The 72,089-nt window shown below is 35.7% G+C and overlaps 1 protein-coding gene and 1 long non-coding RNA gene across 2 annotated transcripts; one reads left to right on the plus strand and one right to left on the minus strand.

Moving 5' to 3' along the window:
• Positions 1 to 19,394: 19,394 nt before the first annotated feature.
• Positions 19,395 to 20,718, minus strand: LOC145123455 (uncharacterized). Its single transcript, XR_013715145.1, has 4 exons — positions 20,253 to 20,718; positions 20,131 to 20,161; positions 19,656 to 19,725; positions 19,395 to 19,505 (listed from the first exon to the last, which is right to left on the minus strand). It is a non-coding gene; the product is annotated as an uncharacterized LOC145123455 (long non-coding RNA).
• Positions 20,719 to 56,238: 35,520 nt separating this feature from the next.
• LOC145127776 (uncharacterized) lies at positions 56,239 to 58,549 on the plus strand. Its single transcript, XM_079062909.1, has 5 exons — positions 56,239 to 56,373; positions 56,520 to 57,040; positions 57,293 to 57,312; positions 57,595 to 57,864; positions 58,083 to 58,549. The coding sequence occupies exons 1-5, from the start codon at positions 56,239 to 56,241 to the stop codon at positions 58,547 to 58,549; spliced, it is 1,413 nt and encodes a 470-aa protein (XP_078919035.1).
• Positions 58,550 to 72,089: the final 13,540 nt, after the last annotated feature.

Below are 72,089 nucleotides of genomic sequence, written 5' to 3' on the forward strand. Positions count from 1 at the left end.
TTTGTCTTTCAATAACTTCGAAGAATTTTTCAAAATTATTTTTATCAAGATTATTTTTAACCAAAATGGCTAAATCGTTTTTAAATTGGTTAAAAGGTATTTTATTTTTAGAAATATCTTTAGAAATATCTTTTGAAATACCAAGGTAATGGCATATTTTCGAAGTTTTTAAGAGACATCTTGCAATGATCTGGTTGAGATTATTGCAATGATTTACAATTGTTTGAATACCAGCTTTTCCAGAAGTAGAGAAAACGTATTCTTTCTTTTCAGTATTGTCGTCAAGGGTTTTGATTTTTACTGTTTTACCTTTTTTATAAAAATGAGGAAAATCTATTTTATTACTCATTTATTACCTCAGAGATTTGTTTGATATTCTGACGTAGACTATCAATTTTTAAAGACATGTTTCTTATTAAGTTACTATCTTTTCTTTCTGAGCTTTCTCCTATATGGAGTGAATCCATAGAAATTCTTGGTCTAAGAGTTTCTCCTAGAGCTTTTTTGTTTCTAGCTATATTTAAAACCCAAGAGTTTTCTTGAGGATTTATGTCGCAGAATTGTTTATCTTTGACATGGCCTATTTCTGAAAAGACATCATCAAGTTCGATGTACTCGTCTTTCTTGTAGTCTATGCTATGGTGACTATTGGTCAGGGCATATCCTATGAGATAGGTTATGGTGAATGGTTTATCACCTGGGTTCATAAGGTCACTTCTTTCAAAGTGATGTATAAAAGATAAAGTTTTATCTATATTTGCAGATTTCAAATCTAGAGCAAATTTTGGATAGACTGAAAACATAAATTTTTGGTATGCAAGGTTTCCCCTAGCAGCACCTAAGATGCAGTCCTGTCTGTCAGTAATTCTGTTGTCAATTAAGGCCATTTTTATGGGAGAATTTATTCCTGCTTGGAATTGGGATTTTATCAAAATTTTTACAGCTCCGATATGGACCATTCTTACTTTTGATCTAATCTCAACTGGAATACTTTTTAAGTTATTGTTTATTTGTTCTTTAGTCAAAAGGGGTAGAAAGACAGCTCCTATTGTGTCTTTTATGTCTACAGACATTTCTTTAGTACTAACAAAGTAGAAAATTTCATTTTTCCTTTTAAGCGGATTTAAAATACTAAGTTTAGAAGGAACATTTTTGAAAATGTTTTCTTTCTTTATTTTTAAATCTGTTTTCTTGACCCGAGAGAGAAGATCTTGTTTTATTAAGAGGTTTGCATGAAAGCCGTCTTCATCCTCAACATAAGTTAGGATTTGTTTTTCTTCTGAATCATTTTCTTCAGAATTGTTGAAAATTTCTTTATTCATGTTTAAGAAATGTTAACAAGTTAAAATCCTTTTTCTGAGTTCTGAAACTGAGTTTAAAGCTTTATCAAGGTGTTCTTGATGCATTTTTTGCCTATGTAGGAGGTACTTACGTATATTAACCATGGTTGGTATATATTCGTGAGTATGTTTATTTTGTGCTTGTAGAATTCTGAAATTTATATGCACTAAATCTTTTTTATTACTTAAAAGTATATCTTTATGTTGAGAAATCTCATTCTCTGTATTACGAATTTCTTCAAATAATTCACTGTAAAGTGTTTTATTATAATGTAGTACCATTTTTTAACAAGGCTCTGATACCAGTGAAGGTGTACGGAATTTGTTTATTATATTTTGTATGTTTAGAAGGAAATAGATGCAAAAAATTGTAAAGAGAAAACTCATTAATCAATAAGTGTTTTGTAGTAGGAGTATTACTTACATAGATAGAAACTATTCAAGCCAGCCTGTGTCAATCATTGGTCTATGTGGTTGCTTTCCCTGTTGGCCTCATGCCTGTGGTACTGTTGACCATCGTCGACCTGACACTCTGTCACTTACAGGTTTCATGACTCTATTTTGTAAGAACACTCAAGTATAACAAAACAAAGATTTATTGATAAAAGAGCTCCCGAAATGGGAGTACTCCTATAATATTTTACATCTCTCCCTTCTAAGGGAGATTTTTACTCACAAGACATTGAACTTGAAAATTTACAAGATAGAGAGTGTTTTTGTTGCACTCGTTCTTGCGATGATCTTTTCTACAAAACATAACTCTCAGTTTATAGATATATTGAGAGGGTCTGATCCTTGCCTATTATGTCAGGCATGACGTTTTTATCCACTAAAGATTACATTATTGTGGACAGCTGGAAAGCTTTTAATAATGGAGAAAAGGCATTATTATTTTGAGTGGAGGGGCCATTTGACACGTGAAGCATCTTTCTTTAAGATGATGAGGATTTGTCATCTTCAGAGGGGGGTCCCTCCTTTGTCTCCGAATCTTTGCAATCACAAAAGTGACAAAGATGTTCTTCGAAAAGTTGTTCTGCATGTCGGCAGAAGTGTTGGCGTGTAGCATTGGATACTTCCATGCTATTGTTCATGAATTTTTCTCCAAACTTGGAGGCTTGACGAAGATCTTCTTGGCTGGTGTTGTTGTAACTCCAGCTTGTAATTATACAATGTGAATTGGTATAATTAATCTTCTTTTTTGAACCAGAGATAATTTCAATGATTTTTTCTGATATTCTTCTTAAACCATTGACGCGGTTAGGATGAAGAATTTCTGTGAAAGGTAGATCTTTATCTTCCATTGGTTGAGATTGTTCAATCTCTCTATTGGCTTTAGAAAGACCAATTTCCAGAAAGTGGTATGGAGAAAGAGTTGATTCTTGAATCCATTCTGGGAGTGAAGAGATGCATCTGATGTAGATCGGATTATCTTTTGCTTTAAGTACTTTCTTTCGAAAGTTCTTAATGGATTCTATCATGCTGCTTGGGAAGAATTTGAGTTCTTGAAGGTTGCAGCTTGGGTAGATATTGTCGATTAGTCCAGCTTGAAAGGCTTGGTAGACTAATTTTGCATCTGCTCCTTCGAGAAAGTTGAACAGACTTTTTGTTTTCTTGTCCGTAGTGAAAAACTTTTCATGAACAAGGTCTTCTGGGCATGCAGCTCTTGCTTTCTTCCAGATTGTTCTGAAATCTTCAAAAGAGATTTCAGGATAGTTAACCATTTGTTGAACGTCAATTGGAACGTCAAACCTTTGGTCTCTGTGGGCTTCTTTGACTTTTTGAATTTTTGGTCGAAGAAGTGGTTGGTTAGTCTTGCTTGTATCGTCTTGATAAGTGGCAAGGCTTAATCTTGCAGATGTTTCATTTCTGAATTTTTTGCAAGTAACTTTATCAACTTTACAGAAGGTTTCTGTAATTCCCCAGTCAGTATGAACACCGGCATGGGGTCCTTTATAGATTACATAAAATCTTTCAGCTTCTTTGTTAAGAGCTTTTTTGTAATCTGGTGTGAACTCCTGCACAGATTTGTTAGTGGGTGACAAAGTTGTCATTTTACTGATTCCTTCAGTACAAGGATTGGGATCAACCAATAAGCTAGTTTTTCCATTAGGAAGAGGAGTAGCTGTCTCCTTTATTATGCTTTTTAGCAAAGCATCAGCTTTCAACGGATTTGTTGATTCTTTACCAGGTGCCGTTTGCACTGGAATAGCCTTTGTTTTTGAGCTTTCGCTTTCCGGTACATTGGTGACCGTTGTTACTTGTTCATACAAGTTGATTTTCTGCTCAATTGCAGATAGCTCTATGAGGAGCATTTGTTTCTTCATCCTCAAAATGTTGAGGTCTTCCATTTTTGTAAACTCAATTTTTGTTTACTTTTCTCTCTAATCTCCTCCTCACTTTTTTTGTAGGTGAAGTTTTTTGTGAGGAAATATGTCATGAGGATCATATCCTTTTATAGGGCTCGAGAGGAGCGAGTGAGATCATGGATGATGTAAGGCATACCTGAAGTCACGAGTGAGGCAGTCTGCCAGTACGTTTTTGTTTCCTGCGAGATGTTCAACAGCGAAAGTATATCGTGAGAACCACTCTTGCCATCGTATTAGCCGGCCTAATTTGTTATCTCCTGCAATCTTCGTTCGGAGGAAATAAGTAAAATTTTTATTATCTGTACGAACCAGGAAATTTACTGGTGTTAAATATACAGAGAATTTTGTAATAACTCTTTTTACAGCGAGTAATTCTTTTTCATTGCTATGGTAGTTTTTCTCAGCTGCTTTGAAACTGCCAGAGGTGTACCTGCAAATTTGTTCTTCGTTTTTGGGGTTTTTAGCTTTTAAAACACCTCCCCAAAATTCATCAGAAGCATCAGTTTCAATAATTAAACTGTCTTCAATGTTTGGAAGATGAAGTTTTGGAAAATTGATTAAAACTTTCTTTATCTTTTTGATGTAGTCTGTATCAGCATTTGACCAATTCCAGATGACATCTTTTTTTAATTTTACCTGTAAAGGTTTTCTCATGGCTGCAAGTTTTTCAATATATGTTTCAGCATAAGTTAAAACACCAAGAAATCTTTGCAGTTGTTTTTTGTCTTCTAAAACATTTGGAAAGTCATGTAAATGTTCAAGAATATGCTTTTGAGGACAATGAGTACCTTCATTTATTTCTAAACCCAAAAAATTGATTTTTGTTTTGAAAATATGAGCTTTCTTTTTTGAAAGTATTATTCCATATTTTAAAATAGTTCTGAGAACCTGTGTGACATGAACATAGTGTTCTTGTTCATTTTTGCTGAAGATCATGATGTCATCAACGTATACAGTGCAGAAACCTTCAAGGCCTCGAAGAGCGTTCTGCATGTGTCTTTGAAAAATACTAGGAGCTTGTTTAAGCCCAAAGGGTAGTACTTTCCATTGAAAGAGTCCATCAGGACATGTGAAGGCAGTGAGAAGCTGCGATTCTTCATCAAGTAGAACTTGCCAGAAACCTGACTTGCAGTCGAAGCTTGAATAAATGTTTTTTCCTCGTAGAAGAGTCAAGAGTTCGTGCATATTGGGAAGATTATGTGAGTCTCCAATAGTTGCATCATTGATTGCTTTGTAATTGACAACCATGCGCTTCTTTCCTCTTCTTTTCTCTGCTTCTTTATTGACAAGAAAGGCAGGAGACATATGAGGGGATTTTGATTCTATAATTAGTCTCATATCAAGTAATTCCTTGATTTGTTTGGAAAATTCTTCTCTATCTTGTAAAGAGTAAACCATAGGTTTTTCTCTAATAACCGTCTTGGGATTAATAAGCTTAATTGAAGCTTTCATCCATCCTTTGGTTTTATTTGGATCAATAGGATTTTCAGAACAAACTTTTTCAAGAAGATCTTCAATCTGTTTGAACCTGGTAGTTTGAATAGAAATAATCTTTTCTTTATTAATCCCTTCATGGGTTATATTAGTACCTGGAATTTGTTTTTCTTTAGAACCTTTTTCTTGAGTTTCAAGAAAACCTGGTTTTCCTTTGCTATAGGCTTCTGTAACCTTTTTTATAATTACCATATCATTATTAAGATGAAAGGCGATTCTATCTATCCATTGTATGAATGGTCCATAAACTTGACAGAAGTTGTTTCCAATTATGATATCAATTCCTGAATTTTGTTGGTAAATAGTGGGAACGTTGAAATGTTCTCCTGAAAGTTCGAGATTAATGTTTCTACAAACTTTATTAATTTTTATGGTTTCACCATTTGCAATAGTGGCACTAATTTCTTTGGGAGCGTTTTCCCAGAGTTCATCCGGAATGATGAATTTGCTTGCAAGACATAAAGATGCACCTGTGTCTACAAAACAATGTACTCTTAATTTTTTATATCCTTTAAAGTTAAGGAAAGTAGAAACATAGATAGAGTTTGGATTAGTAAGATTCATGATAAGGGAATCATCAATCTTCTGGAGGTTTACGCAAAAATGGTTAATCTCCTCCTCTCTGAAAAGTGGGGTTTGTATGGGACTAGTCTGAGTCATCCGTTGTTGATTCGTATTCATCAGTGTCTGATGAAGATTCTGTCTCAACATGATATATAAAAACATGTTGTGTACCATCATACTCTTCTTCAAGAGCTTCAAATCCCCCATTGTTAGCGGTTTGTAAAACCTTGACTTTGTCTGGGTATTTTTTTCTATTTGGACATTCATTGGCGTAGTGTCCTTCTTCATTGCAGATCCAACACCTACATTTTTTCTTTCCTTGCGGACAGGAAGTATTCTTCTTAGGTGTTTCTTTTGAAGGTTTTTTGAAGTATTTTCCTGGTGAAAATTTTCTTCTTTTCTTTTTCCAAAAAGATTTGAATTTCTTTTTGTTTTTATACTTTTTCTTATTATAATTTTTCTTTCCAATATCAAAGTTTTTGAAATCAGAGAGAATGCTACAACAATCTTTGCTTATTGTTTTGAGTTTTTGTTGTTTATATCTGTCTTGACAGATTCTCAGCGTTTCGCCCAATCAACAACCTACAGGAAGTTCATCTTAACCTAGTTGATGATTCTTTGGTCATCTTGACTAAAGATAAATTTCTGAATGCTATCAACCTTCGTGTTCATCCGTCTACAAGGTGTTACACTCCAAGCACGAACGACATTATCACTTCACTCTATCAGATGGGCTATCAAAAGAAACTCAAAGGCATTGGGGAATTCAAGAAAAACCAGTTGCCTGCGGTCTGGCAGTTTCTGTGTCACTTCATCATCCGGTGTCTCTCTGGCATAACCGGAGGAACTGACAACATGGGCCTGAAGTTGCTTGAAATAGTGTGAAGCTTCTTCACTGGGAACGACGTCAACTACGGTCAAATATTGTGGGATGACATCCTTCACTATATCCCAAAGGAGCATCCGAGGGAAGGCGCAACAGAACTCACATTTTCACGCTTCTGGTCCTTCTGCATTTCAGACCTTCATAATGACATAGGAATCAGCATGGGCAACGACATCAACTTCTTTATCACTCGCGATCTCAAAAGGTACACATTCTCAAAAGATCTATCTATCTTTGGACCTCTGAGACGTTTGCCCATATACTTGTTGATGTCTGTTGGACTGGAAACCAAAGAAGTCACAGACCATATAGAGGCTACGGAAGGTATTGACCCATATCTTTCTACCCCGCCTTTACCCAGTCAGTCCACCTTAGCCTCGACGGAACCACATCATCTAGTGAGTACCGCAGAACCATCTACCACTACACGGTTAAATCAACCCTTAGCTCAAAGGGAAAAGAAGCTTGTATCTTCAAAGAAAGCACCCCACCGCTAGTCAAAGAAAGTTGAATTTTCAAAGAAACGAAAAGCAGTTGCGTCCTCAAATGAATCCCCTCCTCATCCTCAAAACTCTCCTGTCCATATTGAAGAAGAATCTGACAGTGACTCCGGATCAATTCTTGTTCGCAAGAAACGGAAAACAAACCCAAGTCCTAGCCATATGCGTAACCGGACTGATACCGAAGTCTCTCAAAAGACTCCGGTAGTCCTTGGGGACCCCGCAGACCTATTAGCTTCAACCATCCCCAGCCACTCAGACATAGTAAGTGTGTCTGTTTCATCTGATCATGGAGACTCGACCCCAATTGAATCCCAAGAGGATCTTGTTGGTTCCAAACGCCCTAAGGTCTCCAAGGCTTCCGATCTCTATTTCTTTGAGGAACAGGAGTTGCGCTCCATACTTGATTCTGTCATCCAAACACTTGATACACATTCCCAACCGCAGGGCAATTCTTCATCCCTAGCCAGAACTGAGCCGAGGCCAAACTTGACTATAGGTCAAGGAGACCGAGGAAGCTCAGGAAATCCTACTCTGCTTACCTTACAATCAGGTGGTTTATGTTGGGTTTTGAGCATTCTAACACTCCTATGGTGTACATGCAACCCTATAAACCTTGGATCTATGTTTTCTCTATTATACATGCAAATATTAACTATTCCAAGGTTTCATCCTAACTAGCATATTATGAAGCACCTATACTACAAAGTTCTAGTTAGATGACATACCTTTTGATGTATCTTGATGTCTTCAAGCTTTAAGAGCTTAGCCCCAATAGTGTGGAAGCCTCAAATGGAATCACAAATCACCAAAACACCTTGGAAGAACTTGAGAGAATATGTATGCACACTAAAATCGGCCCACTCTTATTTTCACACACTTGTGCCAATTTTGTGAGCCAAGGACCCCTTTATATATTATGGAGGATTAGGGTTACATCCATGTAAACCCTAATACCCATGACCTTTCATTTACATAGGATCCATGGGTTAAAAGCTCCATGGACCATCCATGAAAGCTTAGCCCAACCTAAATGAACTTGGCCCATTCCATATATATAAGACTCCATATTTAATTAGTTCTTTTTGATCATTTAATTAATTCTAAATTAATTCTTGATCAATACTAATTAAATAATATGATTCCATATTAATATATTAGAACTTATAATATATTAATATAAATCATAAATATACTATTCTCAAAAGACTATCCATATAAATTGTGCCGGTGAAGTGCAACCCAAATGGACCATGCCGGGTCGGGTCAAGTACATACCAAATATAGTTATGGACTTAGACATTAATCCAACAGTCTCCCACTTGGATAAGTCTAAAACTATTATTGAGTATGACTTCAAAACCTAACTGGCAATCGTAGCTCTTAAAGCCGCTGTCGAACTCTGACCTTGTCAATGACTTGTCCAATAGATAAGGGATCATATATTCCTCCATTCTAGATATCATAGGGACTGAGACATGGATTATAATCATTCTCTCTGTCCATTTGTTGTTTCCTAATTTTCAATTTATGATGACTGACTGATTGAACAAATCAAATCAGTCCTGGCTTGGCCAAGCACTCACATGTGTCATCGCTAAATCATCGAGGGGCCCACAGGTATCGCTTTTATCCCGAAGGTAAAAGGAATGGATAAACTTCGACTCATATGGCTTGTTCTACTACTTGTTGAATCATACACAAAGGCACGTTTTATAACATCGAGTTACCAAATTTGTTTTCGTGCAATCAATGTATAACGAACTCATAGTAACAACTCATATCTCTAGGTTTGAAGAATATAAGATATTATCGTCTCATGATCACTCGTGATAAAATCCATGAAGTGATTCAAATGAGCGCGGGTTGAATCCAATACTCAGAACTTATGAGCACTCATGAGTGTTGTAGCACCACTTTGTCCACCAACTTGGACCTCTACAAACCAATCCATGACAGTCTTGATTCATATCTACTTCCAACATATGACCGACTGTGGATGGTTTGAATAACTTAATCATTCAGGAAGAGCGACTTAGTTATTCTGGAAGTCAAAACATGCAAAGTGAAACACAAGAATAAGTCAATCAAATATGGTATCAAACCCTATGAATATAAATAAACACTTTTATTTATCACCGTACTGATTACTCATTATTCATTGTTTCGGTTTTATCAACTTTATACTTGAATTAAAAACACTAGTTGTCCCATACTCCAAGCATGTACACTATGTTTTTCTTAAACAATAGCTTTGCTATACACCAAGTATGAACTCTATGTTTGTCTATGATCCTTACTTTGTGAAATAAACCAATTGAACATAATTTCAATGATTCTAATTTCACACTCCCAAATCCTTATCGAAAAATGTGAGAATTTCAAATTCCTATCATTTATCGAAATCTTTTTAGATTTTAAACTTATATGCACTGACCCTCCTGTAATGAATATGTACAAAGTCACAAAGACTTGTCAACAGTCATTATAAGGTATTCCAATGGAGATCAACTCCATGGAAACCAAGTCTCATATTCAAAGTACATTGCTTTGGACATGCTTTTTGCATTAAGTTTTCTAATCTTACACATATAACTTCCACCTATGGAGACAACTCCATATTCTCATTTTGACTATCACTTCCGAATAAGAGATGCCTCTTTTAAGAATATCTCAATATGGTCCTTCCAAAATTAGCACTATACTTCCAACTGTCCCTGAGCAACCAATCTTTGGTAAACCTCAGATTGTCCTCGACAATTGCTTAATCATTTTAGTCATATCCAATTCTAGACCTTTTCCCTTCTTAATGCCTCTGGGCATTTGGAAAAATTTAGAAATGACAAATATTATAGCACATGCAATCGATCCTGTACCCAAAGCAAATGGTACACGATTCATGATGTCTCACATAAAGACATGATTCTAGACCAGTCTTTTGCTACAATATTTTTATTTGCCATGTTTTCAAAATTTGACTATGAAGAGGGATGCCGTAATCATAATCGAATTTTGAGAACGCAATATATAGAATTTCCTTAAGTTGAACCAATCCAACATGAAATTCATATATATATTCTTGACTAAAGATGATTAAGGTCTCAATCTAAGCCTTTAGAACTGAAATGAAGTATATCCTCTCCCTTAATTATAGCAAAACAACTTTTTCAATCCCTGCAGCCTCACGAATTGAAACTTTTGTTTTCTATAATTAACATTGTTAACTTTCAACACTAACAATAATTATCATGCTCCCACTAACATGATGATTATTAGCATAACACTTATGCTCTCACTAGCTTTGACAGGTACTCAGAAATCAGTTGGACTTCTAGAAATCAATACTTTATTGACTTTCTTACCAAAGTTCAGATTTCTGATACGAGATGCTTTGATAAAACTTTATCAAAATCATACACCTTTCCTTAGATAGCATGCATGTGTGTCTAAACAATTTCAGAACTATGAAAAGGGATGCCGTAATCATAGTCTCAATTGTTTAGACCTTTTGCCATCTACTTCAAATCTACTTGGTGGAAGTGTTTCCTCACCATCATTTTCATGAATCGGAGAGAAACCTTATGACCCTTAGATTTTATGGTGTATGTGTTCTTATCCATGTGAATCGTCAAAACCATAGTCACAACACAAGGATAATGACAAATCCAAACTCATATGGACTGAACTTATGCAATCTTAACTTCTTGCCACCTGGCAGTACAGGGCCTGGCATTGCTTCCAAGTTGTTATGCAACCAATTGAGAACTTTCAGAACTCCTATGCAAAGCCAACTTTAACTGGAATGGGCACAGAATATGTCAACACGATAGGTTATAAACCTCAAGTCGTGTGCTAGTGAAGAACCTCAGGTTTTATTCTTGATTAGTTCTTGAAATTCTTTTTAGGGTCTTTAAGACTCCCACTATCCTCTTGACATATAAGACTATCTTGCTAAATATTCAAGAGATAGTGCGGATTCTTTATCAGGACAAACACTTCACACAATTGGCCTTAGTTGGTCTTTGTTTTATCCAAAACATCACAACTTACCAATTTCAAATGTACAAGAGTAGGACACTTTTACTCTTACATTTGACAAGTGTTTTATACCTTTCTTTAAGATATGTCACTCAAGTTACAATCTTGGAGTATGACTCTAAGAATTGTTTTGGAACGAAGTATGACTCATCTTCCTGATCTAACCATTTTAACAATTCATGACTCCTCTTCTTAGTCATAAGAATGCACTAAGATGACCTTTAGAGGACTAATTGTGATATGATTTCTAAATCATTAAGATGATCACAAACATGATACTAAAGTACTCTCCCATCTTTTCAGATTTGAGAAACTTTTATCTTTCTGCCTAATTTGATTCTTCCCATTCGTTCTGCCATACATTGAGACTTTTCCAATGTTTCAGAATTATACTTAAACTTGTAAGTATAACCATATTTACTAAACTTTAGTAAATCAAATAGTCTTAACGAGCTTTGTGGTGGACATGACCAGTGCACAAGAATGTGTACTCAATCCCTTTAGTCCTTCACTTGACTCACACATCCATGTGAACAAGTAATTAGTCTTGATTTTCCAATGCTTGAAAGTTCTCATTCATCATACTATTCAACTTGCATGATTCCAAGTTTCGGTCCAATTGAAACTTGGGTGATGAGGAACTTTCCTGATTTGGTAAATTTAGACACTACCACAAATGAAAGAATCAAATCCATTTTCCAATATTGCTGTCAGTGGAATCATATAAGCAACAATTTTCCACAAATGCCATTGTAAGGATACTTCAAATAAATAAAATTAAACAATTTTCTTTTATTTTAAAACTTTGCGGAAAAACTTATCCTTACAATCCACATGGAAAATTGTTGTTATCTATTCCTTAGCAATATATCATAACTTCTTAAGCAACTGCTCAAAATTCTGATGCGATCGAAATCCACCTTCGCGATCAGAATCAACATATACTTCCTTTAAGATTTCTCTGTATTCTTTGATTCTTAAAACATCAACATGTGACCCAGTCACATCATGTAATGAGGATCTTAGAATAGAACTTAACAGAGTTAGATAATGGGCTCTACCTAATGTAGAGTCAAACTTATTGACTTTAACATCCTTAGGTAAATTTGGCAGCTTTGCAATCAACGCCCCTTCCTTTGGCAAAATAAACATATGGACCCTTTGGTAATGGGACTATCTCAGACTTAGCCTTTCTCTTTACCATTTGGTCAACCGGGTTGACTATGGCCAATCCCTTTCCATTGGGAAGAGAATGCTTTTTCTGGATTTCCAGTGTCACCATTGTCACTGTCCATAAAGTTTTTGGGAAGTTGATCTTCTAATCAAATTTGCTTTACTATCGTTCCAAATCATTGTTGATTCAGCAGCACCAAGCAAATAGATATGATCATTAAGGTTCATGTCATAGTCTGTTTCATAGTAGTCCCAAAGGAACTCACTATGTGACTTAGAAAGTGATTGAACATCCAACTTTCTCAAGACTTTGACACCCAACTCTCCCGGCTTGTCAATATGTGACTTCATCTCTAAGATGTGATCACACATAGACCTTGCTTGCCATTAGGGCTTGAGTGACCTTGAACTTGTGGGTTAGGGAGAATAATTGGAGGAGGTGGAGGTAGAGAAGTATGACTTCCATGAGCCAAACTCGGGAAGTCATATTCATTAGGAAAGCTTGGTTTGGGAAGATCATTGTTGTCTAAACCAGACATCAACAATGGGAGAAATTCACGTAAAGTTGATTTAAGTCCTTAATATAACACCCAATATGATATATTAAGGCTAGGACCCAACAAACTATTTTATAACTTGGAAGAGGGATGCCGTAATCCAAGCTATAAAATATTTGAAGGTAGGTGAATGACGATTCACCAATTTCCACCAAGATAAACGAAATGTATTATTAGGTTTTAATTGGTTTTAAAACTCCTAGATTCTTTTGAGATTCATTGAACTTTTCAGTGGCATGTTTCAATCTCGAGTGTGCCCTTCAGGTTTTGTGACTGGGATGCCGAGGATCACAAAACAAAGGTGTGAAGTAACCATGCAAATATACTTGGTACCCTTAATATTTACCCCTCAATCGATGTGGTGGTTAACCACACACGCTCCAACGATACTATGATAAACATTAAGTTACCCTTTGCCTACCTTGTTAAGTCCAGGTTAGTGTGCCGGTTAACCACACACGCTCCACTAACAGCTTAAACAAAGTGCAAAGTGTAATTTCATGGATTAGCACCTTATTCACATTTTCCTAAGTAACTAAGATTGGGAATTTATAAGTGTTTAGTTACTTAGTATTTATCATTATACTTATAATGAAGGGAGAATTATAGTCCTTGTCCTACCTGTTCGGCTAACGACCCTCCACCGGTCAAGGAAGCGGTGAGTGAGAGTGGACACCCATTAAACTGCCATTTTATAGGCAGTAACCTTATACCCCCTTATAGACCGACTTCGTGAATGAGGCCTACTAATGGTAAGACGACTTGCTCTTATACATATAATATATTAAACTTTTAATATTATAATAGTATCAGGGTGTATTTTAGACATTTAAAATTCTTGGTGGTTTAATCTATTAATTAAACTAGACTTTTAATTTAATTAAACTCAAACCATATACTTATGGATTAATAATACTCTTTTAATTAAACGCTTTAATTAACTATTAATAAAGTCAATAAGAGTTAATTTGAACTATTCAACAAAACATCATAATTCCAATTATTAAACTCAAAATTAAAACCATTTAATTAATTGTTTAAGTTATGAACCCAAGAGTTTTAGAATTCAATTCTTTTTTTTCATAAAAAACTTTTCTCAAATTCCAAAACTTGAGGGCAAGTTTTGTAATTCTTGAAAACCTTTGGATTACATAACTTATGGAATTAATGGTGTTTTATGATGAAACTTTCCATATTCCATAACTTAAGAACAAGTTATGGAATTCTTTAAAACATTAACACCAAATTTTGTAACTCCATAAAAACTTTGAATCAATTTTTTTTTTAAAAAAAAAACTTTCATATCCATAACTTATGGAAGTTTCAAAAACCCTTAAGATCACAACTTTAAAAAAAACTTTTGAGCTCCAAAATTTTATGACAAAATATGTAACTCCTTAAAACATTTAGATCAACTTTTAAAACTAATAAAATAATCATATCATTTTATCTTTTACTAAATTTGACCTAATTCAACTCATATAACAAATGATTCAAATTTTACAAATAATTCGTTTTTCACAAAACAAGTAATTATCTTAAAATTTGACAAACGTCATGTTTTTTTTTCCTTTTTTTTTCCACTTGAAAATAAAACATTTGCATCAATATAACAGAAAACAACTTGGCTTTGATACTACTGTTGGGTTTTGAGCATTCTAACACTCCTATGGTGTACATGCAACCCTATAAACCTTGGATCTATGTTTTCTCTATTATACATGCAAATATTAACTATTCCAAGGTTTCATCCTAACTAGCATATTATGAAGCACCTATACTACAAAGTTCTAGTTAGATGACATACCTTTTGATGTAGCTTGATGTCTTCAAGCTTTAAGAGCTTAGCCCCAATAGTGTGGAAGCCTCAAATGGAATCACAAATCACCAAAACACCTTGGAAGAACTTGAGAGAATATGTATGCACACTAAAATCGGCCCACTCTTATTTTCACACACTTGTGCCAATTTTGTGAGCCAAGGACCCCTTTATATATTATGGAGGATTACGGTTACATCCATGTAAACCCTAATACCCATGACCTTTCATTTACATAGGATCCATGGGTTAAAAGCTCCATGGACCATCCATGAAAGCTTAGCCCAACCTAAATGAACTTGGCCCATTCCATATATATAAGAGTCCATATTTAATTAGTTCTTTTTGATCACTTAATTAATTCTAAATTAATTCTTGATCAATACTAATTAAATAATATGATTCCATATTAATATATTAGAACTTATAATATATTAATATAAATCATAAATATACTATTCTCAAAAGACTATCCATATAAATTGTGCCGGTGAAGTGCAACCCAAATGGACCATGCCGGGTCGGGTCAAGTACATACCAAATATAGTTATGGACTTAGACATTAATCCAAAAGTTTAGGCATGGTAAGCACAAATATGCAAGGATCCATGAACCCGGGGGACACCCCGGTGCGACAAAAAGGATTTGACGTATATGATTCTGATGACTCTTGGATTCGGTATAACCCACAGACTGAATCTGAAGTAAAAAAGTATGAAGCTTTCAGAAGGGCATTCCAGGCCCGCAAAGATCAGCAAACCAAACAACAGCAACTAAAAGAGTAGGAAATTCAAACAGTTGCCAAGTACTGGGCGGATGCGATCAATAATGCAAACACAGTGGCCACAATCCTTGAAGTTCAAGATTGGATGACCTCCATGGCTGAAACCATCCAGAAAGCCCAAGCTCTTCAAAGTGGCGCAGGTCCCTCAAAGCCCACTCAAACTGCCGAAATTCATGCATCCAATGAAGAGGGTCCCGCAATAGAGGTCAGCTCCGGACCAACTTTTGGTCTATATGATCTTGATATGACTGAAGTTAATCAACCACCTCAGTCAGATGACTTCATGATGGTTTTGATGATGAAGATTCAAGCGGTTCTCAGCATTCAACTTCCAAACCAAAAGAGAAGAAGAAAAAGAAGAAAATGGCTGTTACTTGTAAGGAATTTTTGAGCCTTCAAGAAAAGGTTGATAAAATCTTAGCTGCAGTATCAACCCCTCCACAAACCGAAGCTGCTTTTCCTCAGTCTATTGCTGAAAGATTTGAGCGATTAGAAACAAGAGAACGCCTGGATGCTGAACAAATTTCGCTCAAAGTTGAAATGGGGATCCGTGCCCTTGACAACAACAAAACGGCAGACCACAAGGAATTCTTAGCCGCTGCTGACAGACTCATTCAAGAGGTCACCGTAATCAAAACAGAACTTCAATCAGCGATTGCGAACCAAGCAATTCAATCCAAAAAGCTTGTTGAGGAAACTCACAACGCTTACGAGTCAACCATTTCAGTGCTCCAATCAACGATCAACAATCTTCGACGCTCCCTGACCGCAAGCTCTCATGGTCAGGAAATCCTCAAGCTAACCAAAGACATTCATCAGTTGCTGTTCAACACAAGGATCCCCGATAATCAACAACTATCTGATATTCTGAAGTCCCAATTCAATGATGTATTCACAAAGATTGACGGACTCCGTCAGTGGTTTGAGGATCAACAGGTTAATTCCTCAAAAGGGGGAAGTGAGCACTCTGATCCGCAGCTCCATCAATCTCTGGTCACACCAGACTTCGGTCCATCTCACTTCGCTCCAAAATAACCAATTGCAACCCCTGAAGCTTACCAACCTCCAATTTTAACTACAGATCAAACTAAACCTCCCACTCCGGTGCCTTCTCCTCAAAAATCTCTTCCGCAGATTCAAATTAAGCAACATGAATCTCCTCCTCGCCAAGAAACCCCACCTTATTCCAGAAACTTGGCACCAACTATGTATTCAGAACACTTCGATGACTCCCCCGCAACAGAGCAAAGGAAGAAGGACTGGAAGGCAATAAAGTTCGCGGAACAAATATGAAGAGACCATGGGTTCGACACTACCATGGATGAATCTCTCATTAACTCATGGGTTAATGCAACCCGCAAACTTCTAGATGATGACTACAGGCTAGTGCTGACATACGCTGAGCCTCCGGAAGATGGCTACTGGGACATTCCCATTTCTCCGAATGCCATGTTTTTCACAGTTTTTGAACCATTTGACCTAAGTCTCCTTGATGATCAAAGACTACCTCTGGAGTTTGAACTTCTCAACAAGTTCCGTGGAAATCATGGATCCAAATTCGAGGACATATGGTAAAGTGACAGGCCTTTCGTAGTCAAGAACTACAAGGTCCGTAAATTCATGAAGTCCGAGTTCATTCAATACACGTTGACAAGAAGAGGCTGTGATTACATCCGAACTCAGGCTGACTTCCCGTGTATGAATCCAAAAGAAGTATTCTTAATCACAAGAGTGTTTCAACTCAAATCCGAAAAACACTCCAAAATGTAGATTGCGTATGAAAAAGCTTGCGAGTACCTATGGTGTTCAGTATGAGATTTTGCTAAAATAGATGCTGACATTCATCCGAACCTGGTTCAGAAGTTCAACCTTCCTCCAATTGATCCCGCACCAGTGTATACTGAAGGTTATCAAGAACGTTCTTTGGGTGCAACCAACTTACCAAAATTGGGAGTTGTGTTCAAAAGAGTTAATAGTGATGTCAACTACTTTATTCCCATCACTGCCATGCACCGCATGACCCGAAGGCAACTAGAAGTCACTCTGACTGCGGTTCAAATATCAAAGCACACAACAGACGAAGTCAAGTTCGAGATCACTCGAAGAATCAAATGGCTGGGAGAAGTTAGACAATTCTGGTGGCTGCTAATAAAGTTTTTAAAGCTCAACAAGTGAGAAGGTTAAAGAGGTCACTTAGGGGGAAATTGTTGAAGCAAGAAGTGACCCTCTTGAACCTCCATCCGAAGTCACCACTCTACCGCAATACTGCTGCCTCTACCGCAACGTGAAGCGAAGATGTCATCCGCAACCTTCTTTCCAGAACAAAGACTTAGTATTTTTTAACTTATGTATTTACTATGTTTTGTCCAATGTACCTTGCATGGACACTTCTTTTAGTCTTTGTTTATTTCTTCTGTAACTTTCATGGAGCTCTATAAATAGAGCCTTCGACTTCAGTTTGCAATACACATCTTTCTCTCATCTTATCTTATCTCATTACATTCTTACTGTCAAGATCCTGCTGTACTTAAATCTATTAACTAAAGATCATAATCTCTCCTCGGAGTAAGTCACTCTTGACTTAATCACGTTAAGCTGATCACATTTATTAACTTGGTTTGATTGCAATCCTTGTTACGAATCAGCTTAAGTGTTTACTTGACATAATACTTGTTGTCATTTATATTTCCTTATATTTCCACATCTAATTATCTAACTCTCTAACTCTAACTCATTATTGTTGAGCTTTATGATCCTTTGAGTTAAACTTATTCCGCAATATAACTTGTTCTAACGTTTGTCCAAGTGTGTTTCTGAAAAGTTTTTCTCAACACGTAATATATTAAAACATGACCATAAATTAGTATTAATCACATGTTTTTTCATTTGTCATTACTATTTCTGACTTTTAGTCACTTATTTTTTCATTTCTCGTTACTATTATTAACTTTTAGTGACATGTTTTGTCTTTAATCATGGCGACCGGTTACTTTTGATCACACAAAAGTAATTAAACTGTGACAATAAATTACTTTTAGCCATAGGTTGATACATTTCTCGTGACTATTCTTTACTTTTAATGATGGGTTTTTTGCGTGTCCAAAAGTCATGTCCATAAATCACTTTTAGTCACACATTTTTTAATTTCTCATTACTATTATTGACTTTTCCTGACATGTTTTGTCTTTAATCAAGACGATTGGTTACCATAAACCACTTTTAGTCACATGTTTGTTTTGCCAATAGATAGTTAAAGAAAAAAATACAATAAATAAAAACCAAATACAATTTTAACCACAATGATGGTAAACATTAATATAAAAAAAATATTCATCACAAGCTCAACAAAAATGATAACAACTATCTAATACAAGTACTTGTCGAGTGTTCAGCCTCTTTGTCACCTACACCAGGGGTAAAAATGCCCGACATTCAATAATCAACATCCACCACACACCACACGTTCATATTCAACCTACTGTTAAACCATGAATATAAAAGGTAGAATTTGTAAGTACCATGTTTTAATAGGAAAATTTTGTGAAAGTACAATGTTAAAATTGGAAAATCTTGAAAGTATGATACTATAATGACCAAAAAAACCATCTAACTTGATTTGTTTTACAAGTTCTTGCCATTTACCTACAACAAGCAACATGTTTTCACCAATTAGTAAGATTTCTCAAAGTACAATGTTAAAATAGGAAAATCTAGAAAGTATGATCCTATAATTACCAAAAAATTAAATATTTATTCTAAACTCTAATTGCAAAAACTAAGATGCAAAAAGGGTAAATATTGTACACCATAATATAACCATTTAAATAGAAAAAATAAGGGACGCTTAACTGGATCCATTTAATATATGCATATGTCAAGCTTCTAATATATGCATTGGTTGACCTTTTAGCACCTTGTAGCTGTTTACAGCTGATCTCAAATTCTTGTAACACCAAAAATCACAACAATTATTCCAATAATAGCCTGCAATCAGAAAGGGTATTAAACAAATCACAACAATTGTTCCAATAATAAGCTACAATCGATGTTAAACCAGTTTGACTATAAGTAGTATAAATGACTAAATATGGATCATAGTATAATAAGAAGTCACTTTTCAAGATGAAAACTTACAAGAGCCATATACGACGGCGATGTTGAGGTTCTTTCATGGCCATTGATCTTCCTTCAACAACTACATAACCTGGACCATCAATCATATAGAATGTTAAAAGTTAAAACGTTTAATGTAATCTGTCTTCAAATAAGGTATCATTCATATCAATTAATTAAGCTTCATGGAAACTTTGATGTCAACGTTGGGCACAAGGGTTCATTTTTTGCCCGAGAGATATCTTTTTATCTATTAACATATGTTGTGTCCATCAATCAGACATTTACTTGTGTATGTATAAGTAGCCTCATCCCAAACAACATTCATCATGTATACATTATTTTATCATACTTGGTACTTCATTCAAAGGCTGGAGAAACTCTCTGAAATTTTTTGTCCATTTCCGTAAACATCAAGAAATATCAGAACTTAAAATATACAAATGCTTAACAAAATAAGATCGTTAAAAGGGGGAGAGATTACAAAGAAGCTTACAACCGTTTCATAGCCACCATTGTACCATCTCCTGATTAAGTAATGGTGTTATTAAAACGTCACATGAAAACATGATAAGGGATATATCAATGAAAACAAATATAAGGGTTAAATCGATGAACCTGAGATTCTTTGTGGTTGCATCTTTCCTAATTAAACCAAGAAATAGTATAGCATGTCCTCTATCTCCCTTGTCCTCGCCCTTCTTCCTCTCAAATCATCTCGTGTTTCTATTTTATGTAGCATTGGACATATACACAGGGGTAGGGTTTAACCCAACCTTGGTTTCTCTATTGCCCTCTCTAATCCATCGATTGAGACATCATCGTAATCCTAGACTCACCTTGAGCGGAAACATAGTGTTTCATGAATTCTAAGATGGAGAGAAGGAGATGACGCAAAATCATAAATCGCCAGCGGTTTTGTGCGCGTGAGGCTCCCTTGTCAAAAAAGTTACGACATTGTGAGAGAAATCGGAGATTGGAGAGCCTGAGGTGTGACTTCGTGAAAGAAATAGGATATTGGAGAGCATGAGGTGCGACTTTGTGAGAGAAAACAGGGTGGTTGTTTATGGAATCGTTTCAACGTTGGTTTCGATGAACCACCAAAATTCTAGAGTGGATTGTAATCACGTACAATAAAAAGAGCGGATCGGTGCATCCAAGGCTGGGTGAGACTGTGAGAGACGACGTGTGTAGAAAAAAAAAGAGAGAAAATAGGGATTATGTCTAAATTTTTGTTTTTTAGAAGAGGAGGGAAATAAAAATATTTGGTTTTTGGTAAGGAGGGGAAAATCTTGAAATTTTAGTAAAAAGAGAAAATTGAACTTTTTTTGGAAGACTGGAAAAAATTGAACTCCCTCCAAAAAAAATCGTTTTTCAACATTTAACTGTCATCATAAAACATTTATAATGACATGTTTTATTGATCTTTTATTCTTATAATTTTATACTTTTAGCTACACACAAAAATTAAAACGTGAGTATATAATACTTTTAGTTACATGTTTTGTTTTTTTAAATGTCATAATAAAATAGTTACAGTTACATATTGTTATTCTTTTCTGTTCAAAATCATTAATTTTAGACATACAAATGAAATTAAACTGTTTCATAAAACACTTATAGTCACATGTTTTTTTAAATGTCATAAAAATAACTTAAAATCACAATGATCTACCGTAACTATTGGCTAGTATTTGTCACGCTTTTATGTACAAAAATGACGAAATGTGTGAACGTGGTTTGCAATGGTGACGGTTTTTAGCTAATACGTGACTAAAACATCATTGGAATTTGATTAGTGACCTATAGTGACGCAATTAACCAAAATCATGACAACCTTGTTTTCAAAAACTATGGCCATAGGTCATTTTTGTACTAGTGCTTTTATAACATCATGTTACTGATTCATTTACGCAACACTAATGCACAACCGACATGCAAATTACAACTTATGTATCTCTATTTGAAGAATAGTAGATATTATCATATTAGAATTACTCGTGATAAAATCCATGAAGTAATCTCTAAGCGTGGGTTTATCCAATACTCAAAATCTCCATTTTCTAAGTACTCATGAATATTGAAGCAATCCCATGCAATGTCTATGGACAATCTACAATCGATTCATGACAGTCTTGATTCACTACTTACTTCCAAAAGTATGAGCGACTGTGGAACTTTGAATAATAAAATTATTCAGGAAGTAAAACATGCAAAGTGAAACACAATAATAAATTAAGTAACTATGGTATCATACCCATTAAATATAAATAAATCCTTATTATTTAATCACCATAACAGTTAAAAACTTATGCATTGTGTAATGTTTCGAGTAATAAACTAACCACTTGAATTAGATAACATCAGTCATGTCATGTTATGAACACGCATACTATGCCTCTCTATGGTCCTTCCTTTGTGAACAGATCGACTGGACATTACTCCAATGATGCTCAATTCATAATTCCAAATTCTTGTCACTATCTAAGATGTTGTGGAATTCCAAGTTTACATGCATTGACCTCCTGTGATGTGGAGGTTCGAAGGTCACAACGACTGAGCCTCCTATATCACAGAATGGTCCAATGGAACTTGTTATTAGAAACAATTCCATGGTTATGAAGTCTCAAATTCAAGGTACACTCCTTGAACACTTCTCTTGCATGAAAGATTCCAACTCACATGTAGATTTAGCAACCCTCTCCCATTATGGAAACATTTCCATATGACCATCAGTTCTGACCAAGAATCATCTTATTCTAGACCGTGTCACTATGGTTCGTCCTAACAATATCATACTTCCAACTGTCCACAAGCAACCTGTCTTTAGTAAACCTCAGAATGTTCTTGACATTTGTTTAACAACTTTAGTCACATGAAATTCTAATGCTTTTCGTACAATCCTAAAGGCATTTGAAATATTAGAATAAGCAAATATTATAGCACATGTGATCGATCCTATATCTGAAGCATATGGGACTCGACTCGTTATGTCCTACACAAGGATTTGATATATTTTCAGTCCCTTGGCATAATATTTCTATATATCGAATGTCCTATGTTGAAACGTTTCAACATGCTATTCGTATATGTCTTTCACTAGGTTCCATTAAACTATTTGATTTAAACCTTTAGATTCGAAATGAAGTATGAGTTCCCTCTCCCTTAAGTCCACTATAGAGAAACATTTTCTGAATTTTGCAATTTGAAAAAAATAGAAACATTATTTCCTACAAATAGTATTGTCAACATGCAATACTAGTATAGCAGTTATGCTCCCACTAGCTTTGACATGTACCTAGAAATCAACTGGACTCCTAGAAATCAATACCTTTCGACTTTCTTACAGAAGTGCAGATTTCTGTTACGCGATGCTTCGATAAGTCTCCAACTAGACTTCTTAATCTTATACACCTTTTTGGATAATGTATGTGTATGTTTAAACCCTTTTCAAGACTGGTAGATATTGTCACACCCCCAGCCATCGGCGGAAACACCGGGTGGTGTAACATCATTCTTCGTATCACAGTTATATAACATACATTGAACAGTACTAAAGAAAATACATAACTTTATTGATAATTGAAAGTTACATAACTGTTTTTCTAGGACCTATTACATAATATCCGACTATGGCATACTTCTTAATGAACAGAAAGGTAATAGTAAAACTTCTTCTGTTCGAATACATACCAGCTTTTCAAGTTCCTGAAAACACATGCATTTTAAAATACGTCAACATAAAGTTGGTGAGTCCACAGGTTTTGACTCCATAAAATAGTACATTTTCCACATTCAAAAGTATAGTTTTGAAAGTATCATTTTGACTCTCCAACATTTACTATGTATATTAGGTATAATAGTTTACTTATCAATTAAGTGTTATACCTAAATATTCCTTAAACCTAAGGTATAAGTAGGGGGAAACTTATACTTAACATTAATACTTGTATACGACAAAGTATAATGTTTCTAACAATTTGCTACCATGAGTCTGTAACCGCTGCTATGACATAATACCTCTGATAAAACACACTCATGATTTACCATGAGAAACAACACACTCATGATTTACCATGAGAAACAACACCGTACGCTTCATCGACGCCGGAACAATAACAAGTAAAAGGATAATTCATCACTCGCTTTTGGTTGACTGTAGCTAACAGTCACAAGTGGGGTGGTCAACCCGTATACTAATTATACACGACTTCCGCTAAAATCCTTAATCTTAGTTGATGAATACAATTACTCATGTAGACTTTGACGGCTTCCTATAGCTCTAACAACAAAAGCATTTTCATGTCTAAAACCCTAAGCTACTAGACTATGCTTTTAAACATTACTCCTAACTTCATAACATTTAGGCAGTATAACAGCTATAACTTGAAGTAAAACCAGGTTTTATCTTGACATAAAACCAATAACAACAACAACATATAACATACCAAGTTTTATTTTGACATCAAACCAATAATAGCAACATACTTTATAAATTAACATATAGAACTTCCGAATATAACTTCAGAACTATATCACACACAACATATATATAGAATCCTAAGTATAACTCAAGATCTACATTAGTATAATAACATGCTCACAAGTTGATAATAGTTGTATATATTCAAAATATTATATTTAGAACAACTATACCCCGGTTATTATAACTATATACTATCATATAGACATAATAATAATGTATATACAATATTTAGCATGTTTTTCCCCCAAAATATTAGAAAGTGGGGCTGTGAAACTCACCCTAGTAGCGTGATTTTATGTAATCTAAGCAGAAACGGTCAGCGTACGAGGTCGTCGGGGCTCGGGATGCAAGATGGCTTCAGCAAAGGAGAGAGGAGAAAGAAGTTTACGTGTAAGAATGGCTGAAGTCGGACCTGCTATTTATAGTAGGGATTTTGGACCCCCACGTCGTGGGTTTATAAGACCCATGTCGTGACATAGGATCTTATCCCCGTAGACTTGCCATTTGCGTCCCTAGCTTCGGAAGGTGGCCATGTGACTCATCACGTCGTGAGATATCTTTGCTCACGTTGTGAGTTTGGATCTTATCACCTCGCAGCCTCGTCACACACCTTCTACATTCCGAGATGTGGATAAATGACTCCTCACGTCGTGAACTCAGTCATATTAGTGTTTCTGACAACTGAATCTTCGGAAGGTCGTAAGTTTCACATACGAACTCCGTTTTTGACGTTCTTTATATGCACGCGTATGTATTTACAATTACTACAACTCTCTTTTAGACTCCAATAGCTAATTCTAAGTCTATTTTAAATTCCTCTTATTATAGAGATTTATAGTGTTCAGTTTATCATAACTTCTTCATGCGAAGTCAGATTCAGACATTCTCTATATTTTTGGAATCGTATGGACGTATACTTTGAGTTGTATCATAAAGAAAGTTCATATTTGTATTAGAATTTATCATGATCTACATAGCACTCTTATCACATTACTACTTTAACAAAATCACATTACATGATTGGCATAATCACATGTGTCTATCTATTGACCTAATTTGACTAGTGTTACATTCTCCGCCCGATAGAATAATTTCGTCCCGAAATTTATCTTATGGATGGGGTTTTGTCAAACAGTTGGGGGTATTTTTCTTTCATCTGATCTTCACGTTCCCAAGTAAATTCAGGTCCTCGCAAAGAGTTCCATCGAACTTTCACTATGGGAATACGACTTTGCTTTAATCGTTTGACTTCTCGATCCATGATCTCAACAGGTTCTTCTACAAAGTTGAGTTTCGTATTGACTTTTATCTCTTTGAGAGGTATATAAAGAGTGTCGTCGGAAAGACATCTTTTGAGATTTGATACGTGAAAAACATCGTGCACATTACTTAGCTCTTGAGGCAACTTGAGTTGGTATGCGACAGAACCAATTCTTGCTAGAATTTCAAAAGGTCCTATATACCGTGGGTTTAGTTTGCCTCGTTTCCCTAATCGAATTACGCCTTTCCAAGGAGAGACCTTCAACATTACTTTTGTTGGATTAATGTCGAAGTCCATAACTATAATTGGTAAGACTTGACCCGACCCGGCATGGTCCATTTGGGTTGCATGGCATCATGCATTTGGATAAACTATAATGAGAGAAATAACACATAAGGTTGGTTAATATATTATAAGTTCTAATATATTAATAAGGTTATTTAATTAGTATTGATCAAGAATTAATTTGGAATTAATTAAGTGATCAAAAGGAGACTAATTAAATATATGGGTTGATTGTGTAAATCATTCATTCTTATATATGTGGGCTTGTGATCCAAGATTCCTTATGTTGGACTAAGTCCATGGGGTGACCCATGGATACTCCATGGGGGTTAAAATCCATGGAGCATAAGGAATGGGTAAAGTTATGAGTTACATGGTGTAACCCTAATAGCCACCATATAAAAGAATCCCATGGCTCAAGAAATCGTACACTAATCTGTGAATATGAGGGCTAGACGATTTCAAGGAGTGTTCCATTTCTCTCAAGTCATTCCATGTGCATTTGGTGTTGTGTGAACCATTTGAGGTGTCACACTTGGGGCACTAGGCACTCAAGCTTCATGGAGACAAGCTACATCAAACAAAGGTCTGTATTCTATCTATTTGATTACCCAAGTATCAAGTATTGTATGCTAGATAGGGTAATACCTTGGAAAGTTCATAATTGCATGTATAATAGAGAAAACATAGATCCAAGGTATTTAGGGTTGCATGTACACTTAGGAGTGTTAAAATGCGCAAAACCCATCAGTGGTATCCGAGCCAAGGCTTGTTTTCTTGTTATACTTGCAAAATTAGCTGAAAAATCGAATTGTATTAGTTTAAAAGTTATGCTAATTACTTGAAAAAAATTTGATGTGAATTATCTTTGTTCATATGAGTTTATTAGATTAATAGAGAAGTTAATTGATTATGTGTTTTCAATCCATTTTAATCTAAGAGTTGATTCTAAAATGTGTTTTTGCAACTTGTCCTCAAGTTATATGAAAAGTCACATTTAAGTTTCATAAAACTCATAAAAAGTTGGCAATGATTACAAAAATGAAGAGTCTTGTCCTCATTAAATGGTTTTATGACTCCATAACTTGTCCTCAAGTTATGGAGGTTCAAGAGTCACTTCATTAAATGATAAAATGTGTAACCTTAATTAGTTCCATAAGTTACAAAAATAAAGAAAAGTTACATTCTTTTATTAGTTTAAAGTCTTCCATAACTTGTCCTCAAGTTATGGAACTTGAAGAGTTTTTTTTTAATTAAAACTACTTTAAACACATAAGTTATGGAATTAATTAGTTTTGAATATTTTCAAAACTTGCCCTCAAGTTTTGGAATTTGTAAAGCTTTCCCCATGAATACTTTAATTCCAAGTTAGCCCTTAGAATTTTAAAAGTTAAAATTCAACCCTTATACTTTATAGTATTATAAGTTAATAATAAATATATGTATAAGAGCAAGTCAGTCTTACCGTTAGTAGGCCTCATTCACGAAGCCGGTCTATAAGGGGGGTATAAGGTTACTGCCTATAAAATGGCAGTTTAATGGGTGTCCACTCTCACCCACCGCTTCCTTGACTGGTGGAGGGTCGTTAGCCGAACGGGTAGGACAAGGACTATAATTATCCCTTCATTAAAAGTATTAATGATAAATACTAAGTAACTAAACACTTATAAATTCCCAATCTTAGTTACTTAGGAAAATGTGAATAAGGTGCTAATCCATGAAATTACACTTTGCACTTTGTTTAAACCATTAGTGGAGCGTGTGTGGTTAACCGGCACACTAACCTGGATTTAACAAAGTAGGCAAAGGGTAACTTAATATTTATCATAGTATCGGTGGAGCTCGTGTGGTTAACCGACACATCGATTGAGGGGTAAATATTAAGGGTACCAAGTATATTTGCATGGTTACTTCACACCTTGTTTTGTGATCCTCGGCATCCCAGTCACAAAACCTGAAGGGCACACTCGAGTTTGAAACATGCCATTGAAAAGTTCAATGAATCTCAAAAGATCTAGGAGTTTCAAATCCAATTAAAAACCTAATTACATTATTTCGTTTTTCATGGTGGAAATTGGTAAATCGTCATTTACCTACCTTCAACTATTTTATAACTCGGATTACGGCATCCCTCTTCCAGTTATAAATAGGTTGTTGGATCCTAGCCTTAATATTTCATATTGGGTGTTATATTAAGGACTTTAGATCAACTATCTTGAATATCTCCCAAAAGATGTCTAGTTCAGACATCTATGATCTTCCCAAATCTCTTGGAACTTTACTTCCTCCACCTCCTCCAATTATTCTCCCTAACCCACAAGTTCAAGGTCACTCAAGCCCTAATGGCAAGCAAGGTCTATGTGTGATCACATCTTAGAGATGAAGTCACATATTGACAAGCTGGGAGAGTTGTGTGTCAAAGTCTTGAGAAAGTTGGATTTTCAATCACTTTCTAAGTCACATAGTGAGTTCCTTTGGGACTACTATGAAACAGACTATGACATGAACCTTAATGATCATATCTATTTGCTTGGTGCTGCTAAATCAGCAATGATTTGGAACGATAGTAAAGCAAATTTGATTAGAAGATCAACTTCCCAAAAACTTTATGGACAGTGACAATGGTGACACTGGAAATCCAGAAAAAGCATTCTCTTCCCAATGGAAAGGGATTGGCCATAGTCAACCCGGTTGACCAAATGGTAAGGAGAAAGGCTAAGTCTGAGATAGTCCCATTACCAAAGGGTCCATATGTTTATTTTGCCAAAGAAAGGGGCGTTGATTGCAAAGCTTCCAAGTTTACCTAAGGATGTTAAAGTCAATAAGTCTGACTCTACTTCAGGTAGAGCCCATTATCTAACTCTGTTAAGTTTCTATTCTAAGATCCTCATTACATGATGTGACTGGGTCACATGTTGATGTTTTAAGAATCAAAGAATAGAGAGAAAGCTTAAAGGAAGTATATGCTGATTCTGATTGCGTAGATGGATTTCGATCACATCAGAATTTTGAAGCTGTTACTTAGGAGTTATGATATATTGCTTAGGAATAGATAACAACAAGTTTTTCCGTATGCATTTGCACTATAAGGATAAGTTTTTTCCGCAAAGTTTTGAAATAAAATAAAAGTTTTTAATTTTATATTTATTTTAAATATCCTTACAAGTGACATTTGTGAAAAATGGTTGTTTATATGATTCCATTGATAGCAATATTTGAGAAAAAAATGGACTTGATTCTTTCGTTTGTGGTAGTGTCATAATTTACCAAATAAGGAAAGATTCTCATTCCCAAGGCTTCAGTTGGATAGAAACTTGGAATCATGCAAGTTGAATAGTATGATGAATGAGAACTTTCAAGCATTGGAAAATTAAGACTTGTTCACATGGATGTGTGAGTCAAGTTAAGGACTAAAGGGATCGAGTACACATTCTTGTGCACTGGTCAAGTCCACCACAAAGCTCGTTAAGAGTATTCGTCATGATTTACTAAATTTTAGTAAATATGGTTATACTTACAAGTTTAAGTATAATTCTGAAACATTGGAAAAGTCTCAATGTATGGCAGAACGAATGGGAAGAATCAAATTAGGCAGACAGATAAAAGTTTCTCAAATCTGAAAAGATGGGAGAGTACTTTAGTATCATGTTTTGTGATCATCTTAATGATTAAAGAACCACATCACAATTGGTCTTCTAAGGACATCTTAGTGCATTCTTATGACTAAGAAGAGGAGTCATGAATTGTTGAAATGGTTAAATCAAGAAGATGAGTCATACTTCGTTTCAAAAAAAGTCTTAGAGTCATACTCCAAGACTATAAGTTGAGTGACACATCTTAAAGAAAGGTTTATAACATTTGTCAAATGTAAGAGTAAAAGTGTCCTACTCTTGTACATTTGAAGTTGGTAAGTTGTGATGTTTTGGATAAAACAAAGACCAACTAAGGCCAATTGTGTGAAGTGTTTGTCTTGATAAAGAATCCGCACTATCTCTTGAATATTTGGCAAGATAGTCTTATATGTCAAGAGGATAGTGGGAGTCTTAAAGATCCTAAAAAGAATTTCAAGAACTAATCAAGAATAAAACCTAAGGTTCTTCACTAGCACACGACTTGAGGTTTATAACCTATCGTGTTGACATATTCTGTGCCCATTCCAGTTAAAGTTGGCTTTGCATAGGAGTTCTGAAAGTTCTCAATTGGTTGCATAACAACTTGGAAGCAATGGCAGGCCTTGTGCTGCCAGGTGGCAAGAAGTTAAGATTGCATAAGTTCAGTCCATATGAGTTTGGATTTGTCATTATCCTTGTCTTGTGACTATGGTTTTGACGATTCACATGGATAAGAACACATACACCATAAAATCTAAGGGTCATAAGGTTTCTCTCCGATTCATGAAAATGACGGTGAGGAAACACTTCCACCAAGTAGATTTGAAGCAGATGGCAAAAGGTCTAAACAATTGAGACTATGATTACATCATCCCTTTTCATAGTTCTGAAATTGTTTAGACACACATGCATGCTATCTATGGAAAGGTGTATGATTTTGATAAAGTTTTATCAAAGCATCTCGTATCAGAAATCTGAACTTTGGTAAGGAAGTCAATAAAATATTGATTTCTAGAAGTCCAGCTGATTTCTGAGTACATGTCAAAGCTAGTGGGAGCATAAGTGTTATGCTAATAATCATCATGTTAGTGGGAGCATGATAATTATTGTTAGTGTTGCAAGTTAGCAATGTTAATTATAGAAAACAAAAGTTTCAATTCGTGAGGCTGTAGGGATTGAAAAAGTTGTTTTGCTATAATTAAGGGAGAGGATATACTTCATTTCAGTTCTAAAGGCTTAGATTGAGACCTTAATCATCTTTAGTCAAGAATATATATTTGAATTTCATGTTGGATTGGTTTAACTTAAGGAAATTCTATATATTGCGTTCTCAAAATTCGATTATGATTACGGCATCCCTCTTCATAGTCAAATTTTGAAAACATGGCAAATAAAAATATTGTAGCAAAAGACTGGTCTAGAATCATGTCTTTATGTGAGACATCATGAATCGTGTACCATTTGCTTTGGGTACAGGATCGATTGCATGTGCTATAATATTTGTCATTTCTAAATTTTTCCAAATGCCCAGAGGCATTAAGAAGGGAAAAGGTCTAGAATTGGATATGACTAAAATGATTAAGCAATTGTCGAGGACAATCTGAGGTTTACCAAAGATTGGTTGCTCAGAGACAGTTGGAAGTATAGTGCTAATTTTGGAAGGACCATATTGACATATTCTGAAAAGAGGCATCTCTTATTCAGAAGTGATAGTCAAAATGAGAATATGGAGTTGTCTCCATAGGTGGAAGTTATCTGTGTAATATTAGAAAACTTAATGCAAGAAACATGTCCAAAGCAATGTACTTTGAATATGAGACTTAGTTTCCATGGAGTTGATCTCCATTGGAATACCTTATAATGACTGTTGACAAGTCTTTGTGACTTTGTACATATTCATTACAGGAGGGTCAGTACATATAAGTTTAAAATCTAAACAGATTTCGATAAATGATAGGAATTTGAAATTCTCACATTTTTCGATAAGGATTTGGGAGTGTGAAATTAGAATCATTGAAATTATGTTCAATTGGTTTATTTCACAAAGTAAGGATCATAGACAAACATAGAGTGCATACTTGGTGTATGGCAAAGCTATTGTTTAAGAAAAACATAGTGTACATGCTTGGAGCATGGGACAACTAGTGTTTTTAATTCAAGTATAAAGTTGATAAAACCGAAACAATGAATAATGAGTAATCAGTATGGTGATAAATAAAAGTGTTTATTTATATTCAACGGATTTGATACCATATTTGATTCATTTATTCTTGTGTTTCACTTTGCATGTTTTTAGTTCCAGAATAACTAAGTTGCTCTTCCTGAATGATTAAGTTATTCAAACCATCCACAGTCGGTCATATGTTGGAAGTAGATATGAATCAAGACTGTCATGGGTTGGTTTGTAGAGGTCCAAGTTGGTGGACAAAGTGGTGCTACAACACTCATGAGTGCTCATAAGTTCTGAGTATTGGATTCAACCCGCGCTCATTTGAATCACTTCATGGATTTTATCACGAGTGATCATGAGACGATAATATCTTATATTCTTCAAACCTAGAGATATGAGTTGTTACTATGAGTTGGTTGTACATTGATTGCACGAAAACGCATTCGGTAACTCGATGTTATAAAACGTGCATTTGTGTATGATTCAACAAATAGTAGAACAAGCCATATGAGTCGAAGTTTATCCATTCCTTTTACCTTCGGGATAAAAGCGATATCTTTGGGCCCCTCGATGATTTAAAGATGATACATGTGAGTGCTTGGCCAAGCCAGGACTGATTTGATTTGTTTAATCAGTCAGTCATCATGAATCGGAAATCGAGAAACAACAAATGGACAGAGAGAATGATTGATAATCCATGTCTCAGTCCATATGATATCTAGAATGGAGGAATATATGATCCCTTATCTAATGGACAAGTCATTGACAAAGGTCAGAGTTCATCGACAAGGTCAGAGTTCGACAGAAGCTTTTGAGAGCTACGATTGCTGATCGGTTCCTGAAGTCATACACAATAATAGTTTTAGACTTATCCAAGTGGGAGACTGTTGGATTAATGTCTAAGTCCATAACTATAATTGGTAAGACTTGACCCGACCCGGCATGGTCCATTTGGGTTGCATGGCATCATGCATTTGGATAAACTATAATGAGAGAAATAACACTTAAGGTTGGTTAATATATTATAAGTTCTAATATATTAATAAGGTTATTTAATTAGTATTGATCAAGAATTAATTTGGAATTAATTAAGTGATCAAAAGGAGACTAATTAAATATATGGGTTGATTGTGTAAATCATTCATTTTTATATATGTGGGCTTGTGATCCAAGATTCCTTATGTTGGACTAACTCCATGGGGTGACCCATGGATACTCCATGGAGGTTAAAATCCATGGAGCATAAGGAATGGGTAAAGTTATGAGTTACATGGTGTAACCCTAATAGCCACCATATAAAAGAATCCCATGGCTCAAGAAATCGTACACTAATGTGTGAATATGAGGGCTAGACGATTTCAAGGAGTGTTCCATTTCTCTCAAGTCATTCCATGTGCATTTGGTGTTGTGTGAACCATTTGAGGTGTCACACTTGGGGCACTAGGCACTCAAGCTTCATGGAGACAAGCTACATCAAACAAAGGTATGTATTCTATCCATTTGATTACCCAAGTATCAAGTATTGTATGCTAGATAGGGTAATACCTTGGAAAGTTCATAATTGCATGTATAATAGAGAAAACATAGATCCAAGGTATTTAGGGTTGCATGTACACTTAGGAGTGTTAGAATGCGCAAAACCCATCAACTTTATCTCCAACTTGGAATTCTAAAGGCTTACGTCTTACGTCAGCATAACTCTTTTGATGATCACGTGCAGCCTTTAATCGATCCTTAATTTGCATGATCTTTTCAGTTGTTTCGTGGATTATTTCTAGTCCAGTACGTAAGGTATCGCCTATACGTTCTCTGGCCATCTGTGTATCTCCAACTTCTGCCCAACATACTGGGGAACGACATTTTCGTCCATAAAGAGCCTCAAACGGTGCAGCCTTGATGCTGGTGTGATGACTATTGTTGTAGGAAAACTCAATTAATTGTAAATGAGTATCCCACGCATTTCCAAAGTCTATTACACAGGCTCGGAGCATATCTTCTAAAGTCTGAATGGTCCTCTCACTCTGACCATCAGTCTGTGGATGGTAAGCTGTACTCATATCTAGACGTGTTCCTAAGGATTTTTGTAGAGATTGCCAAAATCGTGAAGTGAATCTACTATCTCAGTCAGAAATAATAGAATTTGGAACCCCATGCAATCTGACAATTTCCTTAAGATAAATTCTAGTTAGCTTCTCCATCTTGTCGTTCTCCTTAATTGGTAAGAAATGGGCGGACTTAGTCAATCTATCGACTATTACCCAAATAGTGTCGAACCCACTAGGAGTTTTAGGTAACTTAGTGATGAAGTCCATTGATATCTACTCCCATTTCCATTCAGGTATTTCCGGTTGTTGAAGTAAACCTGAAGACTTTTGATGTTCTGCCTTTACTCTAGAACAAGTCAAACATTTTCTCACATAAGTAGCAATTTCTGCCTTCATGTTTGGCCACCAATAATGTACTTTTAAATCTAAGTAAATTTTGTCAGAACCTGGATGCACGGAATATCTGGACTTGTGGGCTTCTTCTAAGACCAAGTCCCTGACTCCACCGAACTTAGGCGTCCAAATTCGGTTCATAAAGTGTCGCGTTCCGTCATCTCTTTGTATAAGTTGCTTTTCCATTCCACGCAAAGCTTCGTTCTTGATGTTTTCTTCTTTTAGAGCCTCAAGTTGAGTTTCTCTAATTTGTGCGGTAAAGTTAGAATGGATAGTTATAGTTAATGCTCGTACCCGACGGGGTTTAATATATTCTTTCCGGCTCAAGGCATCTGCTACCACGTTTGCCTTTCCGGGATGATAACGAATCTCACATTCGTAATCATTCAACAATTCGACCCATCTTCGTTGTCTCATGTTAAGATCTTTTTGATTGAAGATGTGCTGTAGACTCTTGTGGTCGGTAAAAATAGTACACTTAGTACCGTATAAGTAATGTCTCCAAATTTTTAGTGCAAAAACTACAACTCCCAATTCAAGATCATGGGTAGTGTAATTATTCTCATGCACCTTAAGTTGTCGTGATGCATAGGCGATAACTTTTCCTCTTTGCATCAACACACATCCCAATCCTTGATTTGATGCGTCGCAGTATACAACGAAATCTTATGTCCCATCTGGAAGGGATAGAATTGGTGCACTACACAATATTTGCTTCAGTTTCTGAAAAGCAGCTTCTTGTTTGTCTTCCCAGTTGAACTTCGTATCCTTCTGGGTTAGTGTTGTAAGCGGCTTGGCTATTTTGGAGAAATTCTCTATGAATCTGCGGTAATAACCAGCAAGTCCTAGGAATTGACGCACTTCTGTTGGCGTCTTTGGTGCTTCCCAATTCCTGATTGCCTCGACTTTGGATGGGTCAACATGAATTCCTTCATTGCTAACTACATGACCTAAAAATCGTACTTCTCTAATCCAAAACTCACATTTGGAGAATTTAGCGTACGACTTTTCTTTTCTTAGTAGTTCCAAGATTATTTGCTGGTGTTGACCATGTTCTTCTTTGGTTTGTGAATATATCAATATATCATCGATAAATACGATCACGAATTTATCCAAGTATGGTTTGCAAACACGATTCATGAGATCCATAAACATTGTTGGGGCATTGGTCAATCCAAAAGACATAACTAAGAACTCATAATGACCATAACGAGTTCCAAATGTTGTTTTTGGAATGTCGTCTTCTTTTACTTTGAGTTGATGGTATCCTGATCTGAGATCTATCTTTGAGTAGTAGTTGGATCCTTGCAGTTGATCGAATAGATCATCAATTCTTGGAGCGGATAACGATTCTTGATCCTTAGCTTGTTCAGCTCCCGATAATCAATACACATTCGAAAGGATCCTTCCTTCTTCTTGACAAACAAGATTGGTGCTCCCCAAGGTGAAAAACTTGGTCGGATAAAGCCTTTGTCAATAAGTTCTTGTAGTTGGCTAGACAATTCTTGCATTTCAGATGGAGCCAACCGATAAGGAGATTTCGCTACTGGTGCTGCTCCTGGAATTAAGTCGATTCGAAAGTCGACTTGTCGGGCGGGAGGTATTCCAGGTAGATCTTCAGGAAACACGTCAGGGAAATCACATACTTGAGGTATGTCCTTGATTTCTTTTGTCTTTCTCTTCCTATCTACAATGTGGGCTAAGAATGCGCTACATTTCTTATGTAGATATTTTTGGGTCTTAGTACAAGAAATGACTTTGAGGTTCTTCCCAGATTTATCACCATAGATAATCAGGGCTTCGCCGTTTGGTAAGGGTAGTCGTATGGCTTTCTCATGACATAGAATTTTGGCGTGGTGTGAAGATAACCAATCCATTCCAATTATGACATCAAAACTACCGATAGGCATTGGCATGAGGTTGACGTGAAAAAGGTAGTTATTAAGAGTTAACAGACAGTTTTCTAGGATTTCATGTGTTCTCTCGGTTTGACCATTAGCGATTTCTACTTCATAGATTTCTTTTAATTTGCTAGACTTATGACTTAACAATTTTCTAAATGTCGGAGTTATAAAACTTCTATCTGCTCCAGAGTCGAAGAGTATAGTAGCATAAAAATTATCTATGAGAAACGTACCAGATACGACCGAAGGGTCTTGGATAGCCTCTCTGCTTCCGATCACAAACGCCCTGCCACGTCCTATGCCTCCTTGAGTCCTTAACTTTGGACATTCTTTCTTGATGTGTCCAACCTCCCCACACTCATAGCACTTTCTTCCTTCACCACGGTCTGTTCCAGTATTTGTTTGCTGATTAACTGTTGTAGGTGTTGCGCTCCTGCAGTAACTAGCAGTATGTCCCTTCTTCTTGCACTTCGTGCAGACAAAATAGTCACCTAGATGATGACGGTTGCACTGATTGTACCATGAAGATTTTGGTTGCGTAGGTACTGTTGTCGTGGCTGCATAATTGGTTGCCACTTCTTGCCTTTTCTCAGATGATTGTTTGGGATTCTTCCTATTAAACTTGCGCTTGTTTGTTCCAGATTTGGGAGACTCAGCCTTTGAGACCAATTCTGTTCCTTGGATCTCTGTGAGGGTTAGCTGATGAGCTATTCTCTAGTGCTGTCAGAGGTCGTAGGCTTTGATGCGATCACCATGCCTTTGATTTGCGATGCTAAACCCCAGATATATCGCTCAATCTTTTTATATTCAGGGGTTACAAGTGCTGGACACATTACTGCAAGATCATTAAATCTAGCGGTATAAGCTTTTATCTCTGAACCCTTCATGGTTAGGGTCCACAATTCTTGTTCCAGTTTATGTATCTCCTCCCTAAGACAATACTCTTCTACTAGCATCATTTTTAGCTCCTCCCATTTCATGGAATTTGCAATATCAATTCCCATTGTATTCACATGGCTGTTCCACCATGTGAGTGATGCATCAGCGAAAGTACATGCTGCAAATCGTACTTTACAATCATCTGGGCAGAAGCTTATTTGAAAGATGGACTCTGTCTTTTCTATCCACCTAGTCAAATTAACTACCCCTTCATTTCCACGAAAGCTTTTTGGCCTGTAATTCATAAAATCTTTGTAGGTACACGTTCTAGCGGTCCCTACATGGCCTTCATTTCTAACTCCATCTCTTGTGACATTAGATAGAGCCGCAACAATTCTTTGAGTTATGATTTCTTCAAGTTGTACTGTACTTATTGGGGGGTTTGGTTCTGGTGGTTGTTGTTGTGGTGCTGATGGTCGGTTAGGGTTTAGCCGAGCACTACTTCTTCTAGGCATTTTGTTTTAGTTCCTATTATAAATAATGAGTTTTGTTAATCATTTAATACACGAGTACTAAATACTTCAATTATTCTTCAAAGTGTAAAACATAATGGACAAGACCATGATTACTGTAAGATATGTTTCATATTATTACCAGCGGTTACATCAGTTTATTTAGGCTTATAAGAGAAAAGTTTCTATAAACATTGCAAAATTTGCAAGGTTTTCTACATCCTTGCTATAAACTTTCCTCTTTTCGCCTTAACTAGTCTGATTTCTCTATTTACACAACCACTAGTTTTAGCTTATCTACCAGAAACCTAAGTGATGACCTAGCACATCAGTGACATTAACCACTTGCTCCTCAAGTGCTTGAGTTCTCTGCTCAAGACTTCCCGTGCGTTCTTCATTTCTTAAGGTTTGATTATAGAGCTCTAACTCTGCAATCCTTGCATCGTGAGTAATCATGTCGTTATAAGCGAAATTTATACGATGATGGACATCCATCACTGATTCCTGATCTCGCGTCCTTTGTCCTTCTAGCCTTCGTACTCTTCCAGAGAGATGAGTAGCCCTTCCTTCGACAATTTCCATCTTATCTTCAATTTTCACACTTTTCTCAAACAATTGAGATAAAGTGTTAACTTCGGAAGAATGTGGGAGATGTGGTCGAGATGATTGACCAGTCTCATACGTCTTAGCAGCTCTTTCTTCCGCCACCCACCTATCAACGGTTTGTGCGATCCGTGCAGGTTCATCTTGAACTCTATGACTTCCTGAAGATGTCGCCTTCTGATTCTTCTTAATCCTTTTCCATATTGGTATGGATTTACGTGTCGTGCGTTTCATTTTTGCTCCTCCTGGAACTTGACGGTAAAGAGTGTTTATTGGTGGTAAAGATGATGCCACCAATTCTGTCTCCTCCATTGGTTCGCTTTCTTCCATTGATTCACTCTTTTCCCATTCGTTGGAGGGTAAAGGTGCTCCATCGTCAGAAGGTATTGGATGAAAGGTGGTTGGATTTATAGGGTAGTAAGGATCGCCTACCATCATAGGGAATGAAACTTCCTCTTCTTCATCCGTATCCTCGATGATTATCCATTCTCGTGAATGTGCCATGTCGAATTCCTATACGTTTTGGATCGCCAAGAATTTTAGTCTATCAAATATTACTCCCAAATTAAATAGTTCATATGATCTGATCATAATAAAATGTAGTTGCGCACCTACACCTAGTTGTGATAGGATATATGCATATATAAACTTTAGTTGGAATATTGGATCTAAATCCCTGAGATCAAAAACATTCTGGGTATTAAGGTGTATTCTCATCGCGGGTCTGAGTCTTTATATATGACTCTATATTCTTATTTATTGTATTCACGCTTTAACTATTGTTTTTTACTTCAGGTCTATCTGATAAGGCTCCGGCCAGGCAGGACAGTCGAAAGGGCAGGATCATTTTAGCATATAGCCGTTCTGAAATCCAGCAACCCAAATCGACATGTCTATCCTTGTCACCGCTCCCATACGTAGTCCTTCAGTAGAATAATTAATAATACTTTTTATTGTCGGCTAAGGGATATACCTAAACCTAATAGAGTAAGCCCTAAACTATAGTCGTGCTTTCCTAAGAAAGTACTAGTTCACTATAGTTAATAGCTTTGATACCAATTTCTGTCACACCCCCAGCCATCGGCGGAAACACCGGGTGGTGTAAAATCATTCTTCGTATCACAGTTATATAACATACATTGAACAGTACTAAAGAAAATACATACCTTTATTGATAACTGAAAGTTACAGAACTGTTTTTCTAGGACCTATTACATAATATCCGACTATGGCATACTTCGTAATGAACAGAAAGGTAATAGTAAAACTTCTTCTGTTCGAATACATACCAGCTTTTCAAGTTCCTGAAAACACATGCATTTTAAAATACGTCAACATGAAGTTGGTGAGTCCACAGGTTTTGACTCCATAAAATAGTACATTTTCCACATTCAAAAGTATAGTTTTGAAAGTATCATTTTGACTCTCCAACATTTAGTATGTATATTAGGTATAATAGTTTACTTATCAATTAAGTGTTATACCTAAATATTCCTTAAACCTAAGGTATAAGTAGGGGGAAACTTATCTTGGATTAATGTCTAAGTCCATAACTATATTTGGTATGTACTTGACCCGACCCGGCATGGTCCATTTGGGTTGCACTTCACCGGCACAATTTATATGGATAGTCTTTTGAGAATAGTATATTTATGATTTATATTAATATATTATAAGTTCTAATATATTAATATGGAATCATATTATTTAATTAGTATTGATCAAGAATTAATTTAGAATTAATTAAGTGATCAAAAAGAACCAATTAAATATGGACTCTTATATATATGGAATGGGCCAAGTTCATTTAGGTTGGGCTAAGCTTTCATGGATGGTCCATGGAGCTTTTAACCCATGGATCCTATGTAAATGACAGGTCATGGGTATTAGGGTTTACATGGATGTAACCCTAATACTCCATAATATATAAAGGGGTCCTTAACTCACAAAATTGGCACAAGTGTGTGAAAAAAAGTGTGGGTCGATTTTAGTGTGCATACATATTCTCTCAAGTTCTTCCAAGGTGTTTTGGTGATTTGTGATTCCATTTGAGGCTTCCACACTATTGGGGCTAAGCTCTTAAAGCTTGAAGACATCAAGCTACATCAAAAGGTATGTCATCTAACTAGAACTTTGTAGTATAGGTGCTTCATAATATGTTAGTTAGGATGAAACCTTGGAATAGTTAATATTTGCATGTATAATAGAGAAAACATAGATCCAAGGTTTATAGGGTTGCATGTACACCATAGGAGTGTTAGAATGCTCAAAACCCAACAGTGGTATCAGAGCCATTGGTTGTTTTCTGTTATATTGATGCAAATGTTTTATTTTCAAGTTGAAAAAAAAGGAAAAAAAACATGACGTTTGTCAAATTTTAAGATAATTACTTGTTTTGTGAAAAACGAATTATTTGTAAAATTTGAATCATTTGTTATATGAGTTGAATTAGGTCAAATTTAGTAAAAGATAAAATGATATGATTATTTTATTAGTTTTAAAAGTTTGATCTAAATGTTTAAGGAGTTACACATTTTGTCATAAAATTTTGGAGCTCAAAAGTTTTTTTTAAAGTTGTGATCTTAAGGGTTTTTGAAACTTCCATAAGTTATGGATATGAAAGTTTTTTTTTAAAAAAAAATTGATTCAAAGTTTTTATGGAGTTACAAAATTTGGTGTTAATGTTTTAAAGAATTCCATAACTTGTTCTTAAGTTATGGAACATGGAAAGTTTCATCATAAAACACCATTAATTTCATAAGTTATGGAATCCAAAGGTTTTCAAGAATTACAAAACTTGCCCTCAAGTTTTGGAATTGGAGAAAAGTTTTTTATGAAAAAAAGAATTGAATTCTAAAACTCTTGGGTTCATAACTTAAACAATTAATTAAATGGTTTTAATTTTGAGTTTAATAATTGGAATTATGATGTTTTGTTGAATAGTTCAAATTAACTCTTATGGACTTTATTAATAGTTAATTAAAGCGTTTAATTAAAACAGTATTATTAATCCATAAGTATATGGTTTGAGTTTAATTAAATTAAAAGTCTAGTTTAATTAATAGATTAAACCACCAAGAATTTTAAATGTCTAAAATACACCCTTATACTATTATAATATTAAAAGTTTAATATATTATATGTATAAGAGCAAGTCGTCTTACCATTAGTAGGCCTCATTCACGAAGCCGGTCTATAAGGGGGTATAAGGTTACTGCCTATAAAATGACAGTTTAATGGGTGTCCACTTTCACTCACCGCTTCCTTGACTGGTGGAGGGTCGTTAGCCGAACAGGTAGGACAAGGACTATAATTCTCCCATCATTATAAGTATAATGATAAATACTAAGTAACTAAACACTTATAAATTCCCAATCTTAGTTACTTAGGAAAATGTGAATAAGGTGCTAATCCATGAAATTAAACTTTGCACTTTGCTTAAGCTGTTAGTGGAGCGTGTGTGGTTAACCGGCACACTAACCTGGACTTAACAAGGTAGGCAAAGGGTAACTTAATGTTTATCATAGTATTGTTGGAGCGTGTGTGGTTAACCGGCACATCGATTGAGGGGTAAATATTAAGGGTACCAAGTATATTTGCATGGTTACTTCACACCTTGTTTTGTGATCCTCGGCATCCCAGTCACAAAACCTGAAGGGCACACTCGAGATTGAAACATACCATTGAAAAGTTCAATGAATCTCAAAAGAATCTAGGAGTTTCAAAACCAATTAAAATCTAATAATACATTTCGTTTATCTTGGTGGAAATTGGTGAATCGTCATTCACCTACCTTCAAATATTTTATAGCTTGGATTACGGCATCCCTCTTCCAAGTTATAAAATAGTTTGTTGGGTCCTAGCCTTAATGTATCATATTGGGTGTTATATTAAGGACTTAAATCAACTTTACGTGAATTTCTCCCATTGTTGATGTCTGGTTTAGACAACAATGATCTTCCCAAACCAAGCTTTCCTAATGAATATGACTTCCCGAGTTTGGCTCATGGAAGTCATACTTCTCTTCCTCCACCTCCTCCAATTATTCTCCCTAACCCACAAGTTCAAGGTCACTCAAGCCCTAATGGCAAGCAAGGTCTATGTGTGATCACATCTTAGAGATGAAGTCACATATTGACAAGCCGGGAGAGTTCGGTGTCAAAGTCTTGAGAAAGTTGGATGTTCAATCACTTTCTAAGTCACATAGTGAGTTCCTTTGGGACTACTATGAAACAGACTATGACATGAACCTTACTGATCATATCTATTTGCTTGGTGCTGCTGAATCAGCAATGATTTGGAACGATAGTAAAGCAAATTTGATTAGAAGATCAACTTCCCAAAAACTTTATGGATAGTGACAATGGTGACACTGGAAATCCAGAAAAAGCATTCTCTTCCCAATGGAAAGGGATTGGCCATAGTCAACCCGGTTGACCAAATGGTAAAGAGAAAGGCTAAGTCTGAGATAGTCCCATTACCAAAGGGTCCATATGTTTATTTTGCCAAAGGAAGGGGCGTTGATAGCAAAGCAGCCAAATTTACCTAAGGATGTTAAAGTCAATAAGTTTGACTCTACATCAGGTAGAGCCCATTATCTAACTCTGTTAAGTTCTATTCTGAGATCCTCATTACATGATGTGACTGGGTCACATGTTGATGTTTTAAGAATCAAAGAATAGAGAGAAATCTTAAAGGAAGTATATGTTGATTCTGATCGCGAAGGTGGATTTCGATCGCATCAGAATTTTGAGCAGTTGCTTAAGAAGTTATGATATATTGCTAAGGAATAGATAACAACAATTTTCCATGTGGATTGTAAGGATAAGTTTTTCCGCAAAGTTTTAAAATAAAAGAAAATTGTTTAATTTTATTTATTTGAAGTATCCTTACAATGGCATTTGTGGAAAATTGTTGCTTATATGATTCCACTGACAGCAATATTGGAAAATGGATTTGATTCTTTCATTTGTGGTAGTGTCTAAATTTACCAAATCAGGAAAGTTCCTCATCACCCAAGTTTCAATTGGACCGAAACTTGGAATCATGCAAGTTGAATAGTATGATGAATGAGAACTTTCAAGCATTGGAAAATCAAGACTAATTACTTGTTCACATGGATGTGTGAGTCAAGTGAAGGACTAAAGGGATCGAGTACACATTCTTGTGCACTGGTCATGTCCACCACAAAGCTCGTTAAGACTATTTGATTTACTAAAGTTTAGTAAATATGGTTATACTTACAAGTTTAAGTATAATTCTGAAACATTGGAAAAGTCTCAATGTATGGAAGAACGAATGGGAAGAATCAAATTAGGCAGAAAGATAAAAGTTTCTCAAATATAAAAAGATGGGAGAGTACTTTAGTATCATGTTTTGTGATCATCTTAATGATTAGCAATCATATCACAATTAGTCCTTTAAAGGTCATCTTAGTGCATTCTTATGACTAAGAAGAGGAGTCATGAATTGTTGAAATGGTTAGATCAGGAAGATGAGTCATACTTCGTTCCAAAACAATTCTTAGAGTCATACTCCACGATTGTAACTTGAGTGACATATCTTAAAGAAAGGTTTAAAACACTTGTCAAATGTAAGAGTAAAAGTGTCCTACTCTTGTACATTTGAAATTGGTAAGTTGTGATGTTTTGGATAAAACAAAGACCAACTAAGGCCAATTATGTGAAGTGTTTGTCTTGATAAAGAATCCGCAATATCTCTTGAATATTTGGCAAGATAGTCTTATATGTCAAGAGGATAGTGGGAGTCTTAAAGATCCTAAAAAGAATTTCAAGAACTAATCAAGAATAAAACCTGAGGTACTTCACTAGCACACGACTTGAGGTTTATAACCTATCGTGTTGACATATTATGTGCCCATTCCAGTTAAAGTTGGCTTTGCATAGGAGTTCTGAAAGTTCTCAATTGGTTGCATAACAACTTGGAAGCAATGCCAGGCCCTGTACTGCCAGGTGGCAAGAAGTTAAGATTGCATAAGTTCAGTCCATATGAGTTTGGATTTGTCATTATCCTTGTCTTGTGACTATGGTTTTGACGATTCACATGGATAAGAACACATACACCATAAAATCTAAGGGCCATAAGGTTTCTCTCCGATTCATGAAAATGATGGTGAGGAAACACTTCCACCAAGTAGATTTGAAGCAGATGGCAAAAGGTCTAAACAATTGAGACTATGATTACGACATCCCTTTTCATAATTCTGAAATTGTTTAGACACACATGCATGCTATCTAAGGAAAGGTGTATGATTTTGATAAAGTTTTATCAAAGCATCTCGTATCAGAAATCTGAACTTTGGTAAGAAAGTCAATAAAGTATTGATTTCTAGAAGTCCAGCTGATTTCATAGTACATGTCAAAGCTAGTGGGAGCATAAGTGTTATGCTAATAATCATCATGTTAGTGGGAGCATGATAATTATTGTTAGTGTTGCAAGTTAGCAATGTTAATTATAGAAAACAAAAGTTTCAATTCGTGAGGCTGCAGGGATTGAAAAAGTTGTTTTGCTATAATTAAGGGAGAGGATATACTTCATTTCAGTTCTAAAGGCTTAGATTGAGACCTTAATCATCTTTAGTCAAGAATATATATATGAATTTCATGTTGGATTGGTTCAACTTAAGGAAATTCTATATATTGCGTTCTCAAAATTCGATTATGATTACGGCATCCCTCTTCATAGTCAAATTTTTGAAAACATGGCAAATAAAAATATTGTAGCAAAAGACTGGTCTAGAATCATGTCTTTATGTGAGACATCATGAATCGTGTACCATTTGCTTTGGGTACAGGATCGATTGCATGTGCTATAATATTTGTCATTTCTAAATTTTTCCAAATGCCCAGAGGCATTAAGAAGGGAAAAGTCTTGAATTGGATATGACTAAAATGATTACGCAATTGTCGAGGACAATTTGAGGTTTACCAAAGATTGGTTGCTCAGAGACAGTTGGAAGTATAGTGCTAATTTTGGAAGGACCATATTGACATATTCTGAAAAGAGGCATCTCTTATTCAGAAGTGATAGTCAAAATGAGAATATGGAGTTGTCTCCATAGGTGGAAGTTATCTGTGTAATATTAGAAAACTTAATGCAAGAAGCATGTCCAAAGCAATGTACTTTGAATATGAGACTTAGTTTCCATGGAGTTGATCTCCATTGGAATACCTTATAATGACTGTTGACAAGTCTTTGTGACTTTGTACATATTCATTACAGGAGGGTCAGTGCATATAAGTTTAAAATCTAAACAGATTTCGATAAATGATAGGAATTTGAAATTCTCACATTTTTCGATAAGGATTTGGGAGTGTGAAATTAGAATCATTGAAATTATGTTCAATTGGTTTATTTCACAAAGTAAGGATCATAGACAAACATAGAGTGCATACTTGGTGTATGGCAAAGCTATTGTTTAAGAAAAACATAGTGTACGTGCTTGGAGCATGGGACAACTAGTGTTTTTAATTCAAGTATAAAGTTGAGAAAACCGAAACAATGAATAATGAGTAATCAGTATGGTGATAAATAAAAGTGTTTATTTATATTCATAGGGTTTGATACCATATTTGATTCATTTATTCTTGTGTTTCACTTTGCATGTTTTGACTTCCAGAATAACTAAGTCGCTCTTCCTGAATGATTAAGTTATTCAAACCATCCACAGTCGGTCATATGTTGGAAGTAGATATGAATCAAGACTGTCATGGGTTGGTTTGTAGAGGTCCAAGTTGGTGGACAAAGTGGTGCTACAACACTCATGAGTGCTCATAAGTTCTGAGTATTGGATTCAACCCGCGCTCATTTGAATCACTTCATGGATTTTATCACGAGTGATCATGAGACGATAATATCTTATATTCTTAAAACCTAGAGATATCAGTTGTTACTATGAGTTAGTTATACATTGATTGCACGAAAACGCATTGGTAACTCAATGTTATAAAACGTGCCTTTGTGTATGATTCAACAAGTAGTAGAACAAGCCATATGAGTCGAAATTTATCCATTCCTTTTACCTTCAGGATAAAAGCGATATCTGTGGGCCCCTCGATGATTTAGCAATGACACATGTGAGTGCTTGGCCAAGCCAGGACTGATTTGATTTGTTCAATCAGTCAGTCATCATAAATCGGAAATCGGGAAACAACAAATGGACAGAGAGAATGATTATAATCCATGTCTCAGTCCATATGATATCTAGAATGGAGGAATATATGATCCCTTATCTAATGGACAAGTCATTGACAAGGTCAGAGTTCGGCAGCGGCTTTAAGAGCTACGATTGCCAGTTAGGTTTTGAAGTCATACTCAATAATAGTTTTAGACTTATCCAAGCGGGAGACTGTTGGATTAATGTCTAAGTCCATAACTATATTTGGTATGTACTTGACCCGACCCGGCATGGTCCATTTGGGTTGCACTTCACCGGCACAATTTATATGGATAGTCTTTTGAGAATAGTATATTTATGATTTATATTAATATATTATAAGTTCTAATATATTAATATGGAATCATATTATTTAAATAGTATTGATCAAGAATTAATTTAGAATTAATTAAGTGATCAAAAAGAACTAATTAAATATGGACTCTTATATATATGCAATGGGCAAAGTTCATTTAGGTTGGGCTAAGCTTTCATGGATGGTCCATGGAGCTTTTAACCCATGGATCCTATGTAAATGAAAGGTCATGGGTATTATGGTTTACATGGATGTAACCCTAATCCTCCATAATATATAAAGGGGTCCTTGGCTCATAAAATTGGCACAAGTGTGTGAAAAAAAGTGTGGGCCGATTTTAGTGTGCATACATATTCTCTCAAGTTCTTCCAAGGTGTTTTGGTGATTTGTGATTCCATTTGAGGCTTCCACACTATTGGGGCTAAGCTCTTAAAGCTTGAAGACATCAAGCTACATCAAAAGGTATGTCATCTAACTAGAACTTTGTAGTATAGGTGCTTCATAATATGCTAGTTAGGATGAAACCTTGGAATAGTTAATATTTGCATGTATAATAGAGAAAACATAGATCCAAGGTTTATAGGGTTGCATGTACACCATAGGAGTGTTAGAATGCTCAAAACCCAACAACTTATACTTAACATTAATACTTGTATACGACAAAGTATAATGTTTCTAACAATTTGCTACCATGAGCCTGTAACCGCTGCTATGACATAATACCTCTGATAAAACACACTCATGATTTACCATGAGAAACAACACACTCATGATTTACCATGAGAAACAACATCGTACACTTCATCGACGCCGGAACAATAACAAGTAAAAGGATAGTTCATCACTCGCTTTTGGTTGACTGTAGCTAACAGTCACAAGTGGGGTGGTCAACCCGTATACTAATTATACACGACTTCCTCGCTCACACGGGATTAACGGTTACAGTTCAGAGGATTTCCGCTATGATCCCCAATCTTAGTTGATGAATACAATTACTCATGTAGACTTTGACGGCTTTCTATAGCTCTAACAACAAAAGCATTTTCATGTCTAAAACCCTAAGTTACTAGACTATGCTTTTAAACATTACTCCTAACTTCATAACATTTAGGCAGTATAACAGCTATAACTTGAAGTAAAACTAGGTTTTATCTTGACATAAAACCAATAACAACAACAACATATAACATACCAAGTTTTATTTTGACATCAAACCAATAATAGCAACATACTTTATAAATTAACATATAGAACTTCCGAATATAACTTCAGAACTATATCGCACACAACATATATATAGAATCCTAAGTATAACTCAAGATCTACATTAGTATAATAACATGCTGACAAGTTGATAATAGTTGTATATATTCAAAATATTATATTTAGAACAACTATACCCCGGTTATTATAACTATATACTATCATATAGACATAATAATAATGTATATACAATATTTAGCATGCGTTTTCCCCCAAAATATTAGAAAGTGGGGCCATGAAACTCACCCTAGTAGCGTGATTTTATGTAATCTAAGCAGAAACGGTCAGCGTACGAGGTCGCCGGAGCTCGGGATGCAAGATGGCTTCAGCAAAGGAGAGAGGAGAAATAATTTTAGGTGTAAGAATGGCCGAAGTCGGACCTGCTATTTATAGTAGGGATTTTGGACCCCCACGTCGTGGGTTTTATAAGGGCCACGTCGTGACTTAGGATCTTATCCCCGTAGACTTGCCATTTGCGTCCCTAGCTTCGGAAGGTGGCCATGTGACTCATCACGTCGTGAGATATCTTTGCTCACGTCGTGAGTTTGGATCTTATCCCCTCGCAGCCTCGTCACACACCTTCTAGATTCCGAGATGTGGATAAATGACTCCTCACGTCGTGAACTCAGTCAGATTAGGGTTTCTGACAGCTGAATCTTCGGAAGGTCATAACTTTCACATACGAACTCCGTTTTTGACGTTATTTATATGCACACGTAGGTATTTACAAGTACTACAACTCTCTTTTAGACTCCAATAGCTAATTCTAAGTCTATTTTAAATTCCTCTTATTATAGAGATTTATAGTGTTCGGTTTATCATAACTTCTTCACGCGAAGTCAGATTCAGACATTCTCTATATTTTTGGAATCGTATGGACGTATACTTTGAGTTGTATCATAAAGAAAGTTCATATTTGTATTAGAATTTATCATGAACTACATAGCATTGTTATCACATTACTATTTTAACAAAATCACATTACATGATTGGCATAATCACATGTGATTGTCTATTGACCTAATTTGACTAGTGTTACAGATATATCCCTTGAAAGTTCAATCAATTCTTTGCCAATTGTCACATTTCAAAATATGAAGAGGGATTCCGTAGTCATATTGTGAATTTGAGAATGCAATTAACACAACCAATATCTATATTGATCTTTATCATATATTTAAAATATATCAGCAAAAGTATTTCCTCATAATCATTTTCATGAATTAGAGCAAAACCTTTGCCATTTATATTTCAAGATGCATATGTTCCTATCCATGTGAATCTTTTATTTCCAACCTACAGTCATAAGACAAGGTTTAGGACAAACCAAATTAAAATTCAAATTTCCTTCTTGGACCGAACTTCGGTATTTTAAATTCTTGCCTTCTAACAACTAAAAGGCCTACCGGTGCTTCCATTCTTTTAGAAATAAAAAGCATTTCTAACCTAACCGGAGATGCTTAGAAATAAGAATGTGTCAATTGAAACACAACAGGTTTTCAATCCCAGTTCTCTTGCTAGTGATAACTAAAAGGTCCATTGTTGGTTGACTCTTGTAACTCTTAAGATCAATACGAATCCAACTGACTTCTTGACTCAAAATTTCGTATGGATTACCGACAAGAAAATACTTCATAGAATTGGTCTCAGTTTATCTTTTGTTTGTCGATTGACGAAAAAACATCACAACTCCAATTCTAAATGTGCTAGAGTAAGAAAATATTATTACTCCACATATTACGAGGTGTTATCAACCTTCTTAGTTTGAAATGAGTTTCAAGATATGATTCATAGTTACTAGAGCATGGTTCTAAAACTTGATTGGAACAAAGTATGACTCATCTATGATCGAACCATTTCCAACAATGTTCGATTCCTCTTCTTAGTCATACAATTGCGCTAACATGTTCTTTGAGGATTAATTGTTCTATAATTCCACAATTACCAAGATGACCATAAAACATTATACTAAAGTACTCTCCTTTCTTTTTAGATTGGAGAATCTTTTATCTTTTTGCCTAATATATTCTTTTATTCTTTCTGCTACTCTTTGAACCTTTTCAAAAGCATCAGAATTCTGCTTGATCTTATAAACAAAATCATGTCACTGAAGCATCGTTAAATCATGGCGAATAGAGTTATCATCTCTTGTGGTGGATCTGAATAATCCATATCACCATGTATTAGATCTATTTGTCCTTCACTTGCCTCACATAAACATGTGAATAATGAATTAGTCATAATTTTCCAATGAACAAGATTCTTATGCATCATGCAATTCGAATTGTATGACTCCAAGTTTCTGTCCAATTGAAACTTGGTGATGAGATTTCTTTTCATTTGGTCAATTCTAAAAGTACCAAACGCATAATAAGAATCAAATCCATAATTAATATTGCTGTTATTAGAAAAATAATCAACACATTTATCAATTTCATTGCAAGGAAATATAAATCAGGCAACTCCATAAACCAAAACTTCATTTTATTGCTAAAAAGAAAATTGGAACTTGTCCTTACAATGCATAAAATGTAAAACTATGTTTCTTGACAACTCTGAAGAGTAATAGAAATCTATTAAAACTATCTTAACTCCTTAATAGTAGCTCCAAATTCTAACCATCAAACCATGCGACAAAAGTCCATCTCTCATGATCATATTTAGCTCACTTTACTCAAGCTTCCTTCTTTCTTTTAGATCCTACAAAACCATCAAAATGGGATCATTACATCATGTATTAAGATTCTATGAATAGGAACTTATGTGGTTAAATAATGGATGTACCTGAGGTAGAGTCACACAAATTGACTTTACCATCTTCAAGATTCTCCAGCTCTTTTGGGCAGCTTCACTTCCAGTTTCCCTTCAATTGACAATAGAAACAAATGGACTCATTGGGGTAAACATTGGAAATGATCTTAGAATAAACATTTCTCTTTACCATATGATCAAACGATTTAACCTTAGCCGATCCCTTTCGATTGGGATGAGAAATCTTTTCACCAATGTTACCATTGTCAATGTCCATGGAAACCTTGGGATTAGACCTTATAAGCATTTCCACTTTAGTTGTTTTCTTAAGCATTTCTTCTTTAGAAACTATTAACATATGGGTCAGATCCATTAGGGTCACATCGGGATTCCTCATATGAAAGTTCTCAACAAGCTGACCATATGACTTCGGAAGCGAGATAAGAACCAAATCAATGGCTTGTTCCTTCAGGAATACGACACCCATTATCATTTACAGAACATGTGCACATACAAAGATTCTATCTTCGTGTTTACATGCTAATAGGGCTTGAGTTGTTTCATATATTTCAACTTGAGGAAAACGTGACTTTGGGAGAGTCACAAGAGGGGGTGGTGGAAGAGTTGAAGCAGGACGATGTCTAATTCCACCATTACCCAAAGAAAGCTAGACATTTTCACCTTGATCAGAATGTGTAAGACCATCTACAAAAGATTGATGAAAAACATTTCCATAAGAAACGAGGAAGAACATTATTATCTTCATAAGACATCTAAAGTGGGGAAATAAAGAATTCAAGTTAGTTGATTTTAATCCTTAATTATTAACCCAAATTTAAATTAAGGGTGGGATCCATATTTTCATTTAGTAATATGAAGAGGGATGCCGTAGTCATATCACGAAACTATTTTAGGTAGGTAGAAAAATTTCACCAATTTCAATAACATGAAACTCCTAGATCTTTCATTGAAACATAAATGACATGTTTAATCTTGGATTATGCTCTTACAAATTGTGGCTGGGATACTGAGGATCACAATTAAGATGTGAATAACCATACAAACTCGCTCAAACACCTCGATGGATTTATAATCTCCTATTGATGTGTTGGTTAACCACACACGCTCCATCAATAATTATAAACACTTGTTGTTTCATAATTTCATCTTTATAGTCCCATGTTAGTGTGTCGGTTAACCATGTACGCTCCACTAACGACTCATAAAGAAATGATGTGCATTTTCATGGATTAGCATACATTTCATATTTTTCCTAAAGTAACTAGAATGGGATTTAAAAGAATGTTCTAGTACTTTATATATTATACTTTTAATATTTTATGTCCTATCAAACACGTTCAGCTAACGACCCTCCACTATGCAAATGAACGGTGGGTGAAAAGGACATCCATTTAACGATCATTTTATAAGCCATTTCCTTCTACCCCTCTTATAGCATGGCTTCGTGAATGAGGTCTACTATTGATCCGACTGGCTTTTGGTTATACATATAGTAATAAACATTTTATATATGTATAAGGTGTATTTTAAAAGTTTTTAAAACACAATATTTAAATATTAATTATCTAAATTAATCATATAATTAATTAATGAATTTAAACCTATCATGGATTTATAATTATCTTTTAATTAATCCTATAATTAAATATTATCTACTCAAGATTATCTCCTAATATTTAGGGTTTTATTTTAATTATCTAAGACATGCAAAAATCAAATTTTGGCAGAATTCAAATAAGATAATCACCAAAAATAACCACATAAATTAAATTAGGCAGAAAATCATGAAATTTCGTTTTATGCTATAGGCACGTCGTGACAGAGGGAGTGTTATGTCGTGACTAACATATTTTCGAAAATCTTTGTTCAGTTCATCTCATGCACTTTCAATGTTTGACACACCAATGCTCTGATACCACTGATGAGTTTTATAGGTTATAAATACACGTACAATGTGGAAAAACACTTAACAATTAAGAGGGCACATGAAACCCACAAGGATCTATGTCATAACACTTTGAAGGCCACATACTATGAAAAACAAAACTAACATGAACCCTAATATATTCAAAATCATGGAATTAGGGTTACATACCTTTGATTTGTTGTAGTAAAAAATTACTTCAATCCTTTGTAGTGGTGGTCTTGAAAAACTTAGTACCAAAATGATGATGCCTCTAATGGCTCACACCCAAACTCTAGAATTGAAAGACAAGAGAGAAGAGAGGAGGAGAGCAAAGATTTTTTTCATAACCCTTTAGGAAGTGAGAACCACTAAAATAATGACCTAAGGGGTCATACTTTTAGTTAGGGATCACAAGTATAAACCCTGATCTGAATAATTAAATATTAGATTTATTTTATTCAAGGCATTTATCCTTATCAGCTATAAGGAACATTCCAAAAACCCTAAAGGCTTCATGAAACCATCCAACCCTAGGAATAATCTAAAATTGCTTCTTTTGTTTAACTATTGAACAATTACAACTCACCCCTTGAACCTTTAATTAATTCATATTAATCCCAAATTAATTCCAGATTAATTCTAATTAATAATTAATTAATTCTTATAGATTTCATGTTAATTTACTAATCACATAATAAATTAATAAATCAACTATCTATTTCCAATTAATATATTAACCATATAATATATTAACAAATCATTTATTATAATTTATTAGTCATATAATAGACTATTAAATTATCCTCTCTCTCTCTCTCTCTAAATGTCATTCTAACCAAGTTCTAGTTACGAGGGCAACCAGAAAGGACTTTGCTTCTAATTATAAGATTTTACCATCTATTTATGAGCTTAGACACCTTAATCCAACATTATTATCGTACACTAACATTAAAATTAATTAATTAATTTTTCATTATCATCCTAAATTTATGGTAATTAAGAGTAATATGAGATTTTATTTTAAAATAACCAAAATAAAAGGAGGAAGAACGGCATATCATGCCTTTGATGTAACGTCCCAAATTTTCAACCCATAATTTTCATTTTTAAAAAATAATAGAAAAATTCAAAAATCCTTCTTCATTAAAAGATCCTAGTCATACATTCATTTAAAACATCATAAGGACATAATAGAGAGTTTAGCAAAAAGTCTTAATAATAATTATTTTTTCGATGTGAGTACAGTCACACTGGATTCCGTGATTAGAGGAACTACCTGAAAAACATTTAATCCAAAACTATAAGCCAATGGTTAGCGAGTTACCCAACATACCACCTATAACAACATACATACAATACATACAAAAAATGGCATTCAACACACACCCCTCTGGCCTTCAACATAAAGCTGGTCCACCTATTTGGCCTTCAGCATAAAGTTGGTTTGTCCATTTGGCCTTCAACATCAAGTTGGTTGCCTTGAGTATTTTGGCCTTCAGCACAAAATTAGACCTCCCTCAACTCACAACATGATATGTTGACGTATATTACAGACAATCAAACAAATAGTCCAACACAACATGCAATTGATTAAACTAGTTTACTTGCCTAATAGCACACTACAACATAAATACATCCTAAAATACTAAGGATACATACTATACTATATAGTATACTAAGAAAACTCACCTGAACAGTCTCGAAACAGCTAAGTAGGTTTGTTTGTAGATGGCACAACCAACATGTAGTAACCTATAATATTATACTGGTTACTGATTACTTGAGCATAACATCTAATACTTAGATCCTTCACTAATCCCAAAATATACTTTCATGGCTATCAGAAAGGATTAGCCAGTCAAGACAGTCGGGAGGCATGACTATTTCGGCGTATGACCTTTCTGACATCCAACAACCAGGCCAACGTGTCTATCCTAGACACCGCTCCCTTAAGTAGACCAATAAGTAATTTAAGTGGAATCAATGACAAATCTTATACTTATAGTTTCATAACAACGACTACAAATATAATGAGTTATAGGTAAGGGTAAGTGTAACTTACTCAATTAACGTAATCCAGGTGACTGCAAGCATTACTTGGATGCTTCGTTTCCTTATAAGTATCCTTTCCAAACTTCCAGCCCTTCGCTGCCGATATTTTAGAATGAAAATCTAATCACAACGGATCGATATCTCGAGAGGGAGAGAGAAAGATTCTTGAAAGTGAAAAGGTAAAAAGAAGGAGTGAGGGTTGTCCCTCTATTTATAGGGCTGATTTTCATTGGATGTGATGCGCCCTAGAACAGACGCATCGCTCCCCTGCAATAGACCTTGCTCGCCGCTATAGTAGACCTGCCATTCTTTAAATGGTGGTGGTTGGTGGGTGGATGGTTGGCTGGTGGCATTTAATGCTAACAACCTTCTACTACTTTCTCGTTAGCTTCGGATAATTGTAATTTTCTCATACGATCTTCTCTTTCGAAGTTCTTTATATCCATTGGTTCGTAATTTTGTTTACTACAACTTTCATGTTGATTAATTTAACTAAAATTGTCACACCCCCAAGCAAAGTTTATGGATCACAGTTAAACTGAATATATAGCACAAGTACAACGATAAACAAAACAACATTTATATTCCATGATTAAGGTTTGAATACAAGGTTCTTACAAGTGATAATAAATAGTAGTTGCCTTAAACAAGTAGGCAGATAACCAAAAACTAGATAGCTAAGGGGTCGTTTGATTTGCACTTACCCGGTCTGGTCAGAGCTGACTGCTGACCCGGTCAGTAGTCAGACTGTTTGATGGGCCTCCATTGTGGCTGAATCGGTCAGCAATAAATGACCAAGGGGCTGACTCGGTCCAAAAAAAATGAGGCTGACCGAACAAATAAGCCTAGTCGTCAATTTCTTCTCCTGCCCCCTAACAGAATTCACGATACTTCTTCCCTTCCTTCAATATTCAGCGCGACAAAAAGGTTTCTCCTGCAACTTCCGGCCACTTCCACGTCTTCTCAGCAGGTTCCAACTACTCCCATTCTTCTGATTTATTGATATCTGCAACAGCAACAACAATACCAGGTAAAGTCGACTTTTTTTTTGAAGCCGATGCATGGAATCAGTGTTCTAAAAAAATAAATTCCGTTTATATGTTATAGTATCAGATTATGAGGTTATGTTTTATACTGGATGATGAGTTCTTTGATCATGTAATATTATAGTTAATATGTATAATTCGGTTTGAAAGTATTATGGCTTCCAGAATCGTTCTAAACATTAGAAATCAGAATACCTTTGTATCAAAACTGAAATAAAAATTAGTTTTTATGAAACCAGAAATCTGAAATTTTTTGTATGAAAGTTGAAAGTTGAAAATGTTTGTGTGAAATCTAAAATCTGAAAATTGTTGGAATCTGAATTTGTTATATGAAACCTTAAATGTGAAGTTGTATGATCTTGATTTATGTTCTAAGAATATGTTTGTGTGAAATCTGAAATCTGAAAATTGTTGAAATCTGAATTTCTTATATGAAACCTTAAATGTGAAGTTGTATGATCTTGATTTATGTTCTAAGAATATGTTTTTGTGAAATCTGAAATCTGAAAATTGTTGAAATCTGAATTTCTTATATGAAACTTTAAATGTGAAGTTGTATGATCTTGATTTATGTTCTAAGCATTGCTATAAAATCCGAATATGTTTAAATGTTTTATGACCTTGTTATGAAATCAGGTTTTATTTGTAATTGTAGTTAAAAAAGGATGAAATCATATTTTTGTTTGATTTATGTTGTGCATGTGTGTAAAGTTATCTTTTTTTATATATATGTATAATAGACATGACAGATAAAAGAATTAGAATTAGTTGGAAGTCTGAGAGTGTGGACAAAACTTTTTTGGAAGCATGTATACATGAATTAACCACTAATGGCCGGGAGGGGAGTGGCCTAAAAGGAAGCTCGTGGATTGCAGTCGCGGAGAGATTGAAAAATGAGCATAATTTTTTGTCGAAAGAAAACAAATGAAAAACCGATACGACTACTTAAAAGCAAAGTATTCGGTGTGGTTGAAACTGAAAAATAAAACTGGAAATCTTTATAATCCTTTAACGAACTCTTTCAGCATGACTGATGAAGAATGGGAAGCGGAGGCCAAGGTATATATATATATATATATATATATATATATATATATATATATATATATATATATATATATATATATATATACATATATATATATATATATATAATTAGATTATTTTTTTACTAGTTTGATAATATTTATTAAATTTTCAAACAGTTGAACAAGTATGTAGATAAGCTGAGAAATGCACCCCTACCTTGCCCCGATCTTTGTATCAAACTGTTTGATGGGGCGACCTCAACCGGCATTCAGAGTTGGGGGGCATCTTCGACACTACCTCATCCCTCTGAAGTGTTTACTACAAATGATTTTGAGGGTACTGAGATGGAAGAACCAACACCTCATACGGATTTCCCAACCTCATCATTACCCAAACCTACTAGTGTTTCACCTGCAAGTGAAGAATCCTCTGGGCGGACAAAAAACAAGGGGGGAAAACGAAATGGTCCCAAAGAAACCACACTTGATGATGAGTTGAAAGAAGTTGGGAAAGAAATTGTCAAGGTTGCACAAGCATTCTCGCAAGCAAATAATCTTGACAAGGAGACGGATGATTGGCAAGGTTGGAATGGGGAGAATTTGATCCGAAATACACCACTTCTCTTATGTTATTCGCTGAAAGTGCGGGTGATAGGAAAATCTGGTTGCGACTCAACTTGTCTACTTGTGATTCGTGGGTAACAAATGCGGGAAAAAAGTTTGGATTAATTGTTTGACTTTAGTATGTTATGGTTTTTATGATGGATTTTTTGTTTAGAGTTGTTATGTGTTATGAATTTTTTTGGTTAGTTTTGTTATGTGTTATGGATTTTTTTTTGGATTTATATGTTATGGAATGTTATGAGTTTAGGATTTATATGTTATGGTCTGTTATGTTATTGATTGTTATTTTATTGATTTTTATATAATTTATAATTAATATTTTACAGGTCACATATTGATAAACAAGGTCTATTTTTATATTTTCTTGTATTCTCATGGTATTGGTTGATGTTGGTCCGGCAAAGGCAATGAATAATTAAAAGAATAAGCTCTAGCGAACCGGTAGAAAATGGGCATGCGTATACACAAGATTTGATACACGGAGATCCTGTACAATGTTTTGATATGATGCGTCTGTCACAGGATGCATTTGTACAATTATGCAATCATTTTACACAAAGAAATTGGTTGCAACGTAGTAGCATAATAAGCATTGAAGAAAAGATGGCTATATTTTTACATGTTATAGGGCATAATGAACGTTTTAGAGCAGTTAAAGGAAGATTTCATCACTCCACACAAACAATTCATCAATGTTTTCATGAGGTCCTACGTGCAATGATGTGTTTTGCAAGAGAAATTATAGTACCAACATCGTCTAATCCAACAAGAAATACCTTAGAACGACATAGACGGCTAATGCATATATTTCCCGTAGCAATAGGTGCACTAGATGGAACACTTGTACATGCAGTTGTGCCCGTTGAACAACAAACTCGCTACAGGGGAAGAGGAAAAGGTGAATGTTATCAAAATGTAATCGGAATTTGTGATTTTGATATGATATTCACCTTTGTATGGGCTGGATGGGAGGGCATAGCACATGATTCTAAAGTTTTGAAAGAAGTTGCATTTAATCCGACTTTGGGATTTCCATTTCCTCCACCAGGATTGTAGTTTTTCTATAAGTTTTATTATCTATATTATTTATATAATAAGTTTTTCAATCATCTACAGATAAATATTACCTTTGTGATGCCGCATACACCAACACTCGTGGATTTATGGCTCCCTACCGCAATACTAGGTATTGGTTAGCCGATTTTCGAAGAAACAGAGCTTTAACTAAGGAAGAAAAGTTCAATCATGCTCATGCACAACTTAGAAATATCATTGAACGCGCATATGGTTTACTGAAGGCGAGATTTCCAATTTTAAAACAAATGGCTCCTTATCCTTTTCCAGTGCAAAGAGACATAGTCATTTCTTGTGTTGCGGTCCATAATTTTATAAGGAAATACAATATTCAAGATGACTTATTTACGAACTTTGAACATAACACTATGGTTACTCCTAATACGGAAGGTGGAGGCAGTGAGGGCCAAAACATACAAGGCATAGAATGGGGTTCAGAAGCTGTTGGCTATATGGCTACTTTGCGTGACCAAATTGCTAATCAGTTACTTTCAAATGGCTACCGTTAAATTTGTATGCAATTTATTAAGTACTTTTTGATTTTGTAAGACAATTTGTATTTGGATTTTGTATGACACTTTGTATTTGGATTTTAAATGATGTATGTTTAATTTGGATTTTATGTGATAGTTTGTATTTTTATAATAATTTTATCAAGCAATATAGATAAGATAGGGGTAATATGGTCATTTTTATCATTCAACACAATCAGTCAAAGAAATAATCAAACAGCATAAACTCAGTCAGATGTGGACTCAGTCAACATTTCTAACCCAGTCAGCTTCTAACCCAGTCAGCTCTAACCCGATCAGCAACTATCAAACGACCCCTAAGTCGTCTGAAATCCACAACAAATCTTCCGTATGAAATCATGTCTAATGATTCCCTGAGAATACATGTAAGTTTGAGGTTCAACACAAAGATTGGTGAGTGTCACAGGTTTTCTGCTTAACCACAATATAATACTTTTAAAAAGTCTAAAAGGTATTGCCTTTGTAAGAAACAGTGTATGGAAGAATGTTTGATAGAAATATAAACCATGGTTTCTAGCTAATAAAAGTCTAGTCCAGTTTATAGTAATGAACTTATACGGATAGACATATAAACTATGGTTTCTAGGTAATACACATCTAGTCAAGTTTATTGTAACGGAATGGTACGGATCGACATATAAATTTATGGTTTCTAGGTATTAAACATCTAGTCAAATTTATAGTAACGAAATGGTACGGATAACAGATAAACAGACATGTGGATATATGGATAAAGTTATCTGCCAAGGTTGTACTTAGTGTTGGGTTTTTATTCAAAAATCTGGTTGCACAACCGGTAAAAATGACAACGGAAGCTTTAAAAAATGTTGAATAAAACTAAAACTATTTTAACCACCAAGGATCATTTTGCAAGAGTTTAACAACCATAGAAGGGAAAGCATAACAACCTTTTAAGACTTTGATCCTCATGGGAGGTTGGAAGTTTATGAAGTGTGGCATGAAACTCTAAAGCAAGAGTTCTCTACAAGTATCCACCAAGCAAGAGTAGAACCATCAAAACATGCTAGTATTCACTTGTAATTTGTTATTCATAAGCCTTTGAAATATATACCAAATATATGTTCAAAGGTAAAGCAACAAAGGGGCTTTAGCATCAAAATGCAAGAGAATGGAGAAGAAGAAGAAGATCTTTCAAATTCCGAAATTTGGCAATCCTCTAGAGAGCATGGAGCTCTCGGATTTGGCTCTAGGAAGAGGAAGAAGAAGACTTGCAAGAAGTGTATCCAAAACCCTTCCATTCTCTCTCTTATATAATGGCCAAAAAGTGAAAGGAGACCATAATGTAAAAGGAGAGACAACTTTGTCCCAAGCATGACAAAAGAATAGACAAGGCATGCATGCCTTGTCTCCTCCCATTTTTCGAAAAAGGCATGTCCAAAATAATATAAAATTGGTCTCATGGCTAGTTTATATATACATATATGTTATCTTGATAAAAATCAATCATTTTTATAAAGAATTCCCAACATATATATATATATATATATATATATATATATATATATATATATATATATATATAGTCATATATAAATATCTTATTTTATATAAAACTATCTTTTATATAAATTGTAACTAGCTTATTTTATATAAAACTACCTTCTATATAAACTGAACTAGTTTATTAAGATATAACTTATAAATAATCATACCTTATGATATATTTCATAAGTTTTTATTTCTCCAATAAATATTATTTCCACAAATAATAAATTCCCAATTAGTAAAATATTATTTCCATGAAATAATAATTTTCCAATTAAATACAAGTGTTGATATATTTATTAATAATAAAATTATACTAATAAATAATCAATTGACGGTAACTTGTTATATGGTGTGACCCTATAGGATCATATATTATTATCAATATCATTCTATAATGACTCTTGGGCATACTAGATCTTTCAATCTCCTACTTGCACAAGACTCATCGTAGATTGATATAGACAGTGGTGAACGTCTAGCAACATTTCACTGCCCCTAATAACATATGATGAAGAATGCTATTCATCAACATCCAATTCCCAAAAGCTCTAAGCTTCTACTAATGTATTAAGGTAAGTTTATCAATTATCCCTTTTTTACAGATATCTTGTTTAACATGAGCCTTGGATCGCAATCAATCTCATTTGTAATTCAACTTTGGGTAACGCGCGTTAGATGTCTATCTCTCAACACATAAGAGGAGAAAATCCCATCTTGACTATATAATCCTCTTGTATAGTTCATACCATACCCGAAAATGACTTTTATAACTGCCCGGTCAAGGAACAACATTTGGTCATATCAAAGCACAACACTCCCTACACTTAAGTCCCACTATGTATCTCAGGTGTTAAGGATACAAAGATAGTACCTTTTAATCAAGTATCACTCATAACTGTGATATATGAGATGATCTTGATGCATGTTCGTTCAGTACTAGTTCTCTGACAAGTAACTATGAAACTTGGTTACAACCACTTGCCTACTTTCATCTAGTGAGAGTCAACCAATTCATTTCATATTAGTCTTACTTCATAATTGCTCCCACAATTATGACCGACTATGAACCTTTTGAATAATAATATTATTATGGATTAAACATGTTAATATAGAACACAACAAGTATTAATGTAATGATCATATCCCAATATATCAAAACATTATTTAATAGTTGTTGTTACAATGTTCCAATATCCAAATACTAAATTCAAATCAAAATTCCATTTCTAGAATAATAAAAGTCTTATGGCTTAAGTGTTACCACTCATACTTAGCTTAAAGATGGACTTTATTAATGGGTCTGACTAAATTTAATTTGTATGAAATCTGCGAATAAAATCATCTCCATATTTGACATTACTCTAAGTATAGTTAAATATTTTGGAGAATTTAATTGTTCTCTTATGTGACATAGAGTTTCTTAGCTTGATTAAGTATACTCTAATACTCACAAAAGATTTCTAGGTTATCCCTGAATGGAAGGATTCAACCTAGTTTTTTCAATGATCTAGTTCATCCAATTATATTTGATTTCAACTTCTGAAAAGTAGTGTATTCTTATTTAGTAGATAATGTTATTTTGTTTTGCTTGGACCTCATTCCAACTAAACTTTCTCTTCATTCCAAAATGAAGTCATAATCCAATTATACTTCATAATTATCTATATTTTTTTAGAAATAAAAGTCCTATGTAGCTCTTTACATTAAGATTTATTCTAAACTAATTATCTCATATACATTCTCTTAGCTCTTCTTAAGTCCTCTTAGAATGTTCTCACAGTCATCTAGTGACTTAACCATGTATTCAATTTTGTATCTCATGATATGACATAAATGATGGATTCATTTGCCAAGCAAATAGAATATAAATCATTTCATCTAGCTCAACCTATGTGCTAGGTCCTTTGAGACAGACTCAAAAGGTGTCATGTAACAATGTCAAGAATCTTCCAAAGGAATCTTGTATCTTGACCTCTTTCAAGATATTGTCATTTTATGCAAAAAGAATTTTAAAACCTTTAACATTCATCTTTATCTATCTCTTATAGATTTTACATTCCAAGAATGTATCTTGTCATTCCTAAGTCTTTCATTTTAGAAATACTTTTCCGAGTCAAGGTGAAAACCACCTTGCATAGTCGGAATGTTATTTCAGATGATTAAATATTTCTCATTCATACAAGATTAGGAATATCACTATCCTCCCACTAGTTCTTAGTAAACACACACACACACACACACGTTCTTTCTCATTTTGATATAAAAGCATACCTTGTATCTTTATATTAAAATGACTATTCCAACCTTGAGATGTTTGCTTTATATCCATAAGCGGATCTTAAGCATTACACATTTGGTTAGGATAACATGGATTAAGAAAACCTCCAGCCTAAGCTATATAGATATCTTCTAGTAGATGTCTATTAAGAAAAGCGGTCTTTCTTGAAATTTATTTGCTATATCTCATATTAAGAATATGAAGTTATAGTAAATAATATCCTTGTTAATCTAATCATAGCTACTTGTGAAAAGGTTTGATCATATTCAATGTCATGAGTATGATAAGGACCATAGTCAATAACATGAGTATGAGAAAATCCTTATATAACAAGTATTACTAAATGTGTATATATATCCATGTATATATTATTTCTAGAAGAATCTCTTACTCCTTCTAGCCTAGATATAGAGAGGAAGATTAATCAAGCCCATACTTGATTGTTAAACATGGATTACATCTCAATATTCATGACTCTAAGTCATTTGTCAGATCCAAGATCTGATATAACATTTTGATAGTTGACGGTTTAACTAGAAACCATCAACAACTGATCAATGAGAGATTCCACATTTCTGAATTCATAGATGATTTCTACCATTATTTTGAACAATTTGTGTTTGTGAATAGCTATTATTCATGCTTAACAATTTCTTTTTAAAACTAGTGCCAACAATTGTTACATTAGACTATGGTTCTTGAACTACTTCAACTTCCATGTGCCTTCCACTTGCTTTGTCATTAGAAGCTTGCTTTCTGCTAACTCAGCTTTCAGAGGAATAAAGGAACTTATTCTTGGTGGGTTTGTATATAATAATCTAAATGCCCTTTTAGAATATTCTACAATTATGTAATTTATTGGTGTTTGTATTCTAGATACAGTTAATAGTGATTGAAGTATAATCCCAAAAAGGTTAAAAGGAGGACATTTCTACCGATTAGAAAGTAAACTATATCAAGTAAAGTTTCATTCACCCTTTATCATCACGAAGCTTTAGATGGTACTAGTCTCTTTCATACTTTCTTTCTACATAAGAGGACCAGTTCCTCTACCAGTGTCCAGTTTCTTCACAAAAGAAACAAGATACATCTATGTGGGCCTTATTGGATTTCTTGGGCTTAAAGGTGTTTATTCCATAAAACATGGGCTTTTTAGATCACACAATGTGACTCTTTTAGCCTTGCACTATTCCAACAAAATATCACTATATTTATTGGATTATTTGTTAACCTGTTATATTATCATATATATATATATATATATATATATATATATATATATATATATATATATATATATATATATATATATATATGTATATCTAAATTATCCACAACTTCCTAGAAGTCATGAATAATTGTTCCTAGTATGATGTTAGAAGCATCTTGAGCATCATTGTGATGCATTTACTAGGTATCATATTCAGGTCTATTGCTCAAAACAATTTGTTTAGGAATAGGTCCTTTATATGTATACAATTTCAAATCTCTCACAAGATCGTCTCTTAAGACATGAACTAATTCATTAAAGTTATATCTTAAGACCGCGAGATGCATGGAACTTATGAGTAGTAGGCGGTAGAGGTCGAGGGTGAGACGATTTCAGTTGGGATTGTAGTATCCGCTTGCGGTTAAGCAAACCTCGTGACTTATGTGTCATAATGAGACGAGATAGTTGTTGTGAGAAGGAAGTCAGTGAGACGTTTTGGGGTATGCAGTGGGTAACCTTTGGAGGTTCAACTGTGGGGACGAGAGTTGACCTGGTGCTCAGGGTTGAAAAGGATACCTGAGAGGGAGCCGAGGCTTATGATTGTTAGATGTTAGAGGATTCTTCTGAGCAAGCATGATCATTTTCTTGTGTTTGAGGGCAGGGTGTTAAGAGTTCTTTGTTCATATGGGATATCGATTGCAGTTCAGTGGATGGGTCTCTGGGGTAATGTGACCATTTCGCTCCTTGGAGTATGATTGGAGCGCTTAGTATGTCTGGTATGAGTGATCAGTGGCAAATTTTTGGCTTTAACTTGTTTCTATCAGTCGCTATGAGAGAATCAGAGGGGCAATGAGTTTCAAGGTCCGTTATTCGAGGAGCAAATAACATGATGATAGCTTGAGAGGGCGGTCGGGCAGTGAGGCAGGCCAGTAGAGTTCTCAGATTCTGGTGAGTCAAAAAGGGGTATCGTAGCGGCAGAAGGGTATGTCCTCTTCCGGGTTTGGGAGTTCCTGTTTGGTCTCAGGTGTCTATGGTGGAAGTTAGTTGTGTGGTATGAGATCCTTCGGTGGTACTTTTCGGGTTGTTGGGTTGAATCTATGTGGCGTTGAGAAGCGATTTCGAGGGCGAAATCTAATTCAAGTGGGGGAGAATTGTAACATCCGGACTTTCAGGTACATTATTGTATGTTTAAATTGTTTGAAGAATTAGGAGTGACTCGGCGAGTTGTGAGTCCAACTCATCGAGTAGAGTCGAGTTGTCCGTGTGGCTTTAATGAATGGACTGGGCGAGTCAGAGAGCCAACTCGCCGAGTAGGTGCTGGGTAGAGAAACACTAATTTTCTGGGTTTGTGCCCTATTTAAAGGGCTTTAAGCCCTTATTTCCGCCCCCCTTATCTCTGGAGAGCCCTGTGGGAAACCCTAGATCAGTTCCATCCATTGTCAGAGAGAAAGTGGCTAATTTTGGGTGTTCTTGTGCAACTTTGAGAGGGGATTTCGAGAGCATCATGGCTTGGATCAAGAGAAGGCTTTTGGATCCAGAGATTCTTCAGAGTTTTGCTTCAGTTGGAGGTAAAAAGATGTTAGCTTGATCATTTCCTTATGATGTCTTGTTTTAGGGAACTTTTAGGTCTTTCTTCCATTTATCTTGTGTCATGGAGTGATTTGTGTATGGTTTGAGGTTGGAACCTCAGATCTGGACTATGAGTGGCCTTGTGAGTCCAGAGACCCGAGCTTTATTGAGTTAGAAGCAAGCTCTTGTGCATCTAGCCCTTGTTGGAGCGTGTTTTGGCATTATTAGCCTTATATGCCATGCATGAACGTAAAGCTTGCAGCTTTACGTGCTATTCGAGCCTTAGGAGGATAGATCTGGAGTGTGGGGTTGTAGATCTGCTTAGAATCGTCTGAATGAGGATTGGGTTTGAATGAACTCGCCGAGTCAATGAGACGACTCGACGAGTCGGTGAGGGTTTGTCCCGATGAATTGATCATGCGATAACTCGGCGAGTTGGGGATCAACTCGACGAGCTGAGCTGGACCTTCACGAGACTTCTGAGGAACGAGTAGACTCGACGAGTCACATGGGTGCACTCGGCGTGTCGGGTCAAACGTGGACTGTTGACTCGAGTTTAACTTTTGTTGACTTTAGGGTTTGGTCAACCTGAGTAATGGAGACCATGGAGGGGTAAAATGGTCTTTTACCCCATTCAAGAGTTAGAGAGAGAAGAATAACATTTGTTTATTAAGAATCGAGAATCGAGTATTAATTAGAGATATTTACCTTATGTGTTAGGCAGTGGCTAGTTCGAGATTCGAGTTCGAGGATGATTGCTTGCTGCTTGCAAGGTGAGTCTTCTCGCTATACTTTACCTAGAGTGGTACTTATGTGTGACCTGAGGGTCTTATGTGCTTACATTGAGTATTATGTTATCCTGCCTTATGTTTATTGTTGTGCATTATGTCTTTGTGATTAATGCTATGCAGATCTTTACAGACCGGACCAGAGGGTCCAACGAACCGTGGGACTGGAGGGTCCCACTGAGACACATTGACCGGAGGGTCTTACAGTGATATAGGCTCGAGTGGCTGAGCTGTGTGTGTGGTATTTTGGGGAACTCACTAAGCTTCGTGCTTACCATGTTATGTGTTATGTGTTTCAGGTTTCTCAGGATCGCGGGAAGGCACCGGCTTGATTGTACACACCAGTGAAAGAGTTATGCTTTGAGGATCCTAGATTTGAATCTAACAATTATGGAGTTGGGAATTGTAAATTAAATAAATAAGATTTTTGTGAAATGTGTTATGAGAATTATATGATTTTTAAATGAAAATTTTATTTGGAAATTTACGGTGTTACAAGTTGGTATCAGAGCCTTGGTTAGAGGGATTCGGATGCACCTTCGGGTAAGTCTGGACTCAAACTGAGGATTTGAGAAAAGTTTTGAAAAAGAAAAGATTTTTCTATAGCGAGTAAGAGTTTCTAAGAGAAAACGAGAAGGAGCAGTGTGTACAATCAGCCAGAGCCCAAACGGTGATTTCCCAAAGTACCCTTACTTATATGTGTTATGAGTTATTATTAGGATATTAGTGATGAATGTTAGAAGATAGGCTAGGTATTTCATATTTTAGGGCTAGAGTTGCCTGATTTGTGATGCCTTAGCCTAGGAATTTTGCTATCTGTGATGTGTTTTGAGTATGTGCGGAGTAAGAGTGTCCAGCAGGAATATTTCAGAGATAGAGCTTTGAGTAGAGGAGTAATCTAGGAGTGATGCTTAGATGAGGATTGGAGGAGCCTACTGAGAGAGTAGTTAGATACCCGCGTGGGGTAGGGTTGCTTGAGTTCGGTGAAACCTGTTGATTGTGAGTAGATCGAATAGAGTTGTAACCTAGAGTGGTTTTACGTGCTGGAGGAGATTAGTCGATGCCCGAATGTTGCTTGCTTCGTGCTTTGTGGAACTCTAGATGATGGGATTCAGCTACTAAGTGAATATGATGATAATCAGGAGGTAGATGGCTGGCATCATAAGGAGTTCTTCAGCAGCTGATGGCAGAGAAGTGTGAGGACCTAGGGAGAGCCTAGGAAATGACCTTAGTCAGATGAGTTCGCTGTTAGAGGAGGGTATCCGCTGGGGAGCGACCATATTTATCAGGGTTGGTGATCAAGAAGGTTGAGTAGCCACTTAGGAAATCTGGAACGAATCATATGGAAAGTATGGGTAGATGTGGAAGGTAGTATGGGCCCATACTACTGAAAGCAGAGGACCCATACTCGAAACAAGGAGAATTCCAGAGGTTCTAAGTAGCTGATTGAGAGGAGATAACATGGTTCGGGTACCATGATTCGTAGCAGATTGGGAAGAGATAACATCGTTCGGGTACCATGATTCATAGTAGATCGAGAGGTGGTAACATGGTTCGAGTACCATGACTTGTGGTGGTTAGTGCTTCTGGTTTTACCAGTTATCCCGTTGTGTTTGATTAGACTGAGATCAGATGTGATAAAGTGTGGGGCCAGAAGGCCGTGTTGAACGAGTCTCAATGGAGCATACCTTGAGAGGGAAATCGAGTTAGTTTCCAAGAGATTTTTGGTGAGATGCCAGTTGGAGTCGCAAGACTCAGGGATGAGTAAAGATGGTGCTTTATGGAGGATTACGGTCTGAGTTGAGCAATCGGCCGATAGTCGAGAAGTCACTTTCGTTGACCAAAGTCGTGCTATTTCCTTTTCCTGTGAGAAGCAGAAGAGCCATTGAGTTTTCAGTTCTGAGTTTGAAGGTAAACCCTGTGGGGTAGCATTGGTTGTGATTTTCACCAGAGTATCTGGGCAGTATGTCTGCGGTAAGGTAATATTATAGTATGAGAGGGTCATCAGTGGGGGACTGTAACGCCCGTAGATCCGGGCTAGTCAATTTAGAGACGATAAGCATCAAAAATGACTTTTTGATGGAAGATTATTTAGGAGTAATCTTAACTAAGTTGTAGTATATGTTACAAGGATTCCATGCATATAAAGAACGCCGAAATCCGAGTTATAACGAAGAAGTTATGACCTGTCAAAGTTTCGCGACAGAACCGGCACGACACAGCGCGACGTAAATAGTGAATTTACGTTAGAGAGATATTTGGCCTTAGCAATCTAAATTAAAGTCGTAGAATACGTTAAACCGAGAGCGTGCATAAAAAGAACGTCTAAATCTGACTTCGTATGAGGAAGTTATGATTTTTCGAAGTTTCAGCATTAGCAGTATGCAGCCCGAAACTCGAGATTGAGGTCGAGCGATATTTAGCCAAAACTTTCTAAATGAGAATTTAAGATCTCATCAATAGTAGTCCAATGATAAAAAGACAGACGAAAACGGAGTTCAGACGAAGGAGTTATGAATTTCGAACGGATTTTTCCTGTCCCGGCCTACTAAAAATAATATATTAATAATATATTAAAATTAAATTCAAAATTAGCCAACGGAGTCTAAACGAGAGTTTTAGAGCATAATCTCACCTACGCATGGTCATAAATAACGTCGAAAACAGAGCTCGTATGCGAAAGTTATGAATTTCTGAAGTTCGGGGCGTGAACCCCAAGGCTGTGTCAGAGCTCACGAGGTGAATATTAGAAACTCACGAGGTGAGCCAGTTCACGAGGTGAGCATTAGTGACTCATGAGGTGAATAGATGATGGACGTCTTCCAGGGCAAGTGGCCATGACGAACGCAATGACGTATCGAGCTCACGAGGTGAATATTAGAAACTCACGAGGTGAGTCAGTTCTCGAGGTGAACATATATGGTTCACGAGGTGAACCTAGCATTTTTGCCCTATAAATATAATTCAAGGGGGCAGCCGAGTTTGGTTGCTCATCTCTTACTCTCCCACTCTCGATACTCTCTCTAAGCCCTATTTTAACCCCCCGAAGCCCCGATGTTCATCCCGAGACCCGAAGCAAGTCCCGAAGCCCGAAGATCCCGAGAAGAAAAGAGTTTCTGAGCCGAAGCTCTGCCCGCGAGAAGTCCGGTGTGTGAAGAGATCACAGTTTCACCGAAGGATACTACTTCTACAAGCCGTAGTGCTGCCCGATCATCTTCTGATCAAGTGAGTGTATAGTCCCTTTCATAAACACGATTTTAATACAAGTATTGTTTGAATGTATTAAGTATACGTTTGGTGTGAGTGTGTAGTTACTTTCTTCTAACACATAAATACAAAGTATTTGCTATGAAATACGTGCTATGTGTTTATATATTATTTGTCTATTTGAAATGGGCATGGAATTGATATTTTATACAGGTGTTAAATGATTTAAACTGTGTAAGTATTTATATCTACGAAAATGTTGGGTAGAACATGGGTAGATGGGATAGTTGGTGACTATGGAGTTAGCGTCTGTTAATAAACCTTGGTGACGATGTGACTTCGTGCCTATTAGATAAACCTTGGTGACTATGGAGTTAGCGCCTACTGTTAAGTAAACCTTGGTGACTATGGAGTTAGCGCCTATTATATAAACCTTGGTGACTATGGAGTTAGCGCCTACTGTTAAGTAAACCTTGGTGACTATGGAGTTAGCGCCTACTATTAGATAAACCTTGGTGACTATGGAGTTAGCGCCTATTGTTAAGTAAACCTTGGTGGCTATGGAGTTAGCGCCTACTGTTAAGTGAACCTTGGTGACTATGGAGTTAGCGCCTACTGTTAAGTGAACCTTGGTGACTATGGAGTTAGCGCCTGATAGCTATGGATTTAGTACCTGATAGATAAACTTTGGCAGCAATGGACTTCGTGCCAATTCCTTAGGTCAATCCTTAGGAACGAATGAATAAAGGATAGTTGATTCTTACGGTAAAACCTTAAGAGTAAGGAAGATAATGGGGATGGGTAATTGGAATGATCGTTTGATGATTGAATATATATATATATATATATATATATATATATATATATATATATATATATATATATATATAAGATATAATATTGTGGGTTGAAAACCCTATATGCTCACCAGGCTCCCAAGCCTGACCCACTCAGTTTTTCTGTATTACAGGTAGTGGAAAAAGAGCATAGTTGGACGATGACGAGGGATTTTGGATTATAGATCAGTAGTTATAAATAACTGTTGTAAGGTCTATTTTATACTATTTATGCTTTTGGTCTGTATCGGAACATGACATCCCGATAATTTGTTAATTAATGAAAATACATTTCTTTAAAGAAATGTTTTGATAAATTCTTATCACATTTTGTTTTGGGAACAAATTCCGCAACTGATTTCTTTAAAAGATTACTCTGATTTTAAAAACAAAGCATAAACAAATCGGTCTTTTCTGGCCATGAAATTGGGGATGTCACAGGGACTGAGGTGGTCAAGGACAAGGACATACCCTACTTGGGGATAGTAGGGCATATGTTAGCAGCAGTGTCAGGTGAACAAGAGGAGTATATTGGGGCGGTGACACTCATTGTCTGTGATAGATATTGAGTGTGAGGGTGAGGTCTTTGCTCTCATGAGAATTCTCATGATGGGACGTTGGTTGGGAAGTCGAAAATGAGGAGTGTGATAGTTCATTAATTTACAGACCGAGAGTTGTGACTACTACTTGACAGTGGAGATGTCTGGTAGTGTGTCAGTATGAGATTGTAATGACGTTGGGAGACTGGTCGGGGAATCAGAAACGGGGTGCATGATGGTGCATTATTTCCAGATTGAGAGTCCGGACTGTGTCGGGACAGTCGGAGTATCCGGCGGTGTGTCGGTCTGAGGCATTCAAGATGACTAGAGGCAGTGACGTTGGGAAATTTTCGAGGACTTTATCTGAGATTCGGGATGTTTTGAGTTGCTTTGTCCCCATCGGGAAGATCATCGAGTGTATAGTGGTACATTCCAAGAGTAAGTGTAATGTACCTGGTGAGACAGTGTGTAGAATAGATGGTTGGTGTGCCAAATGGTGATGGTTCGAGCCCTGAGTGGGGGAGAACCGGGCATTGTATTGAGAGTATAATAGGTTTGTTCAAGAGCGGTTAGAGGACTGGATATAGTGACCTGCGGTGCGGATACATGAGACCAGGGTTATTGGTGATCGAGGCGAGGTGTAGAGCTAGATAATGTATGTTGTACGTGTTCAGGAAGGAATGAGTGTCTCCACGGCAGGTGGCCGTTGGTCGGAGACCTAGTGGTGGTTAGGAATTCTTCAAGGCTTTAATGGCAAATCCGAGGTGATTGGATCGTAAGGATAGTTTCGGCGGTTGAGAATTTATGGTTCAATGTATGGGTTGTTATATGTATTTTGGGAAGGGTAGAAGTTGATTGTGCAACCAACTTCAGGGTCGATATGAGTATTCTTACATGGGTTTTGAGCATTAGAGGAGGGAGTTTCGGATTTTCGTCAACGTGTTCTGAGTCATTGACGATTCCTCCGTGTTTCGATTGAGAGTTGGGATATTCCGAAGTTACGAGTTGTTTGAGAGGAAGATCAGTTGTGAGATTCTTAAAGGATGCATTGCGGTATCTGAGTATGATGCCGTAAGTAGGAGATCAGTGGTTGAGGCAAGACATCGTAAGGTTCTGTGATGCTGTGCCGAGGTATCCGAGTAGGATGCCCTAATTTTCGGATTATTTTGAGATTTGAGTTTTGAGATGGCAAGTGGGGTATCAATTGACTATGGTTCCAGCGGGAGCCCTTCAGCCAACGGTCAGCAAATGGGAGTATCCAATAATATGAATTGCAGCGAGGAAAAGTGTTGGACACGACGGTTGTCGTCAGGAGTGGAGATGCATAACCTGGGTGGGTGTGTGTACCCTTCTATGTTGAGCCGTGGAGTATTCGATAGTGAACTCAGTGGGGTGATGACTCGAGGAGGAGATTATGGGGTGATAAGAGGGTGAGTGGATCCGAGTGGGAGTAATCACTTCGGATTATCAGGGGAAAACCATGGAGTGAGCCCATGGCGAGTCAGTGAGAGAGTGTTGTGATACTGCGGGGAGCCGTAGTATTCATGAGTCAGTGAGAGAGTGTCGTAGGCCTACGGGGA

Source organism: Lactuca virosa, chromosome 7 (assembly GCF_052849685.1).
Source record: "Lactuca virosa cultivar CGN04683 chromosome 7, Lactuca_virosa_CGN04683_v6, whole genome shotgun sequence".
NCBI classification, from domain to species: Eukaryota; Viridiplantae; Streptophyta; class Magnoliopsida; order Asterales; family Asteraceae; genus Lactuca; species Lactuca virosa.

What these genes read in the sequence shown, in the direction of transcription:
- LOC145127776 (XM_079062909.1), top strand. Translation starts at nt 56,239, where the DNA reads ATGAAAAACCGATACGACTACTTAAAAGCAAAGTATTCGGTGTGGTTG. An exon ending in AATGGGAAGCGGAGGCCAAG is followed by an intron (nt 56,374 to 56,519) that starts GTATATATATAT and finishes ATTTTCAAACAG; the next exon opens with TTGAACAAGTATGTAGATAA. An exon ending in CTACAGGGGAAGAGGAAAAG is followed by an intron (nt 57,865 to 58,082) that starts GTGAATGTTATC and finishes AATCATCTACAG; the next exon opens with ATAAATATTACCTTTGTGAT.